Genomic DNA, 58,750 nt, shown 5'->3' on the forward strand with positions numbered 1-58,750 from the left:
AAAATTTGAACAGTAGTTTGGATTTTTTTAATAATCATATTGGAGTCTAAGAGGAAGCAAATACAATTAATAACATACCTGATCCCCATGACAGCATGAGCTCTGTTTGCAGGTCTGACAACACGTGGTTCTAAAAAGACAACTCCCAACTATTCTGCAGATGCTGCCAAATGGAAAAGCAAAAGCTTTTGGATAGAGATGAGTCAACCAAATCCCGTCTGACTCCTTGTCACTCACTGGGCTAAAACCAGCATGTCATATTTGAGAAAAAAATACTGCCCCGGCAGTTCTGAGCATTAGAAACTGTTGACTGTCTTAATTTGTTCATGCAGGTGCACAAAGACGTTTTTGAAACTCAGATGAGATACTGAAGAGAGGTCTGATGTAGCGTGGTACATCCAGGGTCTGGGCAGCCCTTCTCCTGCTCAGCCCTGGTTTGTTTCCAGAAAAGTAGCTCACAGTGGCCAAGAGCAAAATCTGGCCTCCTCTTCATCTGACTGCAGGCCTTAAGATTTCAAATGACTTGTGGAAATAATAAACATTCACTTAACATATGATTAAAAGCATTTTCCTTAGTTCTAGGTGTCAGTACTGTTTTTCATCACACATCCCCTCCATCCCTCCTACTCAGAATTGTTACAGGTTACATTCTTTTCACAGTTGCTGCACCTCGAAAACTTACTCAAATTTATTTACCATTTAGATTTCAGACCAAACCCAAAGTTTAAAGACAATCATTTAAGCAGAAAAGCAGAAGAAATCTCAAAAGCAAAACTAAAAAGTCAGCTTATAAAGATTTCAAAGACTGTTACTTTCATTACAGGAAAATCAAACTTGATTTATTGTTGGATGGAACATAAGAATGAAATCAAAAGTTTGGAAAATGGTGAATTTCACAAAGAGAAGACTGATTACCCTAATTTGGAGGATCTCCTCACTTCAGAAACAAGTTAGTCATCTGGTCCATGGCAGCTGATCTCCGAATCTTCATGTCACCAAGGGAAGCAAGGAAGCTGCTGGCACACATTTCTCTTCCTAACACCAAGCTCTGCCCACACTGTCATCACACAGCCCTGAAGCAATCAATCTGCCACCATGGCATCTGCCTGCCTGCACCATGCCAGATTTTGGGAGAACGCGGCTGAGCAAGTTAAGAGAGCTAATGTGACCAGGTGAATAGTAAAAACAGTGCTCAGTAGCAAAAGCTAACACTAAGCTTAACTTGTCAGATACAAAACAGATGCAGTAGAAAGTTTTATGAATTAGTTAAAATTCAACAAAAACTTTCGATTTTCCTGATTCCAAAGGTTAAAAGCTCCAGGACACCTCTGCCCTCATTTCTGTCTTGGGACCATGGATTCAAGGCCCTTCAGTGCCTACAGGTCTAGGATGGGACCATAGGATGGGAGATGAAGAACCTACTCTACAGTCCCCTGCTACACCAAAATTCCCCAGGACCACTAGGACACAGTGAGCACTCTGACTCCTGCAGAGACCTCAGCTCTGGCAACTTCAGTCCAAATTACTGGCTGCACAGGAAATTCCTCCCCCACAGGTTTCCAGGCTCCTTAAGATACAATTGTTGGCATCAACTCACTCAGACCATAACCCTTGAGCCACCTGAATCTCACCACTGGGGGCTGGAAATCTCAGAGCTTTCAGGTTTCACAGGCACTAGAGTATCAATACTGCACAGGGATAGAAGTGAAACAACAGAACTATTTCTTTAATTAAAAATCTGTTGGAGATAGATGGTGGAGAACGCCAGGTATCACATAGCTTAGAAACAGACCACATAATGAAGAATTAAACTATGCACAGAGTAATACTAGAAAAGCAAGAGAGAAGAATTTCTTTGTACAACACATGAACATAATACTCGCAATACTGAAACATAATGTTTCAGGACAACCCTTGTAAGCAATTTTGTTTCATGTAATGATTAGCTTGGTTATTTCTAGCTCCTCCAGAAATTCAAGGGGTTGCTATTGGTACCATTCATCATGTTTACTCATACAATTCAACCCTAAATCTCCTTACCAAGTAGTGTTTCAGTGTTCCTTTCAGAAAAGTAAACAACATACCTGGTTTTGAACGTGAGGGTATATTCCTTCCCCATTCATGCCCCACCATGGTTCTTGGGCCCAACAATACAGGTGTAACCATAGAACAAACCCTTTATTGCATTTGCAAGATAAGTCTTAGGTTCTCCTTACATCAACAAGTGGGACATGAGAATCTGACTTGTAGAGCAAGGTACTCGGCATTAAGAATCCAGCTTTCACTCGGTGTGCATTTCAAAAGGCCTTACTTCAAACATATCTTACCTGCTCCGGTGGACTGAACACTTGTCAAATAGCCAAGACACAGGGCATGTATGTCCTGAGCTTTAGCTTTATTGGAAGAACCCCATTCACATACTGACACCATCATGCGATGCAAATAGAAGTGTGAAATGCTGGGAGGACTCAAAGACTCATTTCAAAAGCATTCAACTGATCCAAGATAAAAATGGCAGTGTAGGTGCACCCTTGTTCTCCCAACAGCTTCCCACACCACCAGTATCCCCCATCACTGTGGGAATATGTAGAGCTAAGATCCACTCATGTAAACTGACTAGTCTGAGTGAAGGTTAATTCTTTTCAGGCTTCAGCATCTATCCTCATGATACTGACTGCAATATCAAAGCCTTTGCCTCCTATATGGAGAAGTAAACAATAGTCATTAAGCTACACAATCCAATTTTAATTAAGCAGGCCAAGAAATCATCAAACCATAATCCCCTAACTGTCCTCTCTCTTTACTGCAACAGTGGTCAAATTTTAATTACGTATGATGAAAAAAAATGTTCTCCAAATTTGCCTTTTCACTTGATGACAAAGTACTTTAAGCTTCCCCAGAGACTTGCACCACACAAGACTACCAAAAAGATTATGTTTGCCCCTTTTTTCTTTAAATTCTAAAAGTGAATTGCAAGAATATTAACTATGTAATGCTGCAAGTGCCTGGAGCCAGGTTTCTATCTATGCAACAAAATTATTTTCGCATGCCAATCCAAGATCATCTTAGATTTATTGATGCTTACATATTTTATACTGTCAAATTATAAACCACATAAAATACTGATAGCCAAATTTGTTATTAAAAAAACCCCAAACTTGATCTCTGATCTACAGCCTCAACAGTGGTGTTATACTGCTGGACTAACAGTCTTGAGTGCATCAGTTTTCACAGATGGAAGAGTTCTCATTTTCTTTTCCTCTTCTCATTTCCAGATTTTTTAATGAAGTCTCTAACAAGAGAAGTACTCCACACTAAAAAAAGCCCCACCTATACATTTGCTCTTATATACAATTTTAAAGCTGTTTTAAGAGTTGGTTTATATTTTAGTACCCATAATCAACATTTCTCAGGCTGCTGCACTTTCTATGGAACATCAAGTCAAATTTTGTCTGGAGACATATAAGGACTATTTGCTTTCCTTGGAAAGTGACAACACTGACAATCCACAAAAAGAAGAGAACAAATTTTCTGGACTAATTATAACATCCATTATGGAAGGGACATCCTTTATTAATATTCTTTATTATGAGAATAAATACATAAAACAAATGCAATATATTAGCCACATTTCTTCATATACATTCAGAATAGAACAAGAAGCTAATAGGCATAAGCATCAGAACTAGTTGAACAATTTTTTACTAAGCCAACAACACTAGAGGAAAGTTGGAATGTTTATGCACCAGTAGCAGAGAGGGAACATGTGATTTCAGTATTTTCTTTATATTAATTTTAAGACAAACATACTGTAGTTGTAAGCATGAACTGCATGAACTGATGGAAATGTTTAGCTCCGTGCGGTGGCCGTTTGAGGTTGTTCTGACTGCAACTGTTTTCCAAGGTATTCCCTGAAATACAGCAAAAAATTATATTGAGAAATGTCCTGGAGATTGGGGAGTGGGATAGTGGTGGCAAGTATGAAGTAGATAAAGAAGAAAAAGCTTTAAATTCAGAATTATTCCTTCAAATAACATCTACTGTCAACAGTCAACTGAAGCAACAATCAGAGTACCAAAGCTTTAGGTATCCATCAACTATCCCTATGAAAATAAAGTACAAATCAAACATCAACAAAGCTTTCTAGAAAAGGTCAAAGCCCAATGGTAACATTTAGACACCCTGAAAACTGATACAGGACACTTACACAAAGCTCACAGATTTTGCTTGTTGCAATATGCATTTCAGAGGCTGTGGCAAAACATTTAAAAGTATTTCTTCCCATAACCCAGCTGCATGAGCACAAGTAACACCAATGACATACTGGCAATATAACCCATAGGCTAACAAAACAGACACTGACTGAATAACTGCACATTCAAGTTGGAAAAAAGAAGACAGAATCAATCTAGTCCCACAGTATAACAACACTTCTTTAAAGTGATTTCTTCACCTGCACTTTGAAGTGCACTAAGTCACTTATTTTCTATCTCTCCTCTCAACCCAGGAAAAAACACTCCCCAAATTGTTAGTATGTGCCTTGAGCAACAATATCTAAATTCTATGGAAAAATAACTGCACAATTCTTCTGGATGTTTCAATCCTTCAATCTCTCCTGTGAAAGCAGATCAACACTTCACAGAACCACAAAAAAGCTGAAAGAGGTCTTTAATAATAATACTTGGGTTGCTGCCTGTTACTGAAAACACAATATTTGTACCACTGTATCAGCTGAAAGAGAGGTTTCAGGACTCATGAAATGTAGGCGTTCTTTTTCCATTGCTGATCATACACTTAGTACCATGTTTTTTCTCACTACACAGATATTTCAACCTACACAGGCTAAACAATAGAAGCAGCTCAGAGGAATGATGTTCAGAATGAAGTCTTAAAAAAAAAAAATCCCCTAACTTGAGTATGTGCTTTTGCTTTATTAAAAAAAATAAATTAAAAATATCAGTTCTTTTTGCACATTTCAAAAAATAGTTTTCAGCTTAGTGTCCTGTGAGACACCTATTCCCTGTGCATTACAACTCCTATCACACAATGAAGTTTAGCACCTCAACTGCATCACCCAACACCCCTTTTCTCAGTTTTAGCATTAAGCATCCAGAAAACCAAAATTCCTGTAAGATACACTGTTGCCTTCAAACATTACTGGCAAAGAAAATAACACAGAGTTCGTATGCTGAACCATATGCTACGATTTAGCACCTTCCTTCACAGCTTCATCAGGTGTTGCTGCAGAATGCTTGGGCTGCACTCAATAGATATGACTCTTGATCATAACAGGCAGGTTATCACCCTCAAAGCAGAGACTCCTGAGGGCAAAGAATGAAATGAGCTGCTCTTTTTTGTGGTTTTACAGGACTCAAATGTGTACCACCAAAACAAACAAAATTGAAAGTCATCCAAAAACACAGCCAGCAACTATGGAAGGTCTTCCAAACTCAAACATTGTCCTGCTCGTTGGAAGTTGTTTTTTTTTTCATTTGTTTCATGCCTACATGCACGTACTGACTCTAGCGTTTCTTCTCTGACATCGAGCTTTGAAAGCCTTGACACTTGCTTCATACATGGCTCTGCTCACCGTATTACAAGCCCACAACATTACTTACTCTTAAAGCACAGATGAACCACATTGAATGTGAAATTTCTACACCATTACTTTGAAGCAGGAAAATCAATCAAGCTAACAATCCATAACACTACAACTGTTGCATAGCTCACACTGTTTCAGATGCATGATGAAGGCTCCCACATAGTCAAGTATATTGAGCAAAAATCTCCAAGAAGTCAGAGCAGTAGCACATTTTGTATGTACTTAGCGCCCCCAGAGACATATTCAACTTCTAACAACATACAGTAAGTAGAACAGTATCTTCCCTACAAAACCTTTTGTAGGTGTGAAGTCCATAGGCAAGGAAAAGCTCTCATCCCGTTTTCCCATACAGAATAGTACCTGCAGTTACTCCTCTACATTGTCATCCCACAAGCCCAGGTAAAAACCCCAGTGTTCCTACCCCATCACCTCTTTAGTCACCACCAAGGGCCCCTGAAATGCAAAAACCTTGCATCACCAGCTGTGACAAGTACCAGTTAATTTTCTGTTTGGTTATCACTTCCATCCGAGTGTCACTGGTTAACCCAGGACAAGTTCTTTCACGGTCTCTGTTAGTTGAACATAGAATCACAGAATGGTTTGGGTTGGAAGGGACCTTCAGGATCAACTAGTTCCAAACCCCCTGACACAGGCAGGGACACCTTCCTCTAGACCAGGTTGCTCAAAGCCCTAGCCAACCTGGCCTTGAACACTGCCAGGGATGGGGCATCCATAACTTCTCTGGACAGCCTGTTCCAGTGTTTTAGCACCCTCACAGTAAAGAACTTCTTCCTGATACCTAATCTAAATCAACCCTCTTTTACTTTAAAGCCATCACCTCTTGACCTATCACTAAATGGCCTCTTGAAAAGTCCCTTCAGCTTTCCTGTAGCCTCCTTTCAGTATTGAAAGGGTGTTCTAATGTCTTCCCAGAGCCTTCTCTTGTCCAGGCTGAAGAACCTCAACTCTGAGCTTTTCCTCACAGGAGAGGTGTTCCATCCCTCTAAATCATCTCTGTGGCCCTCCTCTTGACCTGCTCCAACAAGAGTTCCCATCCCCAGGCTATTACAAATCAAGAGTCTAATACTTTTTATTTATCCTGCACTGTTCCTTAGTTAAATCTTGAGAGAAAAACTGGGATTTGAAAAATTACTGTTTATCTCACAAAATTAAAGTTACATTTAAGAATGCAAGCATTCAATACTTTGCACTGTAGGAGCACGTACGCTCAAAGGATAGATCTTGTGTCCAAGATAAAAAAATCATTTCAAAAAATATTCCGAGTAGCATCTAGGAGATTTGTGATGCATGCTACAACGGAAAGTAATGAGGAATTAGACTTAGGGGTTTTTTTTATGAATTGGACCGCTTCAACCTATTTTAAACCATTTTCCTCACACTAGAACAGAAAGGCCTTTATAAAAATGTCAGTTTTAGCCACCTTCTGACTTCCTTCAACATAAAACTATCTTTATCATAAAGCAGATGAAGCCAGACCAAACGAGTTTGCATTTACAGATAATAATATTCAAACATGAAACAAATGATTCAGTATAAATTTACAGGAACACAAAATATTACGTCTGCATTGCAGAAAAGTTTCAAACATGCAACTGGAGTACATCACTTTTGAGAAGCTTACATTTCTCAATTAAAGCTCAGATCAACGAAACTTGAAACACCACACTTTTTCACCTCCCTGCTCATTCAGAAGTCTGATGGTGAGGCATAAGTAATTTCCATTTGTAAATTAATCTTTCCATTCTTATTAGAATAACTGAGATTCCTTCCACACTAGCAATTTCCCCTTTTTCAGGCCTCTCTTTAAACACACATTTTCTGTTATTTCTGAAGCGCTTCTTCCAAGAAGAAAAGGAAGCTTGGAGGCAAATACATGAATTTGTTGTATCTCAAATTCTTATTCCAACTTGTTGCTTCATTCTGCTTAATTTAATTGGCTTTGTTTCATAGGAGAGACACTGCCACCCTGAAGCTAAGATATACTTAAGTGTTGCAGTAATTGCACAGTTGTTTAAAGGTGATTTAGGAAAAGGCACATGGAACTGATCCAACATGTAAGGCAACAAATTCAGTGAGTATGGAACAAGGAGATAATCGCAAAGTGGCAAAAGACACTACCTGAAAATTTTATACTAATATATACTATATACCAATGGACTGTTTTCAACAACAATCAATGATAGAAGGGAAAGTTATAAGACACATACAACAGATTTCTAGAGGCTGTGTGCTAAAAGGAACAAGCCTTGAAGTTTAAGGAGTACTGCTTTTAGTGTTATACTCCAAATTCCAGTGCAGTCAGATTTACCCGTCCATGAAAGAACATCGAAAATTATAGGGAAGGGAAGAAAAGTAGATGAAGCATAGAAGAAACAAAGGGTAAGGTTTTCATATTTTCTTTTCTATAATATTTATTTTAAACTTTGCTTCCTGTTTATTAAAGAACCAAGTTATCCAAAAAAGATTTGATAGTCTTGAACATCTGCAGTTTCTAGTTTGGTTTAGTAGACTGAGGTTCCCAACAGACAGGATGCCCTCCTTCGACAAAGAACAAAATATAAGTATGGATTTTATTTTTCTCTATCTAAATACAAACCTAGAGTCCCATACTTTTGAGAGTGAAATTGAAAAGCTAGTTCTAAAGAAATCCTTTCCCTTATGAAAGAGTACAGAAGTGTAATAAAGCTACAGTAGAAAGTCTACCACTTGACACAACACATTCAAATAACATTGCCAACATACAGTGTTTACAGAAAAATCATAAATATATGATGAACAGTTAAACAAGTTCACAGGACAGGCAGCAGATAGAATAGTTTGAACAGATTGAACAGTTTTGCCATCTTTATGTTGCATTTCTGCTAGTGGTCTAATAACATGGAGAGAGGTTATTAGACCTGTAGAGAGAGATGGACCAGTTTTAGTAATTTATTGTGGCTTTACAAATAGGTATTTGAATTACACAACTGATATATTCCCAATTCTAAGCAGGTTAAACTGTCCCGTGAAAGCATTGCTCTTGGAAGTGTAACACTGCTGCAGAAACAACTCCACAGACTAGCACTCCCTGGAACCTCTGAGCAGCCTACACACAGTGGCAACACAAGGTCACAGCCATCTGTCAAATCTCTACCTAATCCAATGGGAGACAAAGCTGGAACAGCTGCCCTTCAACCCATTCCAGCTGTGTACTCCTGCCTTTCTCACGGGGTATTTAAGGCATTCTGGTGAGACTGCTCTCTGTTCATTTAACTCTCAACTGAACTGCTTTCTGTTAAGCAGCCCCCTTGAACCTGATTCAAGGCTTAACACCTGCAGTGTCACACTAATGCTAGTGATGCCTGGGAAAAGGGCAGGTGGAGCTGGAGAGGGGCCACCACAGGTGCATTTGCCTTGCCACAGAGCCATGGTCTTGGAAGCTAGGAAAGAAAATAAAGAAGCCAGGGCTCAAATCAAACCTGAAGTTAATATTTGGTTCCTGAAATGGAATATTAACATATCATACTGCTGGATCCCAAGTTATATCACTGGATATTTTTATGTATCATTTTATGCTCCTCATTATCATGTGCTTCACAGAAGTAAACAGAAATTGTACAGCTACAAAAGCAGTAAACTAAAAAAACAAAGAGATATTTTCCTAGAGAGCTGGGTTGGGAAGACTGACAAAGCTGGAGTGCTAACACAGGAAAACTGCAGCCCTCTTCTGTCACTTGTTTGCTGAACACAATTTTCTTCTTTGACTCTGGATTAATGCAATATGAAATACTTCAATTTTTAAAGTGTTAAAGATTATAAAACATTTGTCTATTATACCAACGCAGACCATAAGTAGTGCTGAAGGTAAGCCATCACAAACCAACACCAAAAGCAAAGAAACAAATGTATATGCAACAGAATCAAAGCTACTTTGACCAAACAGTTTGGGACTCCACCACATCAAAGTGTTATTTCAGTAGAACCATGGTGATTTTTACCATGTATCTCCTTGACCTACATATATGGTTGGGGATCCTAAGAGAGAGGAGATACTACAAAATTCTCTGCAGTTCTCAATATGTAGTTTTACAGATTCCACTTCATAAAAACAAGTAGAACAAAAGCCAACTGTTAAGATGAACAGCACTTAGGACATTGTTTCACTTTAATTATTCACTAGAGAGAGACATTCAACATTCTGATGTGCACATTAAAACTACACAGTCTGAATGGTTGTGCAGAAGGATTATAAATGTTACATGAAAGGTGGGTTTTTTTCCAAATGGAGCCTCTCTTCAGCTGAATGCAATAACATTGATAGAAAATCTACAGATAATCTCCTGATTACTAAAACCTTTACTCATAGGATGGTTTAAAGCCCTCCTTATGACACGAAATGCAAAATTAATGCATTCAAACCGAGACACTGCAAGAACCTGATTTTCACTAAGCAGTTTCCCTTCAGAGGAAAGTCCCTTTTTTGAAGAAGTTATTATGGACTTCCAGTTCACAACTTCACATCTTCACATATGAAGAAACAGCAGATCAATGAGGTCTTATAAAAAGGCTATTATTTAAGTATTTGATCAGATTTTGAAAATAGACTACAAATTCAATTTGAGATATGCCTTTCTATTCGAGAGACAAAGTATAAGTAATTTTTCACTTATAAGATACACTGTGAGCTCACACACAGAGCCCTTCTGTGAACTAAAAAAGACCACATGACTAAACCATGGAACATGGTTTGAAAGTAATTTTATATTTAATCAGAAGATTTAGTTGCCACAAAGAATTTTGTTGCTTTCAACACATATAAGCTTTAATGTTTGCCCAGCATATGTCAGAATGACTGACATAAATAATGTTTAACTGATTTTTCCTATCAGGAAATCAAATCTTTAAAGTAATACTAATCAGAAGTAAACTATCAAAAAGTTACTTCTTTGGTGACACGTTTTTCAGTGTAAGACATGAAAATGAGCAATTTCTTTGAAAAAAGAAAATGCAAACTGAGAATGTTTGATATTTGTAAAATATTTGCTCCACACTATCACATGCTCTAGAAATACTAAAACTGTGTTTTTGCAATGTGTAGAGATCTTATGACAGAAAACATGATCACAGTGTGAATACCAGAGAGGATATGCACAATAAAAACCACACCTCCTACCTGTATGGAATTAAGCTTTATATATACATATACATAAATAATACATATTTATGCTCAAATAAAAAGATGGAGCACTCCACTAGATACTAAGTGTGCCTATAACTAATTGGAATTTTGCCTAACTTCTCTCATTTCAGCAAGAAACTGTTCTTTTAAAAAAATACTACCTTTTATCAGGAACACTTCTCAAACTTTTCAGTTAGTTAACTTCTTTTAACTACTAAAAGGGAATTGTATTGATGATGAAGGCTAAGAAACAGGACAAATAAATACAGTGGAGTGCACTATCTTGTAGGCATTGTTTCCCAGATTTAAGTCTATTAAGCATTCCAGACCTCAGTGTTGGGATGGGGGAAAAACCAAGAGGCAGGGGGCACAAGCTTTATGGATGCCAGTTACCTCTCATTACACCTTGCACTTCTCACTACCAAATGCAATCATGGTATGGAAGCTATCTATAGAATAAATTTCTAAATATAGAATACTGCAAATCCTAGGCAGTTTCAAATTTTTTAACGTCTCTCTGCAGAACTCTCAATTTTAAAAGATGGAAAGCAAGTAATTTTGTCTAGGATGTGCACTTAAAAAATCACATATGAAACTGTTGCATCTTCAAAGGTCATCCAAATTTGTTGCTTCAATCAGTATGCCAGTTATTAATTCCACTTCCCAAACTATACTTGATCATGCTCAAGTGATACATCCTAACCCACTGTTTAGCATCCGCCAACATACCCATACTCTCCATGTAGGTATCAGTGCATCAGAGAGCACTTATTCTAAAAGTCTGCCTGTTGAAAGGAAGTTGATAGCTCAGGAACCTGGGAGATGAGGTATCACATCTGAGCCCAGAGGTAAGAGCTGGATCCCTCCCTGACAGCAGCTCACTACTACAGCATAAGCAGAAAGATGGGGCAGCACAGTCCATTAGTTTACTCAGCGGGAGCAACTGCCAATGCACCAGCTCTTCCATGACCCTGAACCAGCCAGAGGAAAAATAAACAAGTTTGCAATCAGATCCACTATGGTTTCAGTAGCACTTGTATGAATAGTGAAGAACATTTGAATTACAGAGGTTAAGCCACTGCATTTTACTTTACATTTGTATGAACAAGATCACACGTGATCTATCTCTGCATGTCAGTTAGATTGGATATTGCAACCATTCTCTTCTATTTACGACCTCTGGTCCCCAGCTCCCAGCAGCACTGCTGCTAACAGAGTAAGAAAAAAGTAATATGCTGCTCTAACTACAAGAGACATGAGCAAACTTTTCTGGGCCTAACCCACCTAGAAGATAAGCAAGTTGTGGAAACTAATGCACTGTTTTAGGTGACCAGTAAGGGCACAAATAAAATATGCATTAAAAGCACGATATCTAGATTTCACCTAGATCTTATTTTAGTGAAATAATAGAAGGTTGGAATTAACGCCTTTAAAATGAAGCCAAGAGATGCTAGGTTTACAAATCTGAAAGACAAAAGATTGTTCCCACTGCTTAACTTCAGGCACTGAAGCTGCTCTGCACTGCTCTAAAAACCTACTTCTCTCTGTTGTTCATACAAGGAATTTGAAGGTCCTTTGAGTCACAACAACCCATCCCTGAAATTCAGTAAAATGTTGTGCCATGAAGCACATGAAAGGCACCTGCTTCATCTGTAGCGATTAACATACTGTGTTTCTTTAAAGTGATACATGTAAGTGCTGTTAGAACTTAATGATTTGATTCCTTTAAACTTTGCATCATTAAGAACATTGCTCCAAGCAGGACTAGGTTCCCAAAACAAGTTCCTAATACTAAAAACAACAAGTCGGTATCGCCTCTGAACACCAGCAAAGACAGGGAATAAGGAGACGATGTTTCTCTTAAATAGTTAAAGCAAAGACTGAACAGGACACACAAAAAACTTTGTGCTATCTTTGCCAGGCCAAACTCTCCCACTTGCCAATAACAGGTTTTTGCCATCAGCACGGGGTGCCATGACTAACACAGTTCAAATCAGAGTGGAACTCAGGATTAATTACCATGTATAGGCATTAAGAGATGCCAAAAAGATAATTTTGCTCCCTGCTGCATCAAGTGCATGATGATTTAATGTGCAAATGTAACTGGAATATTTCACCTGAACTTATCTGAAAAGCTGACAGCAGTTACTGCTTTTGCCAGCACAGCTTCACCATTTAACAGAATGCCTGACAGTCTGATTTCTCCCCATTTATCCCTGACTTAAAAACCCCTAAGGGAAAGATAGTTGAGCAGCCTGTAATGAACCACTCAAATTACTTAGGAGTTAACTGTCTCTAAGTTGAGTTATTAGCAGTCTAATGATACAGCTGCATCTTAAGCAGAATGATACTTCAGCTGCCCCATGACACTCCCTCACTTCAGGTACCAGAAGTCTTCCTTACTCTGCTTCTTCAGGGCACAGCACTTGCACCAAGCCTCATCCTGGCAGAGCAAACCTGTATTTTTGCATCCTTATCTCAGTCAGCCTCCAGACTAGGAAATGCCTGACTACTTCTGTCATGCAAGTGTCACAGACAGTAATATAGAGTTGTTCCATGCCAATTAAACTGAAGGACACACGACAATTGCTTTGAGGGAAATAACTGGACTTCCAGAATATCTGGAAGCAAGAGGAAAAATGTTTATTGTTTCTCCAGCTCTGAAGCGCAAGGAAAGTAAAACCTTGAAGTTGCTGAATAATCCATCTCATGAAGTAAAGCTAAATAAGTAGGCACTTAAACTGCACTGTGCTGCATTCAGGGGACTCTGGGGAGAAGGGACAGCAACGAAACAGAAGACCTCCTGACACTCATCAAAAGCCAGATGTATACAAAGATAGATCCAGCTTCCCACATTCGAACAGTGTGTCATTTCCTTAGCTGAAACTATCTGATGTCCATGGCAGGGGGAGCACTACTCTGGCAAATATGAGCCAAGGATAATGTGTCTCAGAGGCTTGTTCCAATAAGAATTGAACAGGAAAATACTCCCTACAGAGATGACCATATGGATCTGAAAATGGCACTAAGTTACACAGATCCTTTTACTGACACCTCTGAAGAACTGAAACTAGGTGTTTCTGCCATCTCCCTCTCAGCCTCAAGTCTAAAAACTGTGAAAAGCAGGCACAGAAATGCTCGTGCCATTAAAAAACCAAGACAAATCTAGAAGATCAGATATGATGTTTTTACAAGTAGTATTCTCAAGTTGAAAGTGCAAAAGAGCCAGGTTAGGCATTCAGGAAAAGTTTTACTACCAGTGAGGTTTGCATTGGAGAAAGACCGGCGTTTCATATATTTATCACCACATTTTCAAGACATCAGAACACACCTGCCCCTACTGCAGAAAGCAAATTCAGTAACTTAACCTCCCATGCTGTAATCTCTATTTAGTTACAACTGGTTTATAATACTCAGGATGTTTCAAATATATGAGAATAGCATAGTGAGAAATGTATCAAACTGAGAAGCAGAGTGGAGTGTAATATACAATAATGACCAAAAATTAGGTTGCACATGACCATGCGTTTAGTCTCCATCTCCACACACTCAGAAATTCCATATTATTTACCAACGTACTTCTTACACATGGAGAATATTAACTCTGGATTGTTCATAGTAAGATATTTAAACATGTTTCCCTGTTATAGAAGGTTCCCACAATACGTGAGAGGGAGAGTAGGACAAAATGAACATAACACACATGAGAACTAAACCCCATTTTCTTCAGAAGGAGAGGCAGAAAACTAGCTTGGTTTTACCTAAGATACGCTGCAGGGAGAGATGACAGGAGCTCTTTGTCAGCCTTGCCAGCCTGTCAGGACAAGTAGGCGACTTAAACTGTCAGAAGGCACTCAACAGACCTTGTTCCCCTACCACTTGCACACACTAGCATCATCACTGCTCAGTCTTTTTAAAAGATCACATTGTCTCAGAAGTGACAAAACTGAAAGAAGTTACAGATACTTCCAAGCACTAAGCTTTCCAGAAATAAAAAAAAAAATGCTGTTAAAGTTCAAAATTAAATTAGTTGTTTGTATCCCAATATCTATGTTCCAATGTACCCAGATGTACTGTTGCATTTCATCTTCCTTTCAGGCAATGCCAAATTGAAAATAAGAGCTCTGGTGTAATCATAATTCATAATCAGATTAAGAACTCCTAATTAGTATTTTTAACTCTCCATGCTTTATGCTTAGAATACCTAATTAGTTTGGCAAGTTATACAAAGTTGTTACATGAAGTTTTTCATAACTTCACTCCTTCGGTGCTTCCCTATAAAGATCCTGTGCTCTGTTGGAAGGGCAGCATCACCCACCAGCAAGTTCTGTGGCAAAACATGCCAAGACTTAGGGGTTGTTAGAGAACTAGTTAACAAACAACGAAAGAAAAACTTCAAACACTATTCTCAGTGATTGATGAAAGAGGTACCAAAGTGAGATTTTCAACTTCATCAAACCAACCAGCCTATAAATGTCTGCTACTCCAGAAGTTCAAAAAAGTTGTATCTGCAACCCTTAAAATGGCAACATAAAAATAACAGTGTAGAATGGGAGAAAGGACTAGAGCAAAGAACAAGGTAAAGGAATGGTCAGGTACGCACTTGGTAAAGCAACTGCCAATTAAGTACTTGAACAAGTACAAGCCTAAATTACAGTTTGTACTGAATATTAAGCAGTCCAAATAAAATCATTATAGAATATCCTGAGTTGGAAAGGAACCACAAGGATCATCGAGTCCAGCTCCAGGCCGTGCACAGGACTGGCCTAAGAATTATACCATGTACCTGAGAGCATTGTCAAGAAGCTCTTGAACTCTGTCAGGTTTGGTGCTGTGACAACTTCCCTGGGGAGCCTGTTCCAGTGCCCAATCACCCTCTGGCTGAAGAAACTTTTCCTAATATACAACCTTAGTTAAAATACATTGTTAAGTGAATTACTCACCTGACATTCAACCATGTAAGGTGAAGCTACTCAATTCAACTGCTTCCAAATTACACAGAAAAGCTAAGTTCTTACAACCAAGATCATACTGCTCTATTGTTTAAAAATTGCTGTCTTTCCATATAAAGAAATCTACTGCCTTGAATCCTCTCTCCACATCCAAGATTTCTCACTGTTAGTTGCAAGTTAAATAATCTTCACTTACCAATTGTGAACCATGAGCTTCTGCACAGCCAGTAGTGCATTATAACGAACTTGCTGGTCTTCGTGATGCATGTGGTTCATTACCAGCTGCTTACCACCAAGTTGTTCAATCACTCTGAAAGAGAAGAGGGGAGCAGTTATTTTGACATTACTTTGAATTCTGGGTAGCTATCCTATCCAACCACTTCACACTCAAGGCATTAAGAGGTTAAGTTATATGTAATATTTATTTTATTAAAAATATTTATTTCCTAACATACACATCTTATTTCACATGTTACAAATGCAGATTATGTATTTGTAACATTTGTTACAAATGCAGATTATGTCCTACTACCTACTGGGTTTTTTAAATTTTTTTTTAAGAATTCACAACAACAGAAAGTGTTTGTACTGGACTCCTGTTTGCTTCCCACTATCTACTTCTATTAACTTTGAAATAAACAATCAAGGAAAGAATCCTTTTCAGAGGGGTTTTATCCAGCTCAATATCAGCTTGAAAGGGTCAGCGGGGTACAGCATTATCAATTATTAGGTAGGAGGTAGTGCTGCCCTCTCCTCCACAAATGGATGATAACCAGGTCACTCCATTTTTTGTAAGAATAAAACCCCAATCTAGTCCAGCACAGAAAAATCCTTGTAATCACATCAATACCTATTAAATCACCCACCTGGTACGCATAGTACTTTTTGATATTCAAACTGTATTAGAGCCACAGCTACTCCTGCACAAGAGGCAGAACCGGCTGCTAAGGTACCATTTCCAGAAAAATTATGTTTCAGCTTCATCTTTCACTACGAACCTTACCACCATAGTCAACCATAGCTTTTTCATAGCTATACCAAGTTCCCTGTGAAATACCCATGAAAGCTTGTGTCGCATTCATGAACATATCATTTCTTCATAAAAACAAAAAACAGAAGGCAACACACTTAAAACCTAAAAAAGTATCACCATCCAGATGACTCTACGTGCAGCACTTCGGTCTGTCATAATAAAAATAATAAAGTTCAGAGAGTATTTGCAAGGAATATTTAATCTGATTACTCACTGACTTTCATATGGTTTTCTACATGAGTTCTCTCACACATCACTTAGTATTTAAACATACTATCCTGTGAAGAGGTTATCACTTGCATTAGTCTTAACCTGATGCTGTCCTGCCATTTTAAGCTTGCATGAGCTACCTGAGTTCAGCACAGCTCTTTTCATGGTCAAATTAATGTACTGCTGCTGCATAACACAACGTATTTTTGTAAGCTGCAGAATGGGTATGAAGACATAGCATGGAAACGAAAAAGAGACTATCCAATTCTGTTTTATAACTCCGTCAAATCCATCCCTAAGATCACAGGGAATATTATTTCCTAACAATATTAAAACATTTAAGTATGTTTCATAAAGCAGGAATGCATTCAGAAAAGTGCAATTGTTTTAAGCTGGAGAATCCTTGCCAAGAATTCAAGGAGTTATTAGTAATGTAACATTCAAAAAACCTTTATGCCTGCCTTAGGCTGCCTCACATTTTTACTGGTTAAATATAAAACCACCTCACAGAAAGACAAGACTATGAAATATAAACAAGCATTTTTCTTTATTATAGGACTGAATTAAACCACTGGATTTTCAGGAACTGAAAGGATTTAAAAAAGGCATTAAACTCAAAAGCTTCCTTATGCTAGGAGAATGCAAGAACCAAAATGAAAAGTTAAAAGCCTATAATCACAAATGCTAATAGGCTCTTTCAGATGACAATACATCACTGAAATTATGGTTGACAATATGAAGAGTCGAAGAACAGCATTATCATTCTTGCATAATGCTGCTTACTGGTACAAATCTCTTCCCAGTCATCAGTTTTTGACCCAAAGGTCTAAACTGTGAGGAACGTTCATGTGAATCCTGTTCCTTCAAGTTCCAAATGTTCCCAAAACACTACATTTAATTCTGTTTCCCCTCCCCTCAACTCCTGCTTACTTTACAGCAGTAAACAGAGCCCAGAGGAACCGTACGTGCAACATCTTCTGCAGGGATTGTTCCCTGTAATACCAGGGCACTAAGCCAAAACAGTGGCATTTCAAAAAAAGTGTCTGGATGCTGAAGATCCAGATTTTAACATGACCCATTTAAACAGAGAAAGAGGAAATGGAAGGTAAAGACAAATGAGAACAAGTTAGACTGCTATAGCAGAAAAAAAATATAAAATCCACACTACATATCTAAAAGCAGATCAAGGTGAAAAAGGGAAAGCAAGTTGTTTCTGAATTGTGAGCTAAGGAAGGGAATGGTTCTAGTTGTCCATCTCTTGTACATGTAAAACACGCAGCCCATGTTCATGGCATTCAAGAGATTGAAAGTGCTGACAGTACACAGTAATAACCCTTGGGCCACACAGAAGCTGTGCTGGAGGCCTACATTTATTTTCAGTGACAGGAAACACCAATGCCATATTTTATTTCTGCTGTTACATTGTCAGAAAATGCATCTTGGTGAGCCTCATTAGAAGCCCACAGTGCTATTGTCTTGACAACTTGGTCCACAATGTGTAATTTTAAAGGCAATTTAAGATTATTTAAGATGACAGCACTAGAGAACAACCAAGCAAAAACACAAGTGTTTAGTTTAACAAATAGTTTCTTCTGTCAGACAAAGGGAAAAGGTTAGCCAGAACTGTAACTCAAGGTCTCTACTGTGTGCAACAGGTAAAGTCAAGAAGTTTTAGGTTCCAATTCTTCTCTGCAAACTTCAAAGGCTAAAGGATGATCCAGTTAAGAATAAACACTTAAAGGAAACAAAAGTATAAGACATCTGAATTCTTCTACTCTTCTAAACCAAGGAACAGTATCCACTTTCAAAGTGAGTCATGCAATGGGAGTGTGAAATACCATTCAAGCGTGGGAATAGTAAATGACTATATATCAAAAAACATCATGGTAAGAAATGGACTATTATGCTGGAACTGATACATAAGGTATTTTAAGCTTTTACTTAGTTTCAAAATTGCTGAAGTCATACTTGGTAAGAATATGCCAGATTACAAACAAAATTCTTTAAAAGAAGGAGATTGAGGCATTTTAGTTTGTTCATTGGAACAGAAAGCTAAACAAGCCAGGTCTGTAAGCAGAAAGTAGCTAAAGTATTAGAATTTGAGATGTGAATGTGGGTTAGAACAGTATCTAGCACTTCTTATTTGCTGATGACCACTCCTTTGAAGGTCAATGCACTTCTGAATAGGTTTAACAGCCTGGGAGCTGAGCGGAGCTGTGGTCCCAACAAGCAATACATTTTTCCAGCTACAGACAGAGAGATATAAGGCCTGTTTGTCCACTCTTCTGACTTCATAGCTTTGGTCCAGCAACTGCACGGCCATACTAGCCCAAATGTTATGGCACATTCAGGGAGATGCATGCAAGTTGTTTTAAAGATTATGGCAAATGCGTAACAAAATGGTTTCAAAGAGTCACTCAAAGCAAGAGCAACGAGTAATAGTCAGTCCTTCAGCTTTGCCACTTACAGGTAGTACTATTGCTTTCCACCTTATTAGAGGATATCTTGCCTCTCCTCCAAATACCAGTTGTCATCAATCTCTATTGGAAGGCACAAGAGCTAATTAACAAATACACAGCACTGCTCAGTACAAGTGGTTCACAATGAACACCTCTGACCTTTCTTAGTGGACCTAGAAAACATTTAATTTCTTCCTAGAAAACATTTAATTTCTTCCAATAATCTAAAAATATCTTCAGTTGAATTTGCTTACAAGATTACAAGAGCTGTGAGTCTTTCTAGAGTGAACAAATCTTTCTAGCATACATATGGCATGAAGTTTTAGTCTGTTGTCCATGGTTCTACTACTGTCAAGTAGACTGCACAAGAAATGTTCATGAAATTCTCAGCAAGGCTAGAAGGTCCTTCTCATCTTCCCTACTGTGCTGGTTTTAGCTGAGATAGTTAATTTTCTTCTTTGTACTATGAAGTGTTTCATTATTACTGAGCAGCTCTTGCACTGCATCAAGGCCTTTTCTGTTCCTCACCCCAGCCCACCAGCAAGGCAGCTGGGGGTGCACAAGGAGTTGGAAAGGGCCACAGCCAGGACAGGTGACCCCAATGGACCAATGGGATATCCCATACCATATGGCATCACGCTTAGCGCATAAAGCTGGGGGAAGAAGGAGGAAGGGGGGAGCATTCAAAGTGATGGTGTTTGTCTTTCCAAGTACCCATTATGCTGGATAGATCCTACCTTTCCTCATTATGGCTGAACACATGCTGGCCCATGGGAAGCAGTGAATTAAACCTTTGTTTTCCTCTACCTATTAAATCGTCTTTATCTCAACCCACAAGTTTTCTCACTTTTACTCTTCTCTTTCTCTCCCCCATCCTGCTGTGGGAAGTGAGCAAGTAGCTGTATGGGCCTGAGTTGCCAGCTGGGGTTAAACAAGACACCCATTAAACGCTAGGCAGAAACCAGAAACAGACCACTTCTTTGCTACAAGAATTAAGTCACATGTCCTTCTGTGTGACTGATGAGACAGATTCCTGCAAAAACCAAAGGTTCCCTTCTGCTTCAGTGGTCTCTACCTGAGAGGGGCCATTATACAGCAAACATTTTTGCTCACAGGTTTTTAAAACTAAACAAAACAGTATTTCTATAGAAATTCAGGTTTACTATAAACATTTTCACCGAAATGTGTATTTGTGTAGTTAAAACATGCTAAATTAGAAGAGTGACAATTAGAAGATGTGCTAACATCACTGAAATTATGTTAGCAATTGTTCATTAAAAAAAAAAATCTTCTCAGTAGTCTTAAGCCACAAAACAGTCTTAATCATTGTTGGAATAGTCCACCCCTACTGTAAGTCCAATAATTACAGTCCAACAGTCATAACAGAGGGCAAAAATTATATGTTGATTAAATTCTTGGTAGCTCTTGCAATTTCTTCTGGTGTCTGCCTTCTGCTTAGTCTAAACAACATATTTAATACTTCTTTAAACATTGGTTCCCTTCATTGTTAAGAGACACTGATATATATTAAGTCAAAGATTCAGTTTCCGTTTTCTAATCCAATCTAGTTTGTGCTTTCTCACCTTCCCAGTGAAATAAACTCAAGTATAACCTGCAACCCCTTTAGAGAATATTTTAATATAAATAAGCAAAACAAGCCACAGGCAAAGTACATACTCCAGTAAGTCTCTTGAATAATTTTTCTTACCGTTTTCCCCGGGGATAGTGTCGTACATATTCTCCCACATCATGAGCAGCTACAGCCAGCACTTGTGGATCATCAGAAACCTCCAGAAGTTTTGTCAGGATTCTAGGAAAGGATTTGAAACCATCAAGTCGCGGGTTTCGGGTTGGTTTTTATTTTTTTGTTTTGTTTTGGGTTTTCTTTGTTGTTGTTTTATTTTTAAATCAGTGATAACTTAAAATAACAAAGCCCACAACCATAAAAATGCTTTACAAGTCACCTAAACAGCAAAGCTAAAACAGAACTTTTTCTCAACATGCAGCTGCACTTAAAGCAACTGAGATCCTGCCCTTATTAACAGCATTATTAAAAGCATTCACCAGAGTCAGTTTAGTGAGCCACATCCACAAATATCTATAACCAAGGTTTACAAAATCTCTCCTTTTTTTATACATTGGGTTCAAGACCAGCAGTTCTGAGTTCAAGATAAATTGAACTAAAAAGCAGTTCTGTCCTAACTCAGAGACTGACATGATGAAAGCTATACATTTGTCTAGGACTCCATTGCCATATATTAGTTGTTTTCTTAGCATGCACAGAAATCCAGAACTGTAGGAAGTAGAAAATGGCTTCTCAACTCTTAATATTGTCTGCATTTTTGAATTAAGTAATTAAATCACCTTCAGTGGAAAACAGCTACCAGTAACACTGTCCGCTAGCCAAGTAATGAGAAGGGGGAAAAATTATACAGATTATGAAGGTTAGGCACTAATAAATTGAAAAGGTTAAACACACAGATCACTGGAAAATTAGATTACTCTATGCTTAGTGAGATGAGAAACGTGTTCTAATCACAGAAAGTTAGTAGCAAGTTGAAATAGGTGGGTTAAAGAACATTCTGGTAAAATTAAATTACTACAGCCACTGCCTCCCAAGAGGCCAGAAGGTGACAGGTGAAGCACTTCTTAAATGAAAAAACCTCTTAATTTGGACAAGAAGTAGAAGTAGAAACTTGAACCGTAACACTAATCATAGGACACTAAAGATCCATACAACATTGCTGAACAAAATACAAGTCTAGCATCAAAGTAGGTAATAATGGTGGAAGGTATGAAAAAAATAAGTTTAACAGTAGCGTAAATATTTTAGATTTAGAAAACTAATAAGTACACAGATAAGGAAAAGAGAATTATGCAGCCTCAAGCAAATAAGTATTGCCTGTCAAATGCCTTAAGATGCAAAAGAGAAGAACTGAGGTGCACACATGTCCCCATCATGTTGTGGGGGAGGGTGGGCGGGTTTTTTTGTGGGTTTTGTTGTTGTGGTGGTGGTTTGGTGGGTTTTTTTGGGTAGTGCTAAACAAACTATTGAAGATCACTGTCTTTATAGCAGCACAAGACCATAAAATTTACCTAACAGTCTTAGAACTAGGAGAGATAAATACAGCAAAACACTGTGATCACTACAGGAAATATTAAGCCTCAACATCAACCTCATGCTGCAGTTGTCACCATCTAAAATTTTCAATTCCATAATTTGACATATTTAGCAATATGCCTGCAGGAAGGAACTTATCAGACTTGTTTCAGTGAGGTGTCAGGGCAGATTGAAATGCATATAAAGCTCAGGATCAGCTTGCTCTTGCCAGGCCTTTGAACATCTCACACGCTGCACTCGACCTCCTGATTTCTGTTAAGACTGGCTCTTATTAGCAAACCCTGAACTGAAAGAACACCACATATTATCAGTTAATGACACTGCAGTTAAACAACTAAGAGCTCTTACAAGCTACTTAAGACCTAGACATCTTTTCAGTACATAATTTCCTAAGTCTGCAAATCAGTCCTTGACTCCAAAAGAAAATATGAGCTTCCACTTCATTTTGTCTAACAACCTATGTACTCCAAACACAGTCCCAAGACAAAATAGACAGACTGGAATGTAATGCAGCAAGTCAGATTTTCCATGGAACAGTACCACAACTCTCAGCCCCCAAATATTCAAGGTGGGAGTTCATTACTCGGACCAACATCACCACACAACCACTAAGGTATATTAAAAACACTTTTATTTACATCACTTAGCATAGCTGTCTTTCAAATGGAAGCATGAAAAGAGTCAATGGCACAAATCTGCACACAAGTTAACCTAGAGATATTCCCTCTATCATCAATACACTTTGACCAGCAAAAGCAAATAAACAATTCTGCTTTTGAAGAAAACAACCAACACATGAGTAAGGACCATACATTCTAAAATATGTATGATGTTCTGACTTGCTTTCATTCTAGACATTACTTCATCTTGAAATGTAAAACCTGTATTAGATACAGGTTCAGTTAAACACAAAAAATATTACAGAACTAAGTGATTCAAGACTTGAAAACTTACTTGAGTAGTTCATAATTCTTCTCATTTAGTCTTACAGCATTCTCCCGCCAAAACTTCTCAGACTTGTGCACAGGACTCCACTCCAGTCTTCCTGACTTGAGCTCAGAACTGTATTCATCAAAAGAGCTGTGACACAAGATGTAAATGATATACTGGCTAAGTTTGTATGAACAGTCTGAATCACATGCTCAACCTGTCCCTAACAAAGCTGGAGCATAAATTGCTATGACACATTTAGAAGTTGGTGATCTGCAGAGCATGAGAACTGTTCCGTCTCAACATTTTATTAATAAGAAAGTGCATGAAAGGCAAGATGAAAAATTTGTTTTCAAACATGCCTCTCTATTCACTCCAGAACACTATTCCTAAAGAAAAAAAAAAAGGGAAAAATCCAAGCCACTAGAATGCGACATTTTGGAATTTAATTAGCTATTTTGCCAGTTTTTTAGGCTTTAAACTTCCTCAGTCAAGGATCCCAGTCTTTGCTTTCCATCCAATTAAACCTTTGACATGAACTACAATAGGCACTTCAGTGTAGGCACAAAAGCAAGAACTAGGTAAGCACTAGAGCATACATCTAAAAGATGATTTATGTTCTATTCAGCCTCTACTCCCTTACAACAGAAAACTATTATATACAACCAGCATCTCTGTATGTTCTACCTTACCAACTAGTATTTACATATCATAATTCTGTAGATTATTTAGCCTTACAAAGGAAAAAAGTTTTACCAAAGCCCATACAATTGCCTTTTTTTTTTAAATTCACAATGCAAAGCATACCTAAGGTCCTGCACGCTCTCGCCGAGCTTGTCCAGTAGAAATTTGATATCTTCACTTATGTCTTCATCATCATATTTCTGCTGATCCAGATTCTCTAGCTGCTTTAAAACCTTACACTGAATCATGGCAAGGGCATATTCTTGGCGAGTTTCTCTCTCAGTAGATTTCTCTAACAAATTCTAGAGAAGTAAAGATGTATTTATTTTTGGGTTTTTATAAAAAAGACTACCTTGAAACAAAGTGGTATTTTTAAGAAATTCTTATTGGTACTTTTTAATTTAGTAAGTGACAGAACTGACCACTTCCTGAAATAATCTCTCTCTTCAATATTAGAAAGTATTAATTCACTTTTTTTTAACATTTTCCACATCAAATCAGAGTGACTACAAAGACTATTCAAAGAAAAAAGAGCAGGTTTATATCCCAAATACCAGAATCTCTGGCATAAATACCTTATTTTATCTTGAATTATCATTTTATCTTTCTGTGCAGCAACAGCACAAAGCAAAAAAGTCTTAAAAAAAAACCCCCCAAACAACCTGAAGTCATGTTTCCAAGTGAAGGGTTACCATCTGGATTAAAGCAGCTCCTTTCAAATTTGGGAATATTCCAAATAGACATTTTTATTCAAACAGAAGCTTGTTGGTAAGACTGGAATCACAAGCACAGTATGTAACAGTCAGGTTCCAATGTCATTTATTCATTACATTTCTACTCAATTTAATCAGCTTCCAATTACGTTGTTGAATCAGAGCTGGCCACCTGCACTTTTTGATAAAGCTGAAAACATGAATCTCATATAAAGATGAAGTCCTTAACAAACAAAACATGTGTTCCTATAAATAAGAAAACATGTACCAGAAACAAGCAATGAAACTACATAGAAGGAATTTGACTGCATCACTCTCATGTCACAGAACTACTACATACAAGGTTTCTTAGATAACAGACATCCTATTAGTTAGCAAGACAAAACACTGCAAATCAATGTTAAAACTTGCAAACTAAAAGTAAGTTATATTACTGCTTTTAATGGTCACATACAATTAGATTTAATGTGCAAAAAAAACCCCCACCCCAGTTTCTACTTCAGTAAGAGAAGTAAAAGGTAATTCAGAGGAAGTAAAGCAAAACTACTTAAAAGTGCTAATGAGAGCAAAAGGACAAATCTTAAAAGACAATTCAAGTTCAAGGAGAAGGTAGACAAAGTTTCCAAAGAACTCCTAGTTAAGAGAATTGCAGGCAGATGTGAAAGCTACTCCAAATATTATTATCCACCTCATGTAACAGTGAGATATTCAAGCTTTACATAGTGAAACTGAAAGGATATGATAACAAAATACAAACTGAACAGGTGACTAAATAGAATGGATCAGTAAACCACTCAGTGATGAAAAACAAAACCTTAAGGTACGAAATTAGTTACAGGCAGGAAACAGATATAAAAGACAATAAAAGTATGAAAAATGAGGGGAAAAAAATTTACAGGTAAAGAAAGCAATTGAAAGAGACAGAAGTACCCAATATTTATTGCTTTATAGAAAGAATTATTACATTAAGACGATATACTTGAGGCAATTGACAAAGAGGTAAAATAGGTCAAATTAGGAGAAATCAAGTAGTAGAAAAGACATACAAGTTGTCAAGACTCATGACACACCTTCAGTAAGGCATAGGTAGATTTGGGGAATCAAGTCTAGTCTTTTATGCAATTCACCCTTTTTTTCCCCCATACCCCATAAACTGATAATGTAGCATCTCACACGGGAAAAGGGCTATTTTGTCTATTCTGCCAGTTTTAATGTTGCTTCAGAACTCTGATGTCTAATTTCTCATCTATTATTTTCCTGGTTGCCTGTGTACAACTCATTTTCATGCCAACACGAGTCTTTAACATTGGCAAAAGGAAACAGCTAAATTACATTCCCCAAAGCCTGTAACAGAACCACCTTAATTCTTTCTTAGCCTTTACTTATTAAAAACAAAAATCAAACTTGGCTTCATTTTTTTTCTCTTCTTGCAAAACACATCAAATCTAAGAGCTAGCTACTATTTGTCCTACTTTTTATGACCTCAGAATTGGAAGAAGCTGGATATAAACTGCTGACCCCCTCAACTTCTTTTTTTTTTATTTTTTTTCCAATCCATCTTGCTATATGTCCCTGCTTAATCCTGAACTGAGATCATAAAGAACACTACAACAGAGGTCTACATATTAAGAAAAGCCCCCACTGAGACCTCACACCACTGTATTCCTTCAATCGGAAAAATGGCATATTCTTACAATCTGCCTTATCCAGAAATTTTTCAGTGGCAGATGTTTTCAGATAAAAAGAGTAAGCACCTTCACACACCTTATTATTTCTAATCAGCCAGTCAGCAAACAACAATTCCCCTCTCCTCATCCTAATTTGCTTGAAATGCTTACTATTAGAACAAACACAATCAACACCGAGGAAAACAAAAAGTTTCCAAGATCATCCTGTTTTAAAACAGAATTTTGAGTTGTTATAGCATTCCTGTATTACTCACAAAGACACTTGACAAGCATGCACATAAAACTATTAGCATCCATGAACATAAAATAGTACTCTCACATTGAAAACATCAAGCCCAGGTACTCAGTTATCCCAATTTATCTGAAATAGGATCAGTGATTTCAGGTAATGCAGACACAGTAAACCAACTAATCACTCTTACATGGATATTCTCCTTTGTCTTGACACAGCCACCAAAAGGAGATTTTTGGACTAGCAGATAAAAATAATTTCTCAGTTGGACAAACACGTGTGTGTTCAAAGTAGTATTTTGCTAATTAAAGCTTCCTAAGGCAAAATTTATCAGATACTAGTAACTAAATTGTTTTACACTAGTACAAATAGAAAAAAGAATCTTGAGTTAAAAAAAAATCACTAGTGACTGTGTTAACATAGTTTAGTTTTTTAGTCAACCTTATTTTAAGAATACATTGAATAGCAGACATCTATTACTTGTAATAGCATGTCTATTACCTGTAGCAAAACTCAGCTCACACAAAAAAAAAAAGAAAAAAAAAGGAGAATTAAGCTTTCAATCCAGTTTACTAATGTGGCCCAGCACAAACAGCTGTCCATCAGCAACATTTCAGACCTAGGAATTCGGGAGAGAAGCACAGCCTCATTGCAGTCAACAGGTACTTACCCGAAATGCTGCAAGAATGATTCTAGTTACTTTCTCTTTGACAGATTCCTGAAGAATATCCGACAGCACTGGGACAATATTATACCGTCTAAGATATTCACACATTTGAGGGCTAAATGCCAGCAGCCACACACAGAAAATCATCTGATACTGGAGCTGGAAACCGCATTTGTTGCTCAAGACACCCATGATGCTGAAAAATTGACATAGTACACATTTAATTTTTAAATAATGACTCTATAGACTGCAGATTTCCACCCTGAAACATTAAAACAAATGGTTAACAGGAACTTATTGGAAAGAGCTGCTGAGGATGAGCATACAGTGCACACTTCACAGTATCCTGCATCACTGCTTATCATTGTACAAGCAGCTTGTTCAGAAAGTTGTCTTCTAAAGATATAGTTAGTTTCTCCTTAGCCTGAGAGCCATAAAGCAGCTTTTCCCATGTGAACCGATGTGGTACTGTACCCATCTTCAGGTTCACCAGGACACTTTTTCCCCTGGCATGTTTAGTGCATTATTTGTCATTCTAGGAGAAACAGAAAAACACACAGCAACTCCCTCAGAGTTAAGGAGGAGTAAACAGACAGAACAAAATCTACACAAATTGAACTTGTTTTCTTAATTGTACCTCTCCACAGGAGTGTCTGAAATGAGCTGAAGTACTCATTACTTAACAGTGAGTTCTCAGAAAATGGCTCATAGACAAAAATATACAAAGTACTGCTAGAAATAAATAATATCAAGATCTCCAAGAAGAAATCATGCAGAAGATGTGCTCAGCTGAAGTTTTTAAAATTTAATAAGCAATTTCCAGGTCCATCATGAAATAGCTAACTCAACCTAAACTTAAAAAATAATCTGTGTTCAAAATCACTGCTATCAAGTTTAAGACAAATTCAAATTTGTTGAAACACAGGCTTACTTAATTAATACTTAATTAAAAAGCCTCCTTTGTGAAAAAGGCTGCATCAATAGTGTCATCTTGACACATATGAACTTCATCTGAAATTTTACTTCACTGGCAACTTTGACTTTTCTCCATTTCAGGATACAGGGGTATTTTTCATTAAAGTGCAAATCATATAGCAACAACCCCCAACAGAGGCATGAATGGCAGAAAAATTGTTTATAGACAAGCATCTTTTAAATAAGTTTAGTGCTACCATCCTAGCCTCACACAAAGCTATTTATTAAGAGAATCTGGATAAACGAAAGACTTACTTGAAGTCACGTGTGGCAAAAAATTGAGCTTAGCTCTAGAAAATTTCTCCTTTCATTAATGTTTTCAGACTGAACACTTCCAAACTCAAAGACAAGGATGATTAGCAGAAACTCATTTCATTAGTCCTTGTTCTCTTACATAATAAACAGTGCACCTTCAGCTGAAGACAAATGGGTACCTTTCCCTTCAGATACATATTTAAGCAGTTCTTCTTGAAAAGGAAAGTAGCATTAAAGCATCAACATTGCAAGTTTCATTTGTCTATTTGACTGTGTTAATGTTTGAAAACAAACCTCATTGTATCCAAAACAGAACAGCTGTCTACTACAAGAGTTCTATTGCAAAAAAGGTCACTGGGGAACGTGCTATTGTAGGTGCAAGTATATCCATATAAATTGAAATAGATGCTCACCAATTTACTCCATCTGCTTCTACCCATGCAAAGCGATATTCATTGACCCTGAGCATCAGCTGCAGACATCCAGCAACACATTGTACATACTGAGAACTCTGGGTGAAGAGAACAACACGACATTTCTTATAAGAAGAGTTAGGTACTAAGTGCTGAACTTCAGTTTTCCAAATTAGGCTTTACTGGTATAAACCAAGAAGAGTTCTGAATACTAAAGAAGTGTTACACAAGTGATACCACTTGACATTACTAGAACATGTGAACATGCCTTCCTTCAGTATCCATGAATGAAAGCTGTCTTCTGCTTGATTATACTTGTCAGAGCCCTTTCATCCAGAGAGTCAACTGTTATTCCACTGAGCAAACTTTGGAAAACAAATCAGCAAACAGGAATCTTGAGCTTAGGTTCTTCCCACTCCAACTCAAAACAGCAGTGGTGCCCTTACAATTGTCAATTTTGCTATGCATTTGCCACAGAGTACCATACTTATCATAATGAGATGTGTATTTAGACAAAAACAATGCCACCAGAAAAACATGTGCTAAGAAAAGAATAAGACTAAATCTTTCCCATCAGAAAAATGATGAGATGCACCAATTAACTCTATTTTCATTCATGAACAGTCACATTAAACAGTTTTTCATCAGTAAAACATGTATTTTCTGTGTAGTAACATATAAGATGGGCTGCAGTTCAAAAATGGGTTTTGGTCAACACATTGTCCCTCCCACTACAGCAACTGAAAAATCCAAAGGTACAACAGAAATAGCATATTTTTCTCTCTTCTTACTCAATTGTCAGCATTATCTTCACTAACACTCAGATATGCTGCTGAGAAAATGTTGCTTGGGGCTTTTTTTCCTATAAGCCTTTCTCTTTACAAAGTGTTTTGAAAGTTTTATGGTAGCTCATTCACATAATATAAGGTCAAAGCTTTCAAACATTTAATGAAGTAAAGAAACTAGGTGATCCCATATGAAAAGAGAAGAGACAATAAGCAGAATTTAAAATTAAGAGTAACTCATCCTGTTTCTCTCTCATGAGAGATTCAAGACCTTTATGTAAAAACTAAGTCTGAACCTCTAGGCCCAAATCATCATACAGAACACTCATTTCCCTGGGTAAGTATTCACTTTCACACCCCATGCAAAGAAAACAGCTATAAACATAGACAGCTCTCCCACCCCAAATAATATATTAAGTTATCTGCATCACCAGCCCGTATACTATTGAACTTGGAGTTTGCTTTCATAAAAGCATTCTCTTCCAACACTATTATAATTGAAATTTCATAATAGATTCCGGCCCTCATTATAAAATGCTACAACTGCATCTCTAATTTATTCTGAAATAAATTAGTCAGGAGCTGCTTCAGAATCCTGCATAAGCTAGATCTGAAATTGGAACACTAATGAACTTAGGACAATACTTGCCCAATTTAATTACCCAAGAACGTATTTGCACTATCAGTTCTGCTGCTCTGGGACCCTGCTGTGGCACAGCACATCCGTGCAGTGCTACAGTACAACGAATACAGATTTCTAAGCAAGTCAGAAGAGCTCCATAGTAAGTGATGTTGCATGTTGTAGAGCTATCTACTCTTTTAAGGCTATGGGATAGAGGGTTGTCAGTCTAACAAAACCTAACAGTATGGCAGCACAAAGATCTGCACATGAAAGACTGAAATACTTCATCTTCACCCCCTACCCATGGTCATGCATAACAGTCTTTCATCTTTCCTACTTTAAACAGTAGACAGATGGCAATTTAAAATGCTCTTCTCTACAGAAAATTAGAACTTTAAAGCAATGATTACACTTAGAAGAACAACAAATTCCAGGTTAAGTCTTTTGAAAAGCTGTGAACACTTTCAGGTTGCAAAAGGAACAAGAGACCAAACTGAATTCTACTCCACATCCAAGAACTAAGATAAATTGCCTCATCCTGCCGCAACACCACAGCAAATCCTGTTAGGATGATCATTGCATTTGTTAAACTGCCACAGTTCGTCTCCAGGCTCAGCAGTCATTATAGCTACAGGAAATTTAGTATCAAAAAAATACTGATGCAAAAAGGACAATCCGTTTTCCTTTGAATTCAAGCTATTCAAATATGAGAAGCTTACAGCTTTGAAAGTACTCTTGCAATTTCATGCTACAATGGTTAAGTGGCAACATTAGCTTTAATATCTGATGTGCCCTTTCTGAGTTCAACATCCCAACAGCCAAAAGCTTTGTAGCCTTAGGTTTCTTCTACAACTCCAACAGCTCCGTCCTAAACAGACAATATTGAATCACAGAATCATTTAGGCTGGCAAAGACCTCTAAGACCACTGAGTCAGTGACTTAAAATTGTTCAAATATTAATTTCACATAATTTTTTCAAGTTTTAACAAAGAGAATGCTAGATACATCTACAGTTTTAACAGCTCAAACAAACTTGTAAAATATATACTTTCACTGCCAACATTCAATGTGAAATGAGCGTTTAAAAATACTTTTGTTTCTTGGCGCCATCACCTGGCACTCTGCTGTACAATTCAAATTCCAAGTACTTCTTATCACTGACACCAGAACAGATCTGCATCTTAATCCAAGGAGTGGGTATCACCTGCCCAAAATAGTAAATTGACAGATTTCAAAGATATACTCACGTCACTTGTAGAGACTGCTCCTGTTTCCACAGAACCCCCCGTACCACGTAGCTTCTAGCAAAAAAATTAAAAAGTTTAAACTCAGACCTGTCTTTCACCCCTAAGGAACAGCTGTTACCAAGTTTCTTCTGGTTCTCCAGTCTCTCTAGTCATAGAAAAAGAACAGATTTAGAATCTATTAGATAGTTTTCCTGCTCAACACATTATCATAATGTATTATATTTATTTCCCATGCACACTTCATGTCTAGAAAAATATGCTTGAACCTGATTCTCATATATCAAGATTTAATTTTTATTTATGTACAGATTTACTCAAGACATATTCAACTTAGAATTTGAAAGCTGTTGTCTTGAATCTTTCTGAAGGAAATTCCAACTTTAATATACTACTTTCAAAGAAAAAAATATAAAACTCCTTTTTAATAAACCCAGTTTAGAAAACTATGAGAAATACACAATTACTAAATCTACTGTATGTTTCTCCACTCTTCAGAATGCACTTCTGCTACAACACTACCTTAGAGAATGATATATCACTAGGTTTTTGAAGGAAAAATCTGCAAAAATGAATACAAAGGAGAATGAATTATCTTTGAAGCACAAGCCAGAAGTAAGCAGTTCATACTGAGCTAATACCGTAAAACGATGTCCAAAAAAGCCAGAATTTATTTAATTTCAAGAGACAAGACTAAAAATAAAAGCTTTATACTACAGTCAACTGGAAAAGACTTTTGACATTCAATTCCTGCTGCCATGAGATTTTTCTTCCCTGCAAAAAGTTCTGATAACCAAAACAGAGGCAAGACAAAAAGCCCCATTGCATATTTTCTCAGTGTCTAGAAGAAAAATTATTGTTAACTAACAGAAAAGGCAAAAAGCTTACTCATTTAAAATTTAAATTTCAAGGACTACAGTAGAAAATGTAAAATACTAAGTTAAAAACTACATGCTTGAATAAAAGATATTTAGTTTTAGAAATGACAAAGTAAAATCTCATTTAAAAAAACCCAAAACTAAAACTATATCTCTTGTTTGCACATCTATATGCTAATATTCTTAGAAAATGTTTCCAAAGTCACTGTAATGTTTAAACAGAAGTAGCAGCTTTTTACCTGTGAACTGAGTTGGGTTTTAATCCAGTTGAAATAGTAATTCAGGTCACTGCCTTCCATAAGCTCCCTTCCCCAAGCAGCCAGTTTGGCAATAATTCTTGCTGCCTGAAAAAATAATAATAAACAGATTTTTCAAACACAACAATTTCAGAATTCAGTGAGAAGGCCTATAAGCTTTGGAAACCTAGTTTAAGGAAAAAACGGTCCCTTAAAAAAAATCTACCTGTTTTCTATGTAGGCGACTCTTTGTGCCTAGTAATTTTGTTTCTTTTCAGCTTTCTGCTGCTTCTACTTCCAGTAACTGGTTTATTTTCACAATGTTATCTGTTACCCATAGCTGCTGAAGTTCACAAGGTACCAATGAAGAACTCAGAAGATGGATGGAAGCTATCAATGGGCTACTGCTGTAGGACACCATTACAGTCAGAATTGATCAACAGTAACACTTAATGGCCTAACACGCGTGAGCAGGCTTGAAAAGCAAAAACGAAACCCAAAGGGAAGGTAGAATTTAAGAATGAAGTTGAGGAGTAAAAATGTAGTCAGGTTAAAAATTTTCATGATGCCTATGGCTCAAGAATACTTGAAACAACAGTATATTTCTATGTCAGCCTCTCCAAATTATATTTGAAATAAATCTATGTTGTAACCTGCAACTTATTTGCAAAAACATTTGAGCCAGCTTACATATAAAAAGGCAGTGTAATCAATAAACTACTGAAGTAGGGGTTCATTTGCTTGTATACAGCTCCATGATGCAGTGAGGAGACTATTCCAGGCACCTTTCCACTTCACTGCATTCACATGTGCAGCACCACCACCGCCGATTTCTAGAGGATTACAAGTGAGAGTCTGGAACAAAATCTCTACACTAAAATGCATCAAATCCCCTTCTGAATGCAATCAAATAACCCTGTAAAATCCCTCCAGCTTTACAAGACATTAGCTCTCTAGTCTACCGTGCCCCTGAGTTAAAACTGCTACCTGGCCCACAAATGAGAGACCGTTTACACTTAGCAGAATTTAAGCCTAGACAGAGGGTAAGTATTTTTATCTGGCTAGGTAAATGCAATGATGTGGCAACAAAAGTCTTCCAGGATGCACAATAAGGAGGAAAATAAAATAAAAACAACAAAGATTACACAATCCTAAAACTTGGTTTAGAAAACATTAACATGCTTTAAAAAAATATGCACAAGGGTTATGAAAAGGTATAATAAGGCAGTAAACTCAGTGTTTTAAAGTAGATTCACTTCACATGAGGTTCTCTGCAGTACCTAAAGGAAATGTTATCTGAAAAACACAGACACTCTCTGAGTAAAGAAATGCTGAAGATCAAAATTTCCATTCCACACATTTAAAAGCCACCATTCCAGGGAGACTAATTAGTTGGCACTGCAAGAGGTCAAAAAAATCAGATTTTACCTGCATATTTGGGAAGTCAAAATTGTCTGAACTTCTCAAACTGCAGTTTTGCAGGATGGGTGTTCAGCAGCATTACCACCAAATAAACCAAGAAACAAACTACACTAACGAGAAAAACCCCAGCCACCTCCTCCCTCAGCTGCACAAAGAAACCTGATTCACATCCACACAGTCAATCAGTTAGATTAAAAAAAAGAAAAAGAAACAAAAGGAAAAGAAGAAGAAAAAAAAAAAAAGCAAGCCTGACATTTTCCTTGAGAACAGGCCAGCTAACTGTTCAAGTGGCAGCACAGCCCCAAACAGGGTTGCACCGGCCACACCTAAGGGCAAACAGCATGACTTGCCTGGTGGAATCCTTGCACCAGTACAGTCTAATGCAGGCCAGGTACATGGTTTTGCAGTTTGAGCCCCTGGTTTCATTCTACCATTTCATGCCAGCATAAACATATGCAGTGAAGAACAATTCACAGCCATGCAGCTTTCTCCTCTTCAAGCCATAATGTAAGTTTCACTGGTGGAAACTATGGTCTTCACTAGGAATTTACAGTAATACAGCCATATGTTTGCCCCACAAGGAAAAAAACCCTGTCAATATGAAATAGCCAGTTCTTACCACTGATGACAAAAGAATTCCAGAAAAGTTACTCCATATACACAACCAGCACCCAGTAGCTCAAAATACAGCAGAAACCATACAATGCATATGATTGTACTGAGTTTGACTAGGATGGACTTAATTTTCTTCATAGCAGTCCATACGATGCTGTGGTTTAGACTGGTGCCCAAAACAATGCTGATAACATATCAGTGTTTTAGCTGCTGCTGAGCAGCACTTGCACAGCTTTCAGTGAATCGGTTGGTAGTTCAAGCATATGAGAAAATAAGGTTCATCAAGGTAAAGATATTTTCCTTGTACAGGATGAAAACTTAAATTCTAGTATTTGTACAGCATGAGGAGTGTTGACGGGCAGTTCTGATAGAAGTCAGTTTTTCAGGTATGTCTTCCTGTACTTAATTATGTCTAAAATCCTTGCTTTTCCGAGTTTTTAAAACCTGCTCTAATCTCCCAGAAAAAAAAAAAAGTCAGTAAACAATGTAACTCTTGTTTCTAAAACGTGGCTAAATGAAGCCTGTATTAAGAATGACTCATCTAGAGTGCAAGAGGCAAACTTTCCAGGCCAGGCAGAAGTTTAGCTTCAAAATCCAAAATCTTACAAAGAAAAACAGAACCAGCCTTTTCTGTTGCCATCTTCAGATTTAAAACTTACCATATGCACAGTGAAGAGATCTTGTCGATTCAACATCGGCAGAAAATAAGACCATGCAGTGTTTTTGCCACGTTTTGCATAATCAAAGAAGATGCAAACACGCTGATGATTTTCCTGCAAAAATTAGGAGAGGGGAAAAGATGACGGACTTGCAAAAGCATTCAACATTAACGCAGTTATTTGCTCCTTGTGACGTTGGCACATGTTATCAGAGCACATCCTGGCATGTAAGAGCCCATGGAAATTTTTTGGTTTGACAATTACTTGTGGATACAGTTCATTTCAGCACTTCAACATTATGGTTAGAGATTTGGCCCAGGGGAAACAAACCTTGAAACCCTGGTTATATCTCAGCACTCTTAACACCTGCTTGAGCAAAAATGGATATATCTGTTTGAAGTAGTAAGTAGAATGAGAGAAATGAGAAACAAGACAATTACTGTCATTTTTTAAGAGGAACACTACTCTTCATCCAATCAATTATGCATGACTAAAGTCCGTACAAAGTTTTCCATGTATTGCTACTTCTAGACATGAGCCTGTTGTTCACCTTGGCTCCATGTGCTACAAGTGAAACTTCAGAGGCATAAACTAGCCCTGCCTCTCTATTCCTCTCAATGGGAAGTGAGCCCTTCTCTACCAGATGAGGCTACAACTAATTCAGCAGTTCTCAGGCAACCTGCATACCTAAGAGAGAGCACAGCCACCAGAAGTCTGTTCCCCAGGGCCTCTATACTGAACCATATGTGACCGTAAGTACCTGAACCTGGGCACTGTGCACAGCCTTTTAGTATTTCACCTAATAATCACTGTGCAAAGTAGCTATTACAGTTCTCCTTAAAGCAGGCCAGACAACAGGCCATACAAACATGAAAGAGAAAGGGAAGCCCTGCTCTTTCCTAGTAGCCTAAAATATAGACAGTCTCCCAAAAAATCTAATACTTGAATTCTTGCTTTTCCTCAAACACTTCCATATACTTTCCAGCCTGGTGGATAGTAAGCTTTCCTTCTGAAGAGATGTCTCCCCACTGAAGTCAAGCTACTACAAGCAAGTATGCAACTCCTATCAAGGAAGACAAAACTGTTTGAAACACTGTATTGGAAAACTTGCATGAGAACAGTATCTCAGTCTCCACTATCCGAACATTTCAATTTTCAAAGTCCCCTAGCTAGAAAGGCTTTTGTCCATCAGTTCTACACCTTATTGTTAACTCTATGGACCAAGACTCAGCTAGGCAAGCCTCCTTGTTGGAATATCCATCTAAGATCCACTAAGCACATGATGACCTGAATGTATCTGTGATCCAAACACTGGCATCTTACTAAGCATCAGAGTTGCAACCAATCCTTCACTGAAAGTATCTGTCTTTACCTCAACCACAAGTTTTCTCACTTTTATTCTTCTTATTCTCTTCCCCACTCAGCTGGTGGAAGAGTGAGCAAGTGGCTGTGTGATACTTAGTTGCCAGCTGGGGTTAAACCATGACAGTCCAGTACCACATGAGCTGTAAATTGCTGTCCTGATCACTGACTCGGGAAGCTGAGGTGTCACCAGTTATCTGCCAGCTATCACCCTTACAGTGATCAATGCTCTATATGGCATGTGTCAAAAAACACACAGAAATGCTTCTGAAATTTGTTGTTCAAACTATGAAGTAAATAAAAAAGTAAGATCTCAGGAACACAGTGCCTTGGTGGAGAGCTTGCACTCTGTGAGGGCTTGTTTGATGAAAAATGGCAGTTGGATCAAATAAATTACTGTTTGCATCTATGCTTGTGCTACACAGTCTAGCTAAAAAAAAAAAGATCAAAAATAACTAGATCAATGAGTTCAGTTTACAACATAACTAAGGAGGAGACCAACAGGTCTGGAAGTAGAAATGCTGAAATAACTTCAACACACTGTCAATCAGAAGACTCATCTGGTTTGCTGTTAAGGTGCAGGATTAAAGACAGGAGGGAAGGAGTGGAAAACTGCCTACGGCCCTGAAATTTGTAGTGCTGCACCTTCCTAGGCAGCTACTGACTACGCTGCTAAAAAGAAAATCCTGAAGCTCTCACACCAACAGTTGAATAATTTAGCATCTACCATTTCTGAAAAAGCATAATGAAGTTCACTTGAGTGGTACTACCTGCACCAACTACAGGGTAGATTCTTAAAGATTTTATAAGTAACAGACTGTACAGTATGATGGGGTCACTAACCCAACGAAACTGTTCCAAGAATTTATCAGATGAATAGAAAAATAAATGTTTCCTCCAGGACTCCAGCATGCTAACACTCTCCACTTTCAGAAGTAAGCAGAATAGCAATATTCTTACAAGGTAAACACCACATTCATTTCATATTTGCCAGAGTTCAAAGAAATTTTTCTTAGAAAAAATCATCAGATCCGTAAGTAGAACTGCTGGAACAATCCTAGACATTCAGGTAGGCTTTTGGTGTGCTCAGAACACAGCTGATGTAATTTTTACCACCTCACAAGAAAAGCATAGAAAGATAACAGAAGAACCACAGTCACTCATTATCAACACAGACAAAATCTGGATACTGTTACCTGTGATAGTTTCTAGAAGTTTCAGCTATCAAAAGCAGCTTTCAAATATTATTTCATTAGTTCATCTCGTGAAACTGCAGCGAACATCCATGTTCAAGGCAAATTTTACTCAAAGAGTCAACGGCACCATGACAGGCCACATCCTTGAACAATTTCTTGCTTAAAATCTTTGAATATACTGAATTAAGACTACTCAGGCAAGACAGGAGACTCCATATCTACTACAGAAAAGATGAGGCAAGACTACAAGAGCATGTAGTGACAGGACATGGGGGAATGGGACCAAATTGAAAGAGAGAAGGTTTAGATTAGATATCAGGAAAAAATTCCTTACTCTGAGGGTGGTGAGGCACTGGAACAGGTTGCCCAGGGAAGTCGTGGATGCCCCATCCCTGAAGGGTTTCAAGGACAGGTTGGATGGGGCTCTGAGCAACATAGTCTAGTTGAAGGTGTCCTGTTCCACAGCACAGGGGTTAGAATGAGATGATCTTCAAGATCCCCTTTTAAGCCAAAGCATTCTATGATTTTATGAAACTGTGGGTTCTTCTGCCCATGAAGTCTGCAGAGAACCTGCCTTAAACTGACAGTCATGGCCAATATACTGCCTTCTGACAAGAATCTTACACCTTGAAAACATGAAACCAGGGGTCCATAAGGCATCACTGACAGCATGTTCTACCACCTGAACATGACCAAAACAAAACAGAAGCCCTGTTTCAGCCTTGCTGCATAGAGATGTGGCAGATTAGGAGTCCCTGGGATGAAGCCAAGTGGATGCCTACACACAAGCCCTCTATGCCAGCAGCAAGACATCCCTGAATAATGCATTCACACACAGCATTAACAAAAGCCAGTGCAGCCTTTTAAAAACTGAAGCAGAATTTCTAAAATGAAAAAGGCATCCAAATTCAAACATTATATATTAGCATATATCTATTCTCCCGTATCACTATAAAGCCCGGACAATTTAAAGCCATTATGTTTAACATTAAGAATTCCACACATGCCACTTCTGTAGCAGGGTAAGGCCCTGAACACAGCAATGTCATAAAGTCATCTAACCACTAATCAGAATCACAGAATATTCTGAGTTGGAAAGGACCCACAAAGATCATCAAGTCCAACTCTTAAGTGAATGGCCCATCCAGGGATCAAACCCATGACCTTGGTGTTATTAGCACCATGTTCTGACCAACTGAGCTAATTGCAGGGTCTATGACACAAACAATACAGCAAATAAGAGATTACTCAAAACTACTTCCTGTAACCACCTAGAACCAATGCCACTGTTCAAGAGTGGGCCAGTGAAAGCCTTTACCTGGGGGGGTATTAATTCCACAGCACAAGAGATGATAGGGGCTATCATGTACTGTAGCTATAAGCTATGTGCTAAGAGCAAAGTGCATAAGCAAAACAAGACCTACTAACACTCACAAAAAGTTCTGAAGAAGGTTAAGAGAAATTATTACTTCTGTGGCTACTGATTTCTTGCACGGAAAGTGAGACTCACTCCTCACAAAAGTAGCTATAATGAACAGAGTTCTCACACACTGAGATAAAGTTTGTCATCAAATGCTAAATATAAAACAAAACAAGGTACTTCCAACTCAGTGCAATAATCAAGAAATGATGCTGAGGTTCCTTTTTGTCTTCTCTGCTTCTTGATGTTTGTGCCACACTTGCAAAAAAGTAAATCTAAAGAGGAAGAGGTCAGAGTGACAAAGCTACAGATAAATAAACTGCTGTCACCACCACTAGGTATTATCCTAGATGTCAGAGCACTCACTTAGGGGTCAACTGCACAGACAAGTGCCTGAAAGAACACCATAATCCCCATGTTATACGTACTGCAGAGAGGTTCACACTTTTCGACTTGCCTATTGAAATACTGAATGCTCAGAGCTGGCATCAGAACTCATATGGTTCACCTCCTAGGGTGATGACATAAACCAATATCATTAGATACATTTCACTGTAACCTTGTATCAAATATAACATGAAACGGGAGAAGAGAAACTGTCAAACACAGATTGTTCTTGTGAATACCGGGAGAAAACCTCATACAGCTCAACCCATCTTGTTACATCACCACTCCAAATACTTCTCTTAGCCTACTTCAGAGCAAGGAAATGTAAAAGCAGGATTATCTGATTGAGCAAAGCCTCCCCTTCAGTTGTCCCAGTCAGCTCAGCAGTCCTGAGACCAAATTTAATAGCCTACTCTCATAAGCCTCTGCATCCCATAGCTACAAAGAGCTGTATATCACATTAATTCAAAAGTTCCTGGTTTATAACTAAACTAACTTATGCTGGAAACCTGAAGCTGCAGAAACTAAACTTTCCTGCTGAGGGTGGCCAAATTAACACCTTCATAGGAAAAGCCTCAACAACTTCAAGTTAGAACTTCTACACAACAGGAAAGGCTGAGGTCACAGGTCACAGAATCTTAGAATCATTTAGGTTGGGAAAGATCTTTAAGATCATCAAATCCAACTATTAACCTAACACTGTCAAGTCCACCACAATATAAGCCAATACATTAAGTGCAAAAAGTATTTAAAAAAATTTCTGCAAATTAAGATCACATAAAAGAAACTGCTATGCAATACCAGCCTTAACATCCCAGTTCTGCTTTAAACAAGGTTGAGAACCCACAGACAAGCATACAGGTATATTTTATTTCCAGATTTTGAACATATACATATATACACACACACACACACACACACACACACACACACAAGACTAAATTACCCTTACAACTTTAGATCCAACATTTAATCTCTGAAGACAAGATCTGAAAATTTAAAAGAATATTTTTAACACAGTAGGACAAACACCTGAAGAGACATAAATTAGGCTAAGGAAACATCCAGGCATGCATTTAAAGACTTAAAAATAATACAGGTTATTGACCTACTTGCAGCATATCATCAACCATAGTCAGAATGTACTGAACAGTCTGTTCCTTGGAGATATGAGTCATCAAGTTTATAAATGTTTTAGCACACTAGAAAAATAAGAGAAACATTAAAATTAATATTAGCAATTGTCTTCATTCCTTTTGATAATATAAAACAGGACCTCATTAATTCACAGTTAAGTCTTACATAAGCATTGAGCATCCCAACATCTTACTTAATTGCAATGAGAGATGAATACATTTGACATTATCTCACAAAGAAAATTTTCTGTCACATTGATCATTACCCTTTACAAATTGTTTTATGGCTTTCAAATGAAATAAGTACTCGCTAGGGAAAGTCATCAAGATGCTTTGTTGGAGGTCAGATTAGAAAAGTCTCCCTCAGCATCCTTTCCTATGGTAGTGAGAAGATCCAAGTAAATTGAAATAACAGCAACAAACTCAGACAAAGTACAAGAAGGTTTCAGCAACATGAATGGGAGGGAGGAAGACAGGTCACTCTTGTCTCTTCACTTACTATATACCTTGTGGACAAATCTTTGTTCCTATCTGAGCTGTGCCTCCTGAACTATTTTACAATTTCAGCAACAGATATTACAGGCTGAAATGGTTTCAACACTACTTCCTCCTTCCCTTTCACTATGTGCAACCTAAAACGGAAAGAGAACTGAACTGCTACATCATAATTATATAGTGACGTATAATTTACACCATATATGTGTTTGCTACTACACAAATTATAGTCCATTACATAACAGTCACACAATACAATTTAGAGAGGAAATAAAAAACAAAAACACAGAAAAACCTAAAATTAAAGTAGAAAAAAAGGCTGGAAAGTTTTGTGTCTTAAAAAAACCTACTCTTCACCTACTTCTCTGCCTCGCCCAATCCTCTTGATGTCTGATATTGTGTGCTAGAACCTCAGGTTTCAAGGCTGAGATTCTACTGATTCAAATGTCAGTAAAGTGTCTTTGAGCATCCTGCCTCACTCCAGAAGGGCTGATTCAGTCCTGAACCAGCTCTGTCCAATGCAGATATCTTGTATCTTACCAGGCTTAAAATGACACTAGACACCTGTGTTTAACTGAATCCACCTTAGCAGTCAGTGGATTCTATTATTGGAACTAAATTATAATTACTCAGCTAACTAAGCAGAAATCTCTCTGGTAGCAGCCATCATCAATAAACCACAAGGAAAAAAGCTTAAAAAAAATGACTCAAGTACAAGTGTGCGCAATTAAGAAAACTGGGATGAGGAAAGACTTGAGCTGGCTTGTCCCATAACAGAGTCAAAGTCAGATGACATTTGATAATTATTTAATAGATTTTAAAAATAACATCCAACCTATATCCAAGGGGAAAAAAAAGAATCAGGATAGCAAGTTTTATACTTATTCCATAACATCTTAAGTGTATACAACCAACAATAAAATAAGAGTTACTATGAAAATTTCCTTCCATCTTCCTCCACAAAAGAGAGACCATTAAAAGAAAGGTTACTTGATTGCCTTCTGTTTGCAACAACTCCTGTTTTTCTTCTGGACTCCTTTTCTGTTCAAATCTTTGAATAAATTCACAGTCTTCCCCTGAAATCATCTGCCCTCTGAAAAACAAAATATGAAACCATAAGTAACATGAACAATAAGTTTGAAATAACTGTATCGGGTTCACTTGGCAAGGTTTTGGTAGCAGGGGTGCCACACGGGTGGCTGCTACGAGAAGACAGGAGAAGTGGCCCCCATGTCATACAGAGCCAGTTCCAGCCAGACTCATGACAGACCCACCACGAGCCAAAGCTGAGCCACTCAGTGACAACAGTAACATTTCTGTGATAATATATTTATTGAGTAAAAACTGCTGTAGCCATGAGACAGGACTGAGAATATGTGGAAGAAACATATTCTCAGATCAGGTCAGCGCACAAGGAAGGGGAGGAGGTGCTCCAGGTATCAGAGGAGAGACTCCTCTGCAATCCATAGTGAAGACCACAGTGAGGCAGGATGTCCCTCTGCAGCCCATGGAGGTCCACGGTGGGGCAGAGATCCACCTGTAGCCCATGGAAGGCCCCATGATGAAGCCTGCAGGTATGCCTTGAAGGAAACTACAGCCATGGAAAGCTCACACCAGAGCAGATTTTCTTGCAGGACCTGTGACCCCGTGCAGGACCTATGCTGTTACTGTCCATCCCTGAAAGACTGTATCCTGTGGAAAGGTTCCATGAGGGGGAGTTTGTCAAGGGACCTTGGAGATCTAGTTCCAACCGCTCTGCCATGGGCAGGGATGTCACTCATCAGATCAGGTTGCTGAGGGCCCCATCCAGCCTGGCCTTGAGCACTTCTAGGGATGGGGCACCCATAACCTCTCTGGACAACCTGTTCCAGTGCATATTTTGCATATTATGCCAAGATAATACATAACATGAATAACAGTCTAATCCACTTGAAATAAGTGTTGAAAAACAAAATTAATTGTTATTTTAAGTTTGCCACAAGCACTGAAGAGAATTGTAAGGAGGACAGAGAACATGGTTGCTAATTTATTTTTATCTTTTGCTAATTACAACATTTCAGTTTTTCCTGGTAGTTTCACACTACTTGCACATCACAAGAAATAACAAACTTGCCAAAATAGTACAATCAGGTACTCTTCAGGTAAGAAAACTAATTGTAAATCAATTAGTCCTAAAAATATCCAAGACTTTAACAGGTGACTTCCTTTACTAGGTAATACCATGAGTGCTTCAGGAAAGAAGAAAACTGTGCACATCATTATCAATACAAAAGTCACTGGGGATAAAAGCATTAGACATTGCTCTGTTTCAGTTATTTCCAAGACTCATGTCCTCTTAATATTTCCACTGAATCAAATGCCTCTTCCACTTTGAAAAGCTATGTAGGATGGACTCTTTCAACTTATCTTTTCCACATTCAAGGTCACTTTTCAGAAGTTCCATGACTAGAGGTTACATTAAAATCCTTGTAAACTTACAGGAAATGTCCACTTTTTTTTTTTTCCAAAATCACCTGGTTTCTTGAAATACAGAAACAAATAAGATCTACAATGTGTTCTTATCTTTAACTTAAATGCTTATGTCTTGAGCATGGTCTCATCAAAGAGCCATCTTTTACCAATTTACTATTCAAGCAAAGAATATAAACAGCCTAGTACCACATGTGCTATTCCTGTATTCCAGCTGCTGCTTCATCCTCATATGCACTAAAGAAAGGTAATTAAGATTTACTAGATGGAAGACTCACAAAGCCAGTGGTAGGGTAGTCCCTGACTAATTTCTACGAAAACATAACTAATTATAGATGAATTATATATGATCAGCTGACGATGACCATGCTGCTAACACATGCCTTTTAGATGGACCAGTATTCTTTCTTGTCTATTAAGGATGGATTTGAGTAGTTGTGGAAAGATGAGGACAATTCATCTGACACAAATATTGGATTTAACGACCCATAACTAAAAACCTCTTATGCTTCAAACAATGCTGGCCAAGCCAGGGATGGATGGATCATATTGATATAAAAGCAACCAGATAAGCTGCTTGTTTATAAGAAAATTGTCACTTATAAAACACTTCAAAGACAACATAAGGTGAAACCCTTAATTTTCAGTTTTAATGCTGGAGAAAGCCTCAGCTCATGAAGAAAGATGCTTCTTTATAGCCAAGCTATTAGAAGAGGTCTGCCAACTGCCAAGGAAAAAAGCTTTCAAGTTTTTGCTTTTATCCTACATTAAACCACAGGGAAAAAAAAATAAAGAAAAAAAGATATGGGGATTGATATTGCCTTGAGAAAAAAAGACATTAGGATTTACTATTTAATGCTTTATTAGCACCATTCAAAAAGACACCTTCCAAGCCATACAAAACATTCCAAGCGATCTGAGAGCTTTGTAAACCAGTCGTTAATATTTTATCAGGGAACTCACACATCTGATTAATAGTTTTAGTAATTTCAAATGCATCTATTTCCATTCATCTCATTTTAATACTGAAATAATTGATTATGTAGTAAACCTCAGCAACCGCTGGAGGGGGAAAAAAACCCAACCAACGAACCATGAGAAAATGCAGAGCAGCCTCAGACAGCTGATATCAGGTCCCATGATCCTATTACACATTTTCCTCATCCCCTTTTCAAAGAGAAAGGAATTTCCCAGCACCTTTAAGAAAAGAAGTAACCAAAGCTTCCTTCTATCCCTAACAGGCATTTAATTTGTTATTTTCCAGGATGTGTCTACACAGTCTTTTGTCAAGAGAGAAGTCACTTTGAGCTTCAACTGTGTCTTGGTTTCGACTGGGACAGAATTAATGGTCTTCCCAGTGGCTGGTACAGTGCTGTGTTCTAGTTTTAATATAAATCCTTTTGTTGTTGTTATTTTATATTAGCAGTAGTATTATTTCCCCTGCCTTTTCTGTCCTATTACAATCTCTTTATCTCAACACATGAATTTTCCTTCTTTTCTTTTTTTTTCCCCAATTCTTTCCCCATCCCCCTGGGGTGGGTGAGGAGTGAGCAAGTAGCTGTGTGGGGTTTAACTGCCTGCTAGGTTAAACCACAACAGGCTGTCTGAGCATATCTGTGCTTGATATACCAAGGCCTGCCTTCGAGAGCACTAGCTACAGGAGAGTAAAATCAAACTGTAAGATTTAGAAAGCATGAATTTGCAAAACCACCATTTTTAAAATTTCTTGGTCTCGCAATATGATTCAGAAACTTGTGACTCCTTCTTTTAATTATGCATTTCCTTCAGTAGCTTTTGTTCTTTTTTTTTTTTTTTTTTTTACTGATTTAACAAAAGACACTCTGGAGGTTAGAGTATTTTTGTTTGATTTTTATTTTGGATTTTTTGGTGTTTTTCCATTGGTTGGTTTTGTTGTTGTTGTTTTTAATATCAAAAAAATTTACTGCATCTGCAGCAAATATGAAGGTCATATGAAGCCAAAATTTCTTTTATCCAGGTTTCTACAGTACTTTGCATGTACCCAGAAACACTCATTTTATACACTTGCTCAACGGTTTTAACATATACAAACTTGAAACAGTAAAACAGGCTGAATGTACTCTACAAGACTGGACCAGATTTAAAAAAAAGAACCCCACATACTACAAATTAACAAACTTCTATATTTCCTCTAACATAAGACTGGCGTTTAAAGTCTGAGATATTTAACCACTTTAGAAGGTTCCTCCACCCCCGGGAACATAGAATAGATATTTTAACATCAGAATTCTCAAACATGCATGTGAAGTACTTGAAGACACATGGAAAGCTGTTTACAAGTTAACCAACAGGTATCTAACCTGATTAAATATGAAGTACTGTCAAGTGCTGTATATCTAGAAAACCTACAGTACAGTAAGATACAAGTTAAATTCTGAAACAAGTTCATTTTTCTACAGAACTCACTACCCTTAGAAAGCAAACCCAAACCTACTTCAAACAAGCCAACACACCCTCCCCAAAGGCATTCTGACACCCTGAGACAAACACTGAAAGCAATCACAAAACGGTCAAAACAGTGACCTACTGTATTTTCAACCCACAAAGGGCATCCACACTTCTAAACTGTTACAAGTCTCAAGAACCAAAGGCAAGAAGGTCCGTACAGAACTAATGCCTTCAACTGCATTTAGTTTCCAAAAGGTTGGCAGACCTACACATCGCCTTCCACTGTTCCAAGTTTTGCTACTTCCTTCTCCCTCAGGCACAGACCCTAGCTGGAATTCAACACAAAGAAATGGTAAATTTTAGCACCAGAAAACAAATTATCTTCTTCCACAGCCTAATTTTGTAGGGAGCAGTGAACACACTATCAAACTGGTAATATGTACAGTTGCAATACCTAAATACCTCACTTTTGTGCCAACTGTATACAGAAAAAACATCAGAAGTCAGCAGATGTGTGTTAGCATAGTTTCATACTTAGTTTACAGTTACAACCTTCAGAGGTGGAATAAACACTATGTCAGTTAATCTTTAGCTTGAACTAACTCTACAAGAGAAGTCAGGCTACTAGAGTCTGACCAACTACTAGTGAGCCATTTTATTTCTGCACTGAAGAACAGATAGCAGAAAAGAACTTTTGAACACTTTTCTGTGTGACCCAGACTCCAAAGCTGTTGCAACCAATGCAATCTTTAAGCATCTCATGAAGTTCTTTGACTTCAACTAAATAAATACTACTTAAGGAGCACAAATTATGTGATGCCTCAGCTAATGTGTTGAGAACTTAGAGAAAACAAAAACATTTCCTCTAATGTAAAAACATCTGAAGATTTAAGTATGCCTTCATAGATTTATATGCAAGTGTACCACACTAAGTGCACCAGCCATCAGAAAAAGGAGCTCAAAAGAAAGAGAAGTGTCCTTCCTATTCACCAGGAACGCATTTTCCTTCTGCTCTAAGACAAAAACCACACCAATCTGAGCTGCCTCTAACAGGTGCATCAGAATAAAGTTTCCACTCACTTAATAATGTGCTTCATTCTACAAATGAGTCAACATAGCTGCACTGATTGACTTTTGAAGAAATCCCTTAAAGCTCAGCCTCAAAGATACTATCACATCCAAGCCTGTCCATTGTAAAAAGGACATGTCCAACACAAGCTATGATTTTATTTCCTCTTCAGAAGCACAAAAGTTCTGCTGATGTTTTTCAATAACTAATTATAAGAAAACTCCTCAATCAAGGAACTACAGTTACTTCACGATGCTCCACAATCCCTCTGGCACCATTTAAGTCAATCCTTGAGCCACCTCAGCCACACAGCCAGACTGCTATCAGTAAATACAAGACACAAGATTACATTCAGTTCAAAGCAAAAACAAAGAGGACACACTGTCATTGACATACAAAGTGCATCAAGCATCAAACAGTCCCACAATCTGATCACAAACACTAGCCAGATAGACTACAACAGCTTCCAAAACTTGGTTGGCTCAAAGAGAAGAAATAGCTATATATTCTTCTTTCACAGGTTCTGGAACAAAACTAAGTCAAATTCTACACATAGAATCCTGAAAAAGAACCCTGCCTCCTGGTCAAAAGAAGCTATATAAAAATTTGGTAACAGATTTATAAACAAAACTCCCCCCATCCTTATACAGCACCAGAGAAAGAGAATCCCAAGAATGAATGAAAATTATAAAAAGCATAGTCAAACAAATATTACTACATTAATATTCAAAATACAACTCCTTGTCAAACAGAATCATCCCTTATACTAACAAAAGCAACAGATTAATCTTACCAGTCCTACAGTCAAAACCACCCAAGAAGCAGTGGAAGTGTCTCATATTCACTTATATAAGCAGTGCACAACTGTACTCCCTCTTTCATCACAAGTAACTGCAAACTTGCCACTAGGACAGCACAGCTGCTCAGGCTTCCTTAGGACACACTTCCTACCAGATGGATAACAGGGCACACAGTAACAGCAAAAGTCATAATTTGAAAAGTGCTTGGTAGCTGCCACTGTCAAGTTACCACACCACCCTTCCTCTCTTGCCTGCAAAGCCACTGGAGTACCACACTACAAACTGGACCAGGAACTGATCCATCTTAAAAATAGCCTAGAAAAGAGAAGTTTCCTCAGTAGATCAGTTCCTTTATCCAGATTTATAACGCAGACATACAATCACAAAGAGAATAAAAATAATACAATTCAATGAACAGAATAAGCAAGTCTGAGATACATAGGACAGGGCAAAGCAGGTAGTCATTAGTAAGCTTCTAATGGGTTAGCATTTCTCAGCTTGCATGTGTATGTACAGTCTTGTGGGTTATCTTAATATACAAAACTTATTTACATATGTATGACAGCAATCTGAAAAAAACTTTTTGAAGTGGGGTAATGTTGATAATCACAAAGCATCATCAGTATGGTTTGCACCTCTACAATCATGAAGATTTCTGTCACTTTAGTTACAGAGCAATGAACTATGAGGTAATTTGCTAATATACGTGGACCCTCATGAGATAATGGCAATTCACACTTTGTCAGTATTCTTAGAGGTGCCTCTCATCAGGAAGGCAGGGCTGCAAGAATGTTGCATTTCACTTCAGAGCACAGAGGACTAGTGAAAGTCTGTTTCTGCTCCCTGTTCCCTACTTCATGTGTAAATCTATCTTCCTCAGTTTGCCCTTATATCCTCTTAGGACAGTATTTCTCTTGCTACTCCTAGTGCCAACATATCCATGTCAAAGTGAACTCTGAGCTTACCTGAAACAGCAGCACAGCTCTCCCCACACCAAAGTATTTGTTTCAGCCTACTCCCTGATTTACTTGCTTCAATTGCTCTCCAGTACTGCTCTTCCTTGACTTAAGGTACAGCCTATTTTCCTGGACTACCAGTCCACTTTCGCTAGTACAATTTGTATTCCCACAAAAAGCACTTCAGCAATAGAGATAAAAGACCTACATATAAGACAATTATTACTGCAAACTTTTCTTAATTCAGTACTCACCCAATAAGGCTAAACCTGAGAATGGTGTTTGAATGAGGAGGGAAAAAATGGACAATTATACCACACATTTGTGCAAACTTATTATTTGATATTGCTGCACTGAGTTGACAAAAATAGAGTTCCTCTTCTGGTAATAAGTCATAAAATTTTCCACAACCACTTCCATTTAATGTGGACTTTTACCAGCTACTTCCATGGAACGTTCTTCACTGCAACCTAATGTTCCGACACAGCTTAAAATCTCAAGAAGTCTAACATTAAGAGGGAAAAATTTCGTGGGAAATTTTTACTTACTGGAGATATGACTGCCAGTTTACTTTGTTTGCCCGAACTTCAGCAGCTTTGGCAGCAATGATGTTTGTTGGGACAGCAGCATCTACAGCACCTCGGATATCCATCTTGACTGATAATTAAAATGCACCTAGAAATACAAGTCAGATTTGAGACACCTCTTATTAAAGTATTAAAGACCAGAATATCTGTCCAATATTTTAAAGAAATATAAATAAAAATCTGGTTTCAGGTATCCTGTTCCCTAAAACTGTACTGAGTACTTTCTGAGAAATCAAAGCTCTGTAAAGTATTTAAAATGTGGATTACCTGAAACAAAAATAAGCCATACATACACACTAAATTGTAGCCAATTATAAGTTTGCTAAAATAAAAGACATATACCATTACTAAATAACTTCCAGTCTTGTAAATCCTTGAACAATGGAAAGAAGTTATTTGAATAAAGGCTACTCTTTTGCAATATCCAAGTAGCCCTACAGATAACAGAAGTCATCTTCCTTCCAAATCAGGGTTAAAATTGAGTGCATATCCTCCCCACCCTTACACATTAGGACTAATTTACCTCCCCTATTTGTCTAAGAGTATTTAGACATTAGAAACATGTGAACTACAATTTCAGGAAAAAAAACCAACCTATAAGTATATAAATTAAAACTCATGCTATACAGACCAACAAGAAAATTAAGATCCTTATTGTATAGAAACAAATAAAAAAAATAAATATGAACAGAAGCCCTTCATCAGGATACACCACATTACCATTGACAGTGACCTTCACCACTTCTTCCTCCTTCCTTTAATCATCAGCTGACTTTGATACCAAAACAAGAACTGTGTTTGCAGAGCCTTCAGACCCAGCTGGAGCTGGAATTCTTTACAACCTAAACTGTACCAAGCCTCTCCACGCAGCCCATTTCTGGACTGTTCTGACCCCCTCTTACAGAGCAAGCAAGAGCAAACTGGCACATTCTGCCCCGTCCCGAGCAAGCACAGCTCGTTTGTATGACTGAAGGAAAACACGATTCTAACAAGAAAAAAAAAAAAAAAAAAAAAGGAAAGAAAAAAGGAACCATTCTGGACAAATGGAGGAGCAGAACTTTCCTCCCTTTGAAACCACTTCTATGAGCAGACACCCACAAAAGCGGCACCACTGCGTCCTTCGATGACCACTGAAGGTTTCCCAGCTCCTACGTGACCCTTTCAGAGCCGCTTAAACACCCCCCGAGGGCACAGTTGGCAGCAGCGGTTCCAGGAGTACGGGAGCTACAGTTGAGCCGAAGGAGCCGAGAGACGCCCGGGAGAGGGGGGGGAAGAGCCCTGGCCCCGTCCTGCCGCTCGCTGCACTGCCCTCCGACACGGGGCCCAGCACAGCCCGAGCCCTCGGGGGAGCAGCGGAGCCCTTCGCGGCAACCCCCGACCCCGGGACCCACCGCCCCGGGGCCCGGGCAGCTCTCACTCACCGCGGGGGCCGTGGGAGGGCAGGCGCAGAGAGGCGGCCGCGGGGTCCCTCGCAGCCCGGGAGCTCCGCGCACCGCCCGGCCCGGCCCCGCCGCCCTCACGTGACGCCGCTCACGTGAGCGCGACGGCGGCCGGCGAGGGACCGCGCGCGCCGGCTGGGGCGGGTGTGTGCGTGGCCGTGCCTGCGTAACCATGTGCATTTAGAGTACACACATGTATATATATATATATATACTCATATATATATGTGCGTTTATACGTACATACATACACGTACCATAGAACCATAGAATGCTTTGGGTTCGAAGGGACCTTAGCGATCAGGTTGGAACAGACCTCTGAGATCATCGAGTCCGACCTGTGACCGAACGCCACCTTGTCAGCCAGACCATGGCACTCAGTGCCATGTCCAGTCTCTTCTTAAATACCTCCAGGAACGGTGACTCCACCACCTCCCTTGGCAGACCATTCCAATGCCCAGTCACTCTCTTTGTAAAGAACTTCTTCCTGATGTCCAACCTAAACCTCCCCTGGCGCAGCTGAAGGCTGTCTCATCTTGTCCTACTGGTGGGTTGCCTGACAGAAGAGACCAATACCCCCCTCCTGTGGGCAGGGACACCTCCCACCGCATCAGGATGCTCAAAGCCTCAACCAGACTGGCTTTGAACAATTCCAGGGATCGGGCAACCTGTTTCAATGCCTCATGACATTCACGGTAAAGAATTTCTTCGCAATATCTAGTTGAAATCTGCCGTCTTTCATTTTAAAGCTGTTACCACTTGTCCCATTACTACATGCCTTTGCCAAAAGTCCCCTCAGTGCTGTCCCCCAGGGCAAGCTCCTCCTGGCCCCTGGAAGGTTCCCGTGGCTCTCCCCTGCACCCCACAGAGGCGAGGGGCCACCAAGTCCAGGAGGGAGCTACAGGAGGTGGATGGGCTGGGAACAAGGCAGGCAATGCCCCAGCTGTGTTCTTTTTCCAGTACCCAGGATTTTCTTGCTCTCTGCCGCTCATGCTGCAATGGAATTTCAAAATTTGCTCTTTCCTACAGCTGGGAAGCAGGCAAGTGTTCCTGGGCCCCTGTGCCTGGCAGCAAGGCCCAAATACCTGTGCTGGCTATGCTGTGCCAGCCTGGAATCCACTGTGTCACAGCTCTCTCTCCCCTCATGAGCCACTCACTCTGTGATATGCATCAGTGTCACACCATTTTCCTTCCTCCTCAGTCATACCTCAGTGGGAGATACACCCTGCGCTACTCCTTTGCTGTTTTTTTTTTGAAAGATGTCCTGTATATGTTGGGCTTTGCCTCTGCAAGCAAAAGATGCAGGAAACTCTTCAGACTAAAAGCCCAAATGTTTCAGCAGCTATGGGCTTAAACTTCCATGTTTCTGAGAAAAAACTTCTCATTGCATTCAGTTGCTGAGTGAGGTTTTCCAGTCATACTGTGATGAAGTGCGTAGACAATGCCACTCCTAGTCAGAAATGATCCCAAAGGACAACTCTGCCAGCATATAAGGAGGAAAAGCAGAGAAAACAAAAATGATCAGAGTTTTGTGTGTGAGCAGATCAAGACAGCCAATGTAGAGCTGGCCTAGAACTGGTGTACAGTTAACTTAATTTTTCTTGACTCTCTGTATTTTCCACTTAGAGGATACACTGTTATTTAAATTATGCCTGGCAAGTATCTCTATAGGTGCTTTTTTTAACTCAAGGAGTATTGTCGTTACTTTGCCACTGATTTATACTTCCATAGAATTTCTCTTTTAAAATGGATATTTCTTCATACCACAATAAAACTGTTGGTTTCTGGATAGCACAAGCTTAAATCCGAGGCACAATCCAAGTAACAGCATTTGCATTTCTTTATGCTTCATCAGAAGAAAGCTCTCTAAGCCCTGAGTACACTCTGTATCATCTAGTCTGTAATAAACACATCCATTAATATGATTCTGTGGATTACCCAGCATGTGGGACTTGGAAATTTAATCTAACAAATTTGCGTTCTTGCAGGTTGCCTACATACTGTGATAACAAACCTGGCACAACTCCTAATCTCTAACATAGAAATATCCACACAATCTTGAAAAACAATCTGTTACTTTTAAGGATTATTTGAAATTGATTTTTCCTTCATAGCTGAGAAATAGAATTTGGCCTTATTTTAACCTCTTTTAAAACGTTGCTTGTAACTTCTGTCCTGTGGCATTCTGTGTTTCCTGCTTCTGCTCTGCCTTTTCATGGGATGTCTCACTTGCCACTCTTGTTTTGAGTCCAGCATCAGCTGTCTGGAATACACATATTCACCTTTTCCACAGTCATTTCAAACCACGTTATCGATGATACATATGGCTCTACCCCTTTTACAAATAAACCAAAGCACAGAGGTCCGGCAAGATAAATAGAACAAGGTTTGAAGCTTTTTAAATGCAATTTGCATAATGAAGGCAGGTTTTGGCTAGGATAGAGTTAGTTTTGTAGCTAGTATGAGGCTATGTTTTGGATGAGTGCTGAAAACAGGGATGTTTCCATTACTGCAGAGCAGGGCTTGCAAAGCACCAAGGCACCTGGGGTTAAACTGCAGCAAGGCATCCATCGCCTGTTCAGTGATCCTGCAAGCTACCAGGCAGCCCTCATCTGCGGGTCACATCAGGCTTTGCTTCCATGAAACTTCCTCAGTTGTCCATGATATTACTTCTGCTCAAACCCCAAACTGTCCCACCACCTAAGACATTGACAACTTTGTGCATACTCTTACCTAGACCAGGTATGATATTCTTCCACCTTCACCCTTCCAAGCTCAGTCTAATAGCTGTTCTCAGAGATTAAGTAAACCCTGGAAAACTGGATCAGTACCTCTTAATGTGCATTTCCAGCTGCCAGTTTTAAGGCACAAATAGAGTCGTTTCTCATCCTGTACCCCTATGTCTAGCAGAGTAATGTCCTGGATGCTTGCAAAGACATTTATTCTGCTGGGAATCTGTGGCAATGGATTTACCATATGTAGGATGGAAAAAGTCCTGTCAAAGATGGACTGGTGAAGAAAAAGAAGAAAACAGCTCAAATGTTATAGAAAAAGAAGGTTTTAATGTTTTTTAAACATGTCTTAAAATGGCTTTTTGCATTTCTGCAAAGTCACTGCTCCTTCTTCCCGACACCCTCTGTGAAGGACTCTTATCTCCCATGCAGGAGTGTCCTGGGAAGATGTCCTGAGGTGTTTCTCATTGGCCTTTGTTAACCCCTTCCTACTGGCTGTTAACTCTTTACCTGATTGGTTTTTCTGTAAGACTCTGAACCTGTAATTGGTCCCCTTTAACCCTCCTAAAAGCCTTATAAACCCCTATCCCCACAATAAACTCCCTCTTTCGTCCGTCCCTCCCTGGTGGTCTGTGTGAGCTCCTTACGGGGTCGCAGGGCCACGTGGCAGGGGCAGGGGGGAAGAGCACTCACCTCCAGGTAATGGGCTGATACTCAGGGCCTGAAGGTTCCCCCTCCAACTAATCCGCCGTAGAAATCACCTATTTAAAGGAAATTATTCAAAACATTGGACTGTAGTCTACTTTGCACAGCATATTTCTCCCATCCCTTTAGCACATTTCTTACTTAACCCAAGCACCAGTACCAGAGTACTCTGTATGAACCTGCATATGCACAGGATTGTGGTTCTCCCCCTTCCAGTCACTGCTTCCACTATTGTTTCAGTACTTTATATTAAGCAGAGAATGATAAATTCATTATTTCAGTTCGGTGCCCAATGTGATCTCTTATTTGGAGCATCCATTAGGTCATCAGTGATCATCCTTTTTTTTTATAGCAGACTATTTTTTTGCTTAATTCCACCACCTGCAAGAGTCTAGCACCAGCCATTCAGCCTGGAGTCTGGCTAAAAGAAGATGGATTGCTATTTCCAGTCAAAATTTTTATATTACAACAACATAATCATTTGTATATAGAAAAGAAATTTGAAAAGCTGTGATTTGGCATGTTGATTTCATCATAAATGGCAGCCTCTGGCTCTACTATTCATTTCCCAGGCTGTTGAGAGGCTACAGTAAAAAATATTTTTCCTGTAGCATTTCTGTAACCTTGGAGTGAGGCAGAATGTCTGAAAGTATGCAACTACTGAATTAGCAGAAAGAGAAAGGCAAAGAGAGGAGAAATAATTGTAATAGTAATTACTTTTTTCTTTTTTTAACAGCAGTTCCAGGGAGTATTTAAGGAACTATAAAACAGTAAGCGTGACATCTATGCCAGGCAAGATAATAGAATCTCTAGCAGAGGAATCAAATTAGTGAACCCAATGTGCCATGTTAAAGGATGAAAACAATACCTTGTTCCTGAATATACCTGTATAGAAATGTATTTAATTTACATATACTTCTATGTCATGTAAGGGAAAAAAGGCAAAACAATAACAAAAGGTTATTGTAAGCTCTATAAGGGACAGTCATGTCTCACACCTCTGCAGGAATTCTTCATGTGAGTAGACAAGGTGCGTACAGGTAGACTCCATCCAACAACTCTCCTGGGCTAAAAGGAAAAATCTGTGCACTGATTCATAACTCCTGAATGAGATACGTACAAGATAGGGTAGGAGGAAATTACCATCTTTCACAATGCAGAAGGGTCTTCAACAGAGTGCAAAAAAGCATCAGACTGGAGTCTATACTATTCAGCACACTCAGAAATGCTTGAGAAAGGAGGTAAATAGTGTAGTGAAAACTTTGCTGATGATGGTGTTACTCCTTTGACAAGTGTACAGTGAAATTTTGAACCACCTTTTCAGAGGATGATGGGTAAACTGCAGATTCACATGTGCTCTTATGCCCCATCTGTCAAACACTTGGGGACATCTGAAAATTTTCACTCAGTGCAAGTCCCATGAGGCCCTCTCTGTGTTAAGGAACTTCATTGCACTGCAGTGGTAAGCTTTGAGAAAGAAAAGCATTGTATAATCATTATAGGAGCCTGTCTCATGTGTGCATGTCATCACTATGACAGTGAGAGGCAATTCTCAGCAACCAGTACAAACACATCCTGTGTCATCAGCCTTGGACAGCACCTCATGGCACCTTATTCATGCTAGTTGATTCTCTGGATCTTGCTAAAGGTAATGACTGTAAAAGTGCTGTGCTCCTATTTTTTGGCAATCCTTGAGGATTCAGGTGTGCAAAACAATTCTCGTTTAGCTATTTTTGGTCACATCAGTGCTTGTCCTTTAACTTCTGGCAATGAAACTTCAGTTGAAGTTGCTGTATTTAGATGACTTCACTGATGTGTGAAACAGAGTGAAAAATGAAAAGCATATCAGCATGCAGGAAGAAAACTCATCAATTGCCTGGATCACAAAGAATAAAAATACTCAATAGTTTAATACTAAAAAATTAATGCAGAGTCACCCTCCTAATAAGACTACAGACAACTGGATCGTGAGAGTATTTTTCTGTTCTTCTTTCCTTCTTGTAATAAGAGTGATGTGTCATTGTCTATCAAATATTCTGCAAATTACAGAAGTGTTTTACCATTTAACCTTTCAACATTCTATACCTCACCTGTATAGGCTGTCTCCTGCATGTCTGTACAAGTATTTAACATGGATAGAAGAAAACACTTAGAAAGTTTATCCAAGCGAAACATACTTAGAAGGTCAGGAAGAGCTAATGTACTTCTCTAATTCACAAAACATTGAAGAGATACTTTTTTTCTCTGCTGTCTAAATGTGGAGGGTTATCACAGAAGAGGCTTCCTTGTAGAGAAACAGAAGTGATTTTTTGATGTGAGGAGATATGGAGTACTTCACTAGACATTTTTTCTGAGTAATTATAGCAAAATTGGCCCGCTGTGAACTGGATTTTACTGCTTCATCTGTGTTTGTTTTCTCCTCTTATTTTATCTTCATTTTATTTTCTGCGTCATGGTGGGAGAACATTATTTAGTAAGTATCTCTTTTAACATGTAAATCCTGCTTCCTGCAACCAATAATGACTTACATGACTTCTAGGTCATAGCACATGGATCACTTTTTCTTTTAAATTAATCAGATCCTAGCCCAAAGGACCTGGCAAAGCTAATATGCCACAATTGTGCATATGTTGTAGCAGGCAATCTTCTGATTGACCCACTACCATTTTGAAATTCGGTTTCACATGCTCAGTGAAGGAACTGTACTTACCCTCAATAGGAGCAGTGTTTTTGAAAGAAAAATAAACCTTTTATTGTAACTAATATATCTTCTATTTTTTTCCCCCCGATAGAACGCAACAACGCTTTATTGACGGAAAATTGGAAGTCAAGTACTATGCAGAAACAGGAACAGAAAGGCCAGTGCAATACTATTTATAGCCTTGAGAAATAATGCATCTGGGGTTAAAATAGTAGAGTATATTATTTTAGGGAGTAGGGACAAGTGTCTCTGTCTCATGAATGTGCACTTCTATATTGAAAGCTGCATGATCTCAGTCTTCAGCCTCTCTTTGCAGCCATCAGCATCTCCTTCTCTCATCATCAGTCTCTTCTGCTTTGTGTCAACACCTTTTGTCTGTACAAGGGGGTCCACACCTGGATGTATAGAAGGAGTACTCTTCTCCAGGAAATTGCTGCAGTACTAGGTGAAATAAAGCCCACCTCTCTGTTTTTTTAAAAAAAAAAAAAGGTAATAGATCCTCTAACTTCATCCTCTCACACAGGAAGAGGCAAGGTCAGAGCAGTATCTTTTTGGAGAAAAAAAGGAAATGCTGACAATAAGCCTGGCTAAAGGACAGAAGAAAAAAAAAAGATAGTTTCCTAGACATCAGCAACAACTCTGCTAAAGTCAGACTTATTACCAGAGCTTATGCCACAGCTTTCTTACTATACAATGACTTCTAGTGCAATTCAGCTTGTCAAGCCTCATCGTTCTTAGTTTTTCTCCTCACCACTTACTGGATTTCTCTAAAAAAAAGACAGAGATGTGACCATAGCAGCTCTTCTCACAAGAGGTGCTGTGGGGGCAGATGGTGTTATATCTACCTTGTATCTACAATTCTGAATTGTCAAAACTTTGGACTCTTGGCAGAAAAAAATTTCAACTTGAAAAAATATGTAAACAATAGCAAGTGAATGTTGACAAACAGAAGGCAAAACCCTGGCAGCCCTCTATATAGCTGGGAGAAATAAGCTATTAATAATCTACCTGGGGCCTTAGTCTTTATATTTAGTTTGTTTCTATCCTAAGACATGGCTGTGACTCATGTGCCATTTTCATTGGTGCTGGAAGGATTACCAGCAGACCATCTGTTCAGTCAGTGAGATAAAAAATGAGATTGACAGGTGCCACTGTCCTAAAACAGACATCTCCTCTTGGTGCCTCCTGCAGAGTATGAGTATGTGTGCTGAGTTGCTTCTTCCTGCAAGTTGTAAATTAAATACATTCACTCTGAGGTGACAAAATGTGTCTCACGATTATTACAGCTTGTTTCT

The 58,750-nt window shown here is 38.5% G+C and overlaps 1 protein-coding gene across 3 annotated transcripts; it reads right to left on the reverse strand.

The window, feature by feature from the left end:
- Positions 1–3,540: 3,540 nt before the first annotated feature.
- Positions 3,541–51,424, reverse strand: ATP6V1H (ATPase H+ transporting V1 subunit H). 3 transcript variants are annotated; one of them, XM_051771918.1, is made up of 14 exons: positions 51,300–51,424; positions 49,840–49,966; positions 42,561–42,663; positions 41,052–41,141; positions 35,575–35,688; positions 32,882–32,986; positions 31,768–31,821; positions 29,114–29,211; positions 27,474–27,666; positions 24,294–24,472; positions 23,511–23,636; positions 21,144–21,245; positions 15,930–16,043; positions 3,541–3,911 (listed from the first exon to the last, which is right to left on the reverse strand). In XM_051771918.1, exons 2-14 carry the CDS (start codon positions 49,941–49,943, stop codon positions 3,851–3,853), a joined length of 1,443 nt encoding a protein of 480 aa, XP_051627878.1. In that variant the 5' UTR covers positions 49,944–49,966; positions 51,300–51,424; the 3' UTR covers positions 3,541–3,850. The 3 variants fall into 3 exon arrangements, with proteins under 3 accessions (XP_051627878.1, XP_051627871.1, XP_051627881.1); XM_051771911.1 differs by lacking the exon at positions 51,300–51,424 and adding an exon at positions 50,977–51,146; XM_051771921.1 differs by lacking the exon at positions 51,300–51,424 and adding an exon at positions 50,510–50,527.
- Between the last annotated feature and the right edge of the window lie 7,326 nt (positions 51,425–58,750).

This window comes from Manacus candei, unplaced genomic scaffold, assembly GCF_025592945.1.
Source record: "Manacus candei isolate 608988 ecotype Guabito, Panama unplaced genomic scaffold, ASM2559294v1 h1tg000008l, whole genome shotgun sequence".
NCBI classification, from domain to species: Eukaryota; Metazoa; Chordata; class Aves; order Passeriformes; family Pipridae; genus Manacus; species Manacus candei.

What these genes read in the sequence shown, in the direction of transcription:
- ATP6V1H (XM_051771918.1), bottom strand. Translation starts at nt 49,943, where the DNA reads ATGGATATCCGAGGTGCTGTAGATGCTGCTGTCCCAACAAACATCATT. An exon ending in TGGTTGATGATATGCTGCAA is followed by an intron (nt 35,689 to 41,051) that starts GTAGGTCAATAA and finishes TAATTTTTGCAG; the next exon opens with GAAAATCATCAGCGTGTTTG. An exon ending in GAGCAGTCTCTACAAGTGAC is followed by an intron (nt 29,212 to 31,767) that starts GTGAGTATATCT and finishes CTCTTCACCCAG; the next exon opens with AGTTCTCAGTATGTACAATG.